This window comes from Anoplopoma fimbria, chromosome 17 (assembly GCF_027596085.1).
Source record: "Anoplopoma fimbria isolate UVic2021 breed Golden Eagle Sablefish chromosome 17, Afim_UVic_2022, whole genome shotgun sequence".
NCBI lineage: Eukaryota > Metazoa > Chordata > Actinopteri > Perciformes > Anoplopomatidae > Anoplopoma > Anoplopoma fimbria.
Genome location: NC_072465.1, coordinates 22,238,681 through 22,310,769, shown reverse-complemented (window position 1 = coordinate 22,310,769; position 72,089 = coordinate 22,238,681). Strand labels below are relative to the sequence as shown.

The 72,089-nt window shown below is 39.6% G+C and overlaps 1 protein-coding gene across 1 annotated transcript; it reads right to left on the bottom strand.

Annotated features, from left to right (window-relative positions):
* Positions 1-32,479: 32,479 nt before the first annotated feature.
* tafa3a (TAFA chemokine like family member 3a) lies at positions 32,480-64,541 on the bottom strand. Its single transcript, XM_054617640.1, has 4 exons — positions 64,430-64,541; positions 40,587-40,736; positions 39,664-39,788; positions 32,480-32,556 (listed from the first exon to the last, which is right to left on the bottom strand). Exons 1-4 carry the CDS (start codon positions 64,539-64,541, stop codon positions 32,545-32,547), a joined length of 399 nt encoding a protein of 132 aa, XP_054473615.1. The 3' UTR covers positions 32,480-32,544.
* Positions 64,542-72,089: the final 7,548 nt, after the last annotated feature.

Genomic DNA, 72,089 nt, shown 5'->3' with positions numbered 1-72,089 from the left:
TGCTATTCATTAACAAATAACTAAGCTTGCAATTGTTTTTTACCCCAGATAAGAGTCGTTCTCACCATTTGGCGGATTAAGTGACATAAGCAAAGCTATGCCAATATATATATGTATATGTATATATATATATATATTCATTTTTTGAAAACTTAATTCCGCAGAGAACTTGCAGCACTAAACTTGACTAAACAGTGTCCTGCTATAACAAGTGTCTTCCAGGACAACATTTTCCCATGATCACACACAGACTCACGAGGTGAAAACAATACCAGCTGGTAACTAAGAAACAATTCTTCGTTAACATTTATATACTTGCCGTTTGTGGACAAAAAACTTATACAGCTGACATTGGAACATTGAGCTCAGGTAGACACTTATTAACCTCATCCCAGCTGATAGAAATGCACATAACTTATTGAATTTGTGTGTCACATTTGTAACATTGGCTTTATGTTCCAGCGGTCGGCTCAAATAATTGCGTCCAGGCGATTATGTAATAATTGCGACAGGGCCTAGCGCTGATGGTTATCAGTTTATTTTACACACGTCCTGATTGTAAGGGCTATACTTTTATTATCTTGACTCTTCGATTTTGCTGCTACAGAGCCGGAGTGAATTCCATCATGATAGCACTGAGGATTTGATAACTTGGAGTGGAGAGGCTCAGCCTTTTCCACAGACAGTTTCCTTAATGCATCTCTGCTGCCGCCTGGCACTAATGGTCAAGAGTGGCTACTAATACTCTACTGCTGGATATTTAATCACCCAATCAATCTTACCTGTGACAAAGGCTCCTTAGCTACACTTGGCAAGAACATCTCTGCCTGCAATCTCCACCACATTTCCCCCAGTCAATGGAACGGAGAATAGGTGGAGAGGAGAAAAAAAGGAGGGGAGGTAAAGGGGGGGGGAGAGAGGAGAGGAGAGGAGATGGAAAAAGAGAGACGGAGGAGGAGGGGGTGTTTAATCTACTGATTCAATTCCTGCCAATGCCTGTCACTCTCCCTCTCAGTGAGGGAGGGCAAATGGAGCGTGCAGCCCAAAACACCCAGACCAAATCACATTTTCTCTCAACTTCTCAGTCTCGCTCTCTGTCTGTCTTGCATCTCTGTGTCTATCTCTCGCTCCATCTCTCTCTCTCTCTCTCTCTCTCTCTGTCTTTCTGGCATTCTACAGCATTTTTCTCCCTTTTGTGTCACCCGCTCCCCGACTGACTCCCACTCCCCACATCCTTCAACACTGTGAAAATGAAACCCTTCAAATTCAGCACTTATCTGAGGGAATTTGTAAAACGGCAGACTTTGTTTTTGTTGGTCTAGGTCTAGACAACCAGACCTCTAAGACCCCTGAAATGACTCTGCAAAAACTATAACTAACTCAAACCATTCATTAAATTAATGAACGTTAAATGTGATGGAGTTTACAGACAGATTTTTCTAAGGAAAGTCAAGCGGGTACATTTCTTGTTAAGAATCAACTGCAAATTGGCTCTGTGAAGTAGAAGCACAATTTAGAAAATAAAGAACAGGATTCTTTTTTTTAGATAGAATTGGACATAATTTTAAATCAAGTCCCATGCCAGGCACCCAGTGGAGACTCCAGAAAGTCACTGCTCTATTCCAGGAAATAGTCATGACCACAATCCCTTTAGAAAACCACAGTCTGCCTTCGACTAAACAAATAAGATAACAACTTAACATTAATTAAAGTCAGCTTAAGAGATGCAGAGAGTCTGATTTTTTGTTACTTTTGGACAGAACCAGACCAGTTGTAGTCCTATTTCCAGTCTTCATGCTAAGCTAAACTAAGCTAAGCTAAGCAGCTGCTGGCTCCAGCTTTATATTCAGCAAACAAATATGAGAGTGGAAACTATTCCTTAAACATGTGACTTTTGTTACTATAAACTCTCTCCCTGATGGCTGCATTACAATCTGGTTTATTTGAAAAAATTCTAGGAATCATTCTAGGAGAGAACACAAAAGCACTGATCATACTGAAGGCATTTGTGAAGTACTGCTTATTTCCCTTGACAAAACAATTATGATGCCATTCAACTGATCAAACACTTTTTTATGATATATTGCCACTAATTTATAAATAGGCCTACAAGGGGTAAATATGTGCTGTTTAATGATACCTTTTCATAATGCTCTGTATAGTTTTCCTCTTGCCTGTCTCTGTCTAATCGTTCACTGCAGTCACAATGCTTTACTTTGGTTCTGCACCTCGTACAGTGAGAAAGGTGGATAAGCAATATGGCTGCATCACTCTCATCAGTTTTTTGTATTCGCACTGAACCGCCACAGTACGGGAGTCATGCTACGGTGCACGCATTCACACTCAGAATACACAGTATGTACATTGATGCACGTTATGCTGAAACAAAGTTAGCTACATATGCTAATGTTAGCCCAACAAGCTGATTGGCACACCAGTCAGTGACTTTAGCGAGTGGGGGCTTGGAGACAAGGAGTGTCGCCGTTGTTCCACAGTTGTACGGCCTGTGAATGGAAACCCAACATGTAAATGCACCGTTTGACAGCATCACCCAGATGTGCCAAATCACCGGGATGTTAAATGTTTGGTTGCTTTGATTTGTTGTTTAGCCAAGATGGAAATAATTGAAAAACTCCTCCAAACGCACACCTTTATTTTCTTTTGATTTTGATGTATTTTGGTATTTTCAATCCAATAGCTGGGTGAGGGGACAAGGAGATGCATTTCAGTTTTATAAGCTAGTGTGACAGTGAATTACATTGACCTAAAGTATTCTTTATTTTATTATGAAAAATTAAAAAAACTGCGGTATGAACCGAACGATGACTTCAGTTAACAACCTTATCATAAACGTCAATTCCCAAACTGTCAACTTCAAGATGGCTTTGTGTTTTCATTAGCATATGGACGGTTTATATAGATTCACTCAAAGTAAAATTCAACGTCAAAATCTAATAAAGGCTTAATTATTATTATCATATATAAATCCATAAGCATACATATTAGTAAAAAGTTGTGTCTCACTGAATCAGCTCTACGTTGCAGTGCTGGAGTAGAAGCAGCTTTATTCTTCCTCCTGCCAGCTTACCCAGTTGATATATTAGCATACATGCCATACGTTCTTTTTTCATCTGTGCAGAGCCAGAGGCTGAGAGTGCCACTATAAGCTTTGTCACCCTCACATGGGGCCGCTGGCCAGCCACGCCAGATCGCTCTTCAGTCCTCTCATTTACATCGGGCATAATTAAGAGCTTCGACCCTAAAAAGCTTGTGACTCTTGTAAAAACAACTCCCAGAGGATTTTACACTAAAGCTGCCAAAGCAGCCGAAGGCATCAAGTCAGAAATAACGGTATACATTTTTTTTTGTTGAGTGAGATTTCCTGTTCAGTGGAGTTAGAGTACATAAGAGATCGAATATGCATAACAATTCAGCCAAAGTGTAATAAAAAACATACTAATCCTATAACTAATCCAGGCGTTAAACTTTTTCAACATCTTGTGGCTAAGTTGCTAGCCCTGTCACAGGGTTACGCACTTTCAATGCTGGTAAGTAGAAAGATGAGAGCTCAGTTCAGACACCAGGATGAAGTCTTCATCGCCCTACGTTTCAGTACCTTGGACAGCTCCCTCTACTTTACACACTCGCACCTCTACAGACAAGAAAACAGCACCATCCTTTTGAAAACAACTATTAATGATAATGTTGCACAATGAATAACGTAGTTAGGTTATTTCTTACTTCATCGGCTATTTGGGTTTTATACATTATTAGATACATATATACATAAGAAAAAGAAGAGATTTATTCTAATACTGATCTGGAAGTTGATTACTGTGATATCTTGTCCCAAATTGTAGATATTAATAAGACATTTTGCTGATGGGATTTATATATCATACAAATGCATGTTACTGATCTGGTGCCTGAATTAAAAGGGCTGAGACAAACCAGCAGTAAATGTTTCCAGACAATAACGTCAGTATTGGACAAATCGTTCAGTCCCAATGTTTGTTTGTTTTTAATTGTGGTTAACCTCTGCATGAGAATCAAACTCACTTCACCCCCATCAACCATCCCAACATCCACACCCTTACAATCCACCTCACCACTTTACAAATAGGGCATACTACTTCCTGAAACAGTGATAAAAAAAATATCAGATGAATTCCTATTTGCTACTGGACATAAACATAATCATCTTAAGCTGTTTTGACTAATAACAAATGCTGCTTTTCTTTCCTGGCGAAGACAGTATCTACACATACTGGGTAGCATAAAATAAATGAGCCAAAAACTTGTGTAACAGACAGTTTTCTTTAAAGTTCATAAGTCTAGGTCATTGGCTATCTCTTTTTTGGGATGTGCAAATGTGTCATTCACTTGTACAAATAAATTCAGGACCATCAGATGTCTACAGTGAACCTCCTACGATCCAAGAATCCACAGGATAATCTAGAAGGCTCTAGTGACACATCAACAGCCTGTGACCTCCTTTATTATTCCGTCAAGAAGAGAACCGATACAAACAGTAAGATTACCGCCCACACATGTTTAATGTATACACTGAGCGGCTGGCAGGCGGGCTTTACAATGTGCGGAATAACAACGCCGCACACAGGCTGGAGATATGCCCCGTGTCGCAGATTAAAGAGGTGACCCTTATTTCCCGTAGGAGCATTTACATCAGCGCTCCCTTCACCTCCACCCAAATCCCCACAGAATACATGATCACTGCTGAGACAGCGACCTGGGGGATTGGACGTAAACATCCCAGAGAGAGCGAGGAAGAGAAGCGGGCTCCTCAGACCTCCTCTATCAACTTGATGGGAGGTGTTATTCCTTAAGCAGGCAGCCAATATCCATGAGATCTGTCAAGGTCGTGCAGAGGGTGGTGGAGGTAAAGACGGAGACAGCCCGTAGACAGCATAATGTCCTTGGTGGGTGCATGTGCATACATACACACACAAATACACGCACAGACTCCAATTTTGAAGTTCTTGCACAATTCAAACAATAGAGGGGGGGGGATTAAAGACCTTCATCGTGGAAACCCCATGTCATTACATGAAGGGGATTTTTTTACCTTGGATTTAGAATGGATGATCATATTCAAATCAAAGCATAAGAATGGCTGAAAGGCAACCAATTACTGACACTGTCGACATTACACTGCACCTCGATCTGTGCAGGTATCCCTGGGAGCGCAAAGTAAGGAATATGAGTCATTGCACTCACAGGCACGGCTGTCTTCTGGGGGATGTCTTATTCAGCGGACACATCTGCTTGTCACAATTTATTGATGTCACTTTGCATAGCTCTCATCCTCAAATAAACGGTTAATTGCAATTATATATTATATACTGTGCTATTACCTTTTCGTATGATCTCAAGGTTGTTTCTGGTTTATTGATTTTTACAGCTTGGTTAAGGTCTTTGGTGTAGTACTAGCAGAGCGTATACATCCTTAATTTATGGCCAAAAATGTGTTTTGTAAGGTCATTGGTGGTAATAATCATTACGTACGTATGATTATAGGGACGGTCCAACAAATTATTTTTTTTGCAGCCAGACAAGAAAAGCGTAGTTGGGTCATCATTCTTTATGCGTCGGCCCCAGTGCCCCTTGGTCCAGGAGTAGCTGGTTTATTATCAGGTCCAAAGGGGGATGTCAGGGGCCATTCGAACTGGTGAGCTGGAAGTCCCAGCTTCACGGCTTGTTGCTCCCACCTCTGCGACTCACAGCGCGGGGTGCATGGCTTCCGGCAAGGACACCAGAGAGAGCCGTGCGTGTGTCTGTGTCGTTTTTGGTTTGTGTGTAATTAACAAAGAACACGGTTGCACAGGCAAGGCAGCATGTGCATGCAGTGCATGTGTCTGTTCTAATTAATCTCCATGTAGCTTAATTAACAGAATACTCCAAAAAGGGAGATTGCATCACTAACTAAAATCTAAAAATGTGTCATGTTCTTCGAAAACAACCGCTACTGTGTATAGTTTTGCCTCATTTCAGGAGATTCATCTCAGTCTGTCGATGCAAACATAAGCAATCACAAGACGATCTGAAACGTATTCATCTGAAGTATGCATATCGCATTTCTCCAGATGTATAATTCATGGCATACACCTGTTTTCTTGACAGTTGACCCCCCTCCCCCCCCACTCTACACTCCTTCTTTGTTTTGTATTCTATCATGTTCCTTCCCCACGCTATAATTATTCATTACAAGGGCCTTCAATCCACTGTGACAGAGCTCCATTATGATGAAGTGGGCTTTGTTTGAGCTCGCACAGCTGGACAGTCTGAATGCAGAGTAAACCCACCTCTGCATGTGTATTGAAGCTGCACTTCAGTGCCTTTTTCATCTAAACGTGTGATGCCATGATACATCTATAATGATGCTCGGATCAAAAGTAGATCTCTACTTCAGTAACAACTCTTTTTTAATAGGAAAATTGTAAGAAAAAAGTAAGAAAACATCAGCAAAGACAGTGTTCCTAAATAGATACCACATCTTTGGTGTCACAGTCTGCGATCTGTATTCTTATAGGACTCAAATTCATTTTGACACAACAAACTGAAAATCAGACCAACAACTCAAGTGCCTTTACCACCATTTACTCATGACACTTGTTAGTGTGCAAAAAACTCAAGCCGTGTCTGCAGCAATATTTCTTTGGCGTAGGACAGCAGAGAGGGGGATTATCCTGCAGGGATGTTGTGAGATGTTTTTTCTGCAGAGACAACTTGTTACCTTTAGAGTAAATTGTAACTGACGTGAATTCAAACTGACTGCTGTTCTCTAAAGGAGAAACCTTTGCAACGTTTAAATGCCTTTTTGTGAGTCTTTGATAGTTAATGGATTTTTTTTTTGTTGCAAAATGCAGATGTTATGTCATTTAAATGTATATTATCCAATAACTTAAAATGACAAAGTTGTTAAACAGGGTCTGCTTACATGGAAGGGTGGGAAATCAAATTACTCATCATAGATTATCACATTAGTACCATTATCATTATTATTGTTATTCTCACCATTATTAACATTAAATAGATTTAAGTTCCCTTGTATGATTTATTTAGAACTTTGGCTAAGCATCAAGGTTTTGGACTTGACTCTGGATTTCAGAGTAAAGTCTAGAAACTTAAGCAATGACTTTGTTCCAACTTTTCTTGTGGGGTATGTGATACTACCTATCTATCGAAAACATTTCACAACCCTGAGACGAAGCCAAACTACTAAAACCGGTCCTAAGGGCAAAAAAACTGCTTTCATTGTTATTTATTGTTATTCATTAATAGTTAACTTTGCAGAGGTATTGAATTCCAGTAGAGCCCTGCAAGACATTTCTTATCAAGTTGATGCACTGTATCTCCTAAATGATGAAAATAAACCATCAATTTGATTGACTATGGAATTAGTCATCCTGTAGGCAATTATAGTGACTGACACGCTGGAGAGCTGTTTATTAACTCTAACATTAAAAGGCTACAACAGGAATGCTTTAGCTCCGAGCAGCTGAATGAGCTGATTACACAAAATAACACAAAAGGACACACCGCAGCACAATTCCACACTATAAAAGTGCTGTATTTTTCTTCGCTGTGCATCAGCAACCTTTCCACATTCTCCTTAGGAGTCAAATGTGTTGAACGGGAGGTTTATTCGACATGGCCACCACCCACTGGTAAGTGAATGTGAGAGGTAATGAGCGGAGAGGGCAGGGTTCAGGCCATGGAGGAGGTTGATCTGTGTTCCCCACAGGCAGGCTCAGGCCCTGGACCACTCTCTGGGGGTCACATGGATCAGAGGCAACCTGCTACTGCAGCTGCTGCATCGTAAAACCTGGGCTCCGGCTCCAACATTGGGGGAGTAGCAGCCAGGTAGAGGAGCTTAATATAAAGGTTTTATTAACAGCCTTTCTGTTCATTAGTACCTTGAATTTCTCATCTGGGTAATTTGTTTGGGAGGAAATGGTCGGGGAGGGCGAAGGAGGCAGAAATCACAGCAGCTGGGTAAGCATAATGTTACACTGAATGGGTCAAACGAGACAGCGCTGATGACTGGAAGGAACTGAATCGAGTGTGGGTGGTTTGGCCCTCACCCACTGGGGGGTGGGGGCCACCTGAGAGTGTATTTATGTTACCTGGGCGCCTCCGTCCCAGTCACGAGAAGTCTAAATAGCACTTTACATACTTCAGATATGAATGCATCGAATGCAGCTCGGTACATTCCCAGCTATGATACGGCACACTATGAACACCTTTATGGATTGTTTTCTAAAGCTTTTCTTGGGTGTAATTTACAGTGAGTCGTTTCACAGTCCTGCTCTGTGTTTGCTCCATCCTCACAGTAACCCGTCTTCAAAACAGAAAGGTTAGATGTTCTGCGTCGCCCTGTGACTACCAACTAGCTGGTCTTATCCAGAGCTCGTCTTCTCACTCTCCGCTTCCTTGCTGTTTGTATTTTCATTCTCGGTCCCCTGTAGCATGCCCGACCCGGTCTCCCTCTCATTCTTTCTTTTCTCCTTTTCCGTCAGGGAAGACTGTTTCTTTTGACTTTGACCTCATGAGCCAATGAACCGCACCGAGCATCACATTCATTTAGTATAAGAAAGCATAATCTTCTCTGGGTGAGAGACTTTTTTAATCATTGTGTTCTGTGGGTCCTTTTTTCAATAAATAATTGATGCTTCACACACATGTACCCCTGATTAAAATAAAAATTAAATAGAATGTATCTGCATTCAAACGGCAGTGAGATAAAAGAAAATTGATTAAAAAGGGACAGCTGGAATTAAACAGAGAAGGAGGGACCCTGTGGGACATGGTTAGCATATAAATGGTATAGAGAGAGAGGGGGAAACTTCAGCAAAAGTTATTGGTCCAATTATTTAACCTCAAGCTTTGGAGTTAGCGTCTTTTCATTGAAGCAATCACACCCTTTATCCCTGACACCAACAAGTCTATCACGTCTTAAACGAGACTGCTCCAGTCATTAAAAAAAGCTTGGTAACATATTACTTTTATGTTCTTCAATGAAATGATGATCCGTCTGCTGCTAGAGGACAGAGAAAAAAACCACTGTGGGGTTACTGGAGAACTGAATGAGACCCCATGACACGCATTGCTTAAATCCCAGAGCTACATGGCATTTTGACACTCTTAAAAGGTCCACTGCCATCTTATGTTAACTATGATTTAGCCTCCAGTGTGTGATGTACTACAGTATATATGCTGCTTTTGAGTTAAAGTTGAGCCTTTATTTTTTATTTTCCTGGTCTCCATTGGTTCTCAAATAAATCGGGATGAAACCTGGGGAGTTGAAAAACCACCCAGAATCCCTATTGTAAATTTAAAAGTCTTTCGCCATCTGTTTTATTCAGAACTTTTATTTTTAATACGGCCAAACACTTTCATCTGCGCTGTCATCTTTCTCATCTCATGGCTCAAAGCGGCCCTCTGAGCTCTTGATATAGTACATCACAGCACTTCCCAGTTTTCTCACCTTAGCCAGAGCACACTGTGAAAGCCTGAGCATCGCACCGGGGTGTGACGATGGCCCACTCAGTCACACAAGGGCATCTCAGACACCAGTGGTTTAGCATGCATAAAGTAGATACACTCACCGCACGCCCTTCGGTGTTCCCACTCTCAGAGGCAATATGGTGCTTAGAAAATACTGGCAACACCTCTGAAAATAAATAAACCAACATTCGTCTTTGTGTACTACTCATATAGTAAATAAGAATGAATCTTTGATGGTGGAACCCTAAGTTGCTCTTTCGACCTGACGAACTGATCACAGCAAAACAGGCGTAATTCAACTGAACACAATCAGTCTGTCATTGCAGGCTCGAAGATTATAAAGCACAATGGACCAAAGTAAATTCTCTAAATTCAGATTAATGAAGGATCTCATATAAAATATTTTCTATACAGTAGATACAATGGAAATGTTTTTTGTATCCATGCTGCTTAACCAGCATGAAACCGTGTCCACTGCCTTTCAGTCATTTGGACACGTTTCCAGAGCAACCAAGAATTTCCCCCACACTGGGATCAATTTGGGGTTTATTTGGAAATGTAGACACATCCACCAAATCTACAAATAATGGATGACCCACTCCACCACTTTAGCAACAGCCGCCCAGTATGAAGTACCAGTATGAAGTACCTGATGGTAAACAGCCCCTGAAGCTTATTTAAAAGCAGCACAGGACATGTGAGGGCATACCATAAATGCCTTTAACAGTAGACATCACAAAAGGTGAGCAACGATGGCAGGAAGCAATAAGAAACAAGAGCAAAACAACAAGAAGACAAAACAAATCTTTACACACTAGTGAATATTCTTTTTTCCAGGTACAGATTATTTGTGCTCGCCATTTGCTTTAGTTTTTGTTTAGTTTTGTATGGGCCGTGACCTCTGGAGGGTTTTGTTTGTTTGTCTGTTTTTCAGCAAGATTACGAAAAAAAAAATATTACCCTGATTTTTAACAAACAATTTCGAAAAAGGGCTCTGAATCACAAGGCTACAATAAAACAAAACATATTTTTCGTTCTCATTAACATTGTGGGATGCCTTGGTGATGTATGTGCTCTCCCAGTGCCCCTCTAGCTACCTCTGTTTCATGCTGCATGTCTTTTAAAAGGTTGATTATCAAAAAGGTAATTTTCCCTGATTGATGGGGAGGAGAAGGGAACCAACAATATACTTGAATATGCCATAGCTTAAAGACTACAATCAATGAGTTTCTTGCTGAATATCATCTTTTTAAAAGTGATACATACAGTATTGTAACAGTTGCAGCAGTGAAGGGCTGCAGCCAGGTGTGTTTACACTCACAACCTTGACATCTGCTGCTCCAAGAAATACACTTGTTTACCATCTTACCCAGAGTCGGACCAAAAGATCGATATCGACATCATCCAAGTTTAGCCTGGCTTACCACAAAGATGCAGGGGACAACTGTTCTCAGTCAAAAGTAAGAAATACGGTCTTATTCTTACAATAACCTACATATTGTTATTTACACATTGGCGATTCACTGAATGTAAACAGGAACATATTGGATTGTAAAGCTCTTCTAGCATGGTGTCCTTTCTCACACCCAGAACTTCATGACCCACAACCTCCACAATCCAAAGACAAATTCCAAAGTGTCTCTGCAAGATCACACAGCCACAATTGAAAATGTTAAAGCTGTTACATATCACTTTTCAAAAATAGAGCTGAGCATGAGAGCTGTATTAATATTTGCTTTTTTTGTTAAAGATTAATTGTTTTTTTCCAAGAATTTTAAATTAACTTTGAGTCTTAGTTTGCTTATTGAAATTGTAGTTGATTAAAAGGTTACATGTGAGTTTTTGTTTTTTATTAGTCAAGATTTAGTCAGAGGAAATATTTTAGTCAATATTTGAGTCATAATTTACTGAGACAGTTTCAGGATACTGTAATTGAGTTTGTTGGAGGATATTTATCTTTGCTGTAAAAATGTAAATAAGGAAACACACCTTGTATTAACGTCTTACCGTACGATCATATTAAATAAATGGTTATCAGACACTGCAAATGGTTTTTTTATTGACAAAACAGACTTTTTTATATATTCCTGAGGTCTTCTGCTAAATGTGCCATCATGTTTTGCTCAGTGTAACTAATGTTAATGGATCAGAAGTTGTAAAAAATATGTAAACTGCATTGTTGAATCAGACGAGCGTTATCATCAATTTATATTATCATTTTTTTAATGAAAGTGTAGCTGATGTGCTTGCTTCCCTTTGTGTGCACAGTTGCAAACATTTTTTTTTATTAATACGAATTATGCATTATAGTAAAACATCCTATTCTCTCTGTCTCTCTCATGCAAATGGGTGACATTCAAACAAATATAAAAAAGATAAACGGTACAGCTTATGAAAACCCTCTACCACTCCACAGAGTCATGCACGAGAGTTAGGACTTGATAACCAAAACAATGATCAACAAAAAAAAGGTGAAAAGCTGATGAATCAAGCGTTAATTTTACACTAGATCATTTAAATTGGCTATTTCCCATATCACAGTCATATGAATAAATGTGAAATAGAAACAACTGCATTTTTAAATAGCCTCAACAATAATAACAATCTTCCAACAACAAATTTGGAGATTTTTAATGTTTGAGTCATGCAAACATACAACACTGATTTCGTTATATCCTCTGCAGCACGTCATGAATAGGAACTGTTTCAGAAGTATTTTGCATGCCAGTCTTGTTGATTCGTTCATTTTTCCTGTCTATTTGTGCTTTTACATTGCTACTTGCGAAAGTAGCCTTACATAGTAAAAATGTTTTCTTTTTTTGCCTGCTGAATTGTATTTATTGTTGTTATTTCTTACTTTGTTGTGCTGTACCCTACAGACAGAGTAAATACGGTTAAAAGTCCCGTTACGGACAACATGGATCAAAAATTGGTGGGTGCAGGGATGGTATACTATCGGGAGACTGCAGAAGGTTTTCTCTTTTAAAAAATGACCAGACGCTCTAGCTGTTCCCCTCCTTGCCTGGCTCGATCTGTTATATGAACATTGCCAAATGGACGCTTTTGCTTTTCACTTTGACACAGAATCCTTCGCCATTGTCTTGTCGGTCAACTCTCCTCTCACGTCACGTGATTAGTGAACTCTGAGTCCTGCCACTCTTGTGCTGCTAGCATCCTCAGACTAAGTATTGAGAACACGCTTAGTATTTCTACAAATTTTTTTGTTTTAAAATGAGTTTAATTTTGGACTGACCAACTTGTATTTCTACTCGACCTAGAGAGCAGCTCATTTGCCCATGTAGATGGTTTCATCACGGCAGGGAATAAAGGGCAAACTGATGTCTTTCATTACCTTCTCTCTGATGTAAAGCTCCAGAACTCACTTGGAGAGAGTCTTTTGTGCATTTGGAATGCTCCTTTTCATCCCAACAACAAAGGTTTTTATCTGAGTTCACAGCCAGGATCGTGAGTGGTCCAGCCTTGGTGGGAGCTCCTTCTTTTTGCTTTTTGATGATGTGCAGCAGGACCGATGCCTTTTTTGTTGCCGAATGGTCCTTGGGATCTTTAAGATTCTGACTCTTTGTGCTGCAATATACGCAACAGGCAATGGAATGATCTCCCCAAAGGATGCAACATGAGGCTTTTAATCAGACTTGATCTTCAATTCTTTTTCTGCATTTTTTGTGTTTGCCCCCTCTTTTGTTTGACTCGTCTCTATGTTTGTATCATCCAGGTTTCATAAGATGAGAGAAAAATGTCCCTGCAAGTTATTACAGAGCACAGAAAAAAATCCCAAACCTAATTTGCACTCCACAAAACACATTCCACACATTCAGATGTCGTGAATCTTGTGAATATGAAACATTTTTGTTCAGAATCTTTTTTCACACTGCCATTTGATGATTGATTTGTATGAAAAACTCAAGGTAATTTAAAAGAATACAATCAAATTTAGTTAGAGAACAGTTTAATAATAGTGCACAATTACTATTAACATGTTAAAAATAAAATGTGTAGTTGTTACTCTTCAACTTATTCATTAAGTACATGATATAAAAGTTGTTGTGAATGCTCTCTATATGTATTTAAATTAGAAGCGGTCCCACATACATCCAATTACTTTTAACCGATAATATTTATATATTTTTTTCTCACTTCCACCTTGCAGTCAGGTTGGAGGAGAGCCACTGCCCTGCCCTTCACCAGTCACTTTAAAGCTTTAAAGCTACATTGTGCTATTGGGGACAAACAAAGGACAAGCGTCAAAGCTGCCGTCCCAACTTGTCACCACCACACCGGGTACTGTATCATTAACAGAAAAGGGGCACAGAGACAGGCACATAAGGGCAAACATACTGAAAAAACATATACAGTAAAACTCACTTCACCTCTAATGTGAGGTTGAATGTTTCTCCTTGAGTGATCAAAGATCTGCCTGACAACCATACAAAGCTAAATGTACAAAACAATGAGTCATTTTAACACTTAAGGGAACCGTGTTTAATATTTAGGAGGATTTATTGGCAGCATTGGAATGTAATATTCATAACTATGTTTTAAATCAGTGTATAATCACCGGAAACTAAGAATCGTAGTTTTTTCAGTAGCTTAGAAAAAGACATTTATATCTACATGGGGAGCAGGTAGTCTTCCATGGAGTCTGGTTTCTACAGCAGCCCAGAACGGACACTGGCTCTGGTGAGAGCAGTTCGTTTTCTTACATTATCAGAATGAAGTGATGCGTTACAAAACCCGGTCCCGGTGCTGAATTACTGGAGTTTTGAGAAGTCGAGATTTATCAGACTGGTGTTTATTTATTAGTACTTTTTAATGTTTTTATGTAATTTATTATCAGGATAAAGCGCACAGCAGCTAAATGTGTAAAAGTGACCGGCACTAAATCGTAAATACAGTCACTGACCAGCTGACCAGATGATTTCAATCGGTAGCCGATTGATCTGTTCATCTCTAGCTGGAACCAGAGAACCTTCGGCCGGTTAATTTTCTGTACTTTACTTTAGCTCCAGATCCCAGATCCCAGATGAAAGAACATTTTTATTTGAAAAAAATGTAATATATCAACACTACTTACTTTTTTACTGCCCCAAACATTTCCCCCCTGTTATACGTCTCTCCATAATTCAGCTGCCTCATTTTCAGTGACCGGGCATGGGGCAGTGTCAAGCCAAACAACAGCAGAAACATCAACATCAACAACAACAACAACAACAACAACAACAACAATAACAACCACCGGCTGATGAATGACTGCTGAGATGGAGAAGGGGATCGAAGGGATTGATCCGCGCCCTGCTATCTCATCCCTGTTTTTACCCTCTGTCAAACAGGTGCCGAGGGGAGATGGATTCTGCCTGCCGAAGGAGTGGATTAATGGCAGCAGGATTCGGGTGGGGGGGGGGGACTGGCAGCGCCCTGGACCCGGCAGAGTGGTGCTCTCCTCTGGGCAGAATGGAGGTGGCAGAGGTGTTATTGACAAGGCTCCAGGAGAAGAGGAGTTGCCAATGCCTCAGGAAGAGCGGGGAGAGGAAGAACTCTCAGCACCCCTTACTCACATACATGCACAAACACACACACACACACACACACACACACACACACACACACACACACACACACACACACACACACACACACACTCTTAAACAGGTGTGTGCACACGCATAAACACACAACTGCAACCACCCTCCCCGAGTACCTCCAGCGGGCATAATGATGGATGGTTAGAGGGTTCAGCCTCCCATTCACCTTTGTTCAGACTTGCTCTGTGAATTGAGTGGCCATGGCAATGAATATGCATGCATGCGTAGATGATGTTCACAAGCTCAACACAGAGCATATAAATTGCCAATTGCACTCAGTTAATGACACAAACATAACCCTTTGTTCAATTTCCATTGACTTGTCGTGTGCGCTAAATGAATTGTCTGGCTTCCAATTACAATGGATATTTTTTTAGTGCATGGAGATGTATTCTGTAAACAGAGATTACATTACTCTAATTGAGGGAAGTGGAAAATATGTCTAAATTGCTCCCGATATCACATCGGCCCTAATGGCAAAACAAATGGGGCGAGCTCGTTCGTCTTTGCCAACAATAACCCAATTAACTGTAAAAAAACAATACATTCGACGTTAAAGTGGTCACACCTGATTGGTGTTTGTAGTAAACTTTGAAAGTCACAATCCAGGAGCTCTACTTGTGTGGAAAAGTGTTATGGATTCGCCGGCTGGCTAGGAGGCCCCGAGTGTTGGGAGAGAGAGAGAGAGAGAGAGAGAAAGAGAAAGAAAGAGAGAGAGAGATCAGTATGCTACAGGCATCCGTCTCCCCCTCTCTCGCTCTCGGCACAGCTCTCCCGCGAAACATCACTGACAATTTTCTCATTGCAGCAGAAGTGCCAATGCTGGTTTTTATAAAAGACGCTCAGCAAGACAACAGGTCGGCCCTGTCTCAGATTAATGAGTACTCAAATGCAAGCAGACAGCGGTGGAATTAACAACCTCATCTCCCTCCATCTCTTTCCACACTTCCCCTCTCCCCTGCTCTGTTTTGTCAAGACTCTGGCGACTAATTAAAGCAACCGCATCACGAAATGTGTGCTTCCTTCTTATCACTCCTTAGCCCTTCATCACTGGGAGAACAGGAGAGTGATCGTCAGTCCCCCATCTCACTTCTTCACTTGTGATAAGATATACTTGCTAGTGTTTGCTGTGTCGACAACCTTTGCATGGTTCGTCCCAGGTGTTAATTTTAAAAAGTGTGGAAAATTATCTTTCACCCGTGAATCACTTACTGTGATTCACCGACGAAAATCGTGTAAAACAGCTGGAGATAGAAACATGCATCAAAGAATAATCTTATTAGGTTTTATGCAAAGGGCTACGTATCCCCCTGCTTTAGACTTAAGCTTTATTCCATTAAACCAAATTAAGTTATGTTTGTGTACGCTCCTCAAACTGCTTTGATGAAGAAGGAGTAGACACCTTTAAGAAGACGGGTAGCTCTTACACAGTTTTAATAACACAACTAGGGCTGGGTATCAAAAAACATTTGGTATCTGTATCAAAATACAGATACCAAAAACAAATAGGCATTAATAGGTGATTGGCTGCGATCAAAACCATACAAATAGAATTTTTTTTCTAGAACTAGGCACAAAAAGGATTGATTGCAGGCATTGTTTGACGGGAGATGTGCCGATACTACTTGGTACAGGGTTATTTTGGTCAACAATATACAGTTAAGAAATATACATGTCACAGCATAATAAGGTATAATCAGGCTTTTGAATCACAGGCAATTCTTATAAAAAGTAAATTTCCCTGTTGGTTTTGGTCTTTTCATGGGATATGTGACAATAAGATAAATATATAACATTGTCAGCCTTATCTTTTAAACTCATAAGTACTGTATCACCATAACATTTACAAGCAATGTTTTAAAAAGGTGGGCTGAATATGATATCAATTGATGCAAATTTCCAAGATCCATTTTTGTTAGTCACAGAAGAGGTCAGGCAATTGACCCTTTGCTAAACACCGCCCCCGCTGCAACTCTGTCAAGCTGAGTTAACCTGGAGCCCACAATGTCACTAACTTCACTCCATGCTTTTATATTATAAGCTCTTTCAGAGAGAAGCCATATAGTTGCCGGGGCATGATCAGAGCTGGTCAATGCCACACTACAATTGGCCAGTCTGCGTTCAAGGGGCGGGACAAAGCGACGGGTTAGTTATTTCACAAGACCATAATAAATAAGAAATATGCCAGACCCAACTGTGTCATCAGTCACAAGTTCAACTCACCTGCAGGGACAGTTTAAAGGAGTAGAACATTAGCATGCAAGCTAATGTACCCACTTTTTGGCAGCATATGTAGTAATGATTAAGGATGTTCTTTTTGATTAAATGGTTCAGATTTTTCTCTCATACACACACACACTCAAGCACACTCACACACAGACACACAAAACACCACACTCCCCATATGGACAGAATGTGAACTACAGTATATCTATTTATCTCAAGGACTGTGTCGTCTGGCAGGCTGTAGATGATAAGTGTAGATTGACCTTTTGTCAAGCTACTGGCACCAGTGAGCCACAGATTATTTTCAAGCTCCTACTGTAGAAGAATTACAGGTTTGTGTGGCCAACATGTGCCATTCAGTCATGTGAGGAAGCCGCAATACAGTCAGGATGGATGTGTGGGTGGAATTGGGATTTAAGCAATTTGCCGACAACGCAGACGCACAGGCAGAGGGGTCGGCGGGAGCCTGATGGATCGCTTTCTGTGAACAGACCGGAGGACTTGGAGTACTTTTTTTTTTACCATCCCTATTGTCCCATTTGTCTGTGTCACTGCGAAACACAGATGTGTGAGTGTAAGAGAGGATTTCATCTTGAAGAGCATTTTGGTAGAAAGCGCAACCGTGTAATGATCACTTCGATCCGGCACCCTAGCTCGACCAGATATTCACTTACGAGCTCTATTCGTGCTGAACGTTTTACCTTTGATTAGGGAGCTTCATGTAGCATTTTACCATCAATAAATCACTAGTACATTAATTTTGAGACACCAGTATAATGACTGGTGAAAGTCATGGAAAAATCATTTTCAACATGTTAGTCTCTTACTGAAGAAGAAGAAATAAGAAAAGAAATACATAAAGCGATGCTAGGAAGAGGAGACTCAAACTTCTTCTACGGGGAATTAGTCTTAAAAACTCAACCTTGGGGTCGGGGGGTTGCAAGATGAATTCAGGGCGTCGCCAAATGGTTGTGGAGAAATTATATTTATATTAAATATAGAATCAAAATTTAGACTGGGTAATTGTTCATTACATTGCCTGTACCAGTGATATAATTTGCCTCTGAATGGATTTTATTCAGCGTATTTGTGAGAGTCAATGTGTGTGTGTACATGAGTTTCTAACAGGGTTTTTCCAGCAAGTCAGGGGGAGAAAAACAGGCGAGAAACATCAAAGATCCACAGCGCTGAAGCCCGTTATACAATGCCTTGGTGCTAGCTTTTCAAACTAAACGACACTGTAACACAAACAAAGCTTTACTTATTTATATTCATTAAAATAAGAGCATTCACAATAAATCACTCAAAATCAGCCGGTCTTGATCTGGATCACATTTTCTCCGTTTCAGTACTACAGACAGCGCCTCACCTAAGCAACCCCTAATATAGCCATATACTCATTTCACCTTTTCACAGAACAAACACCCATTTGCTTAACTTTAGGGCTTAAAATAATCATATGCACAGATGTTTAGGCACCAAAACACTTTCAACCCCTTACCTGCATAGAGTTTTGATACGATTATGATATGACGACAGTTAATGAGAAATCAATGTGTTTTCATCGGGGTGTTATGAGTGAGATGTCACAGTGATATTGGGGCGGCGGGGGTCGGTAACGCCAACATGATTAATGAGGGAGGTTGCGACTCGATAAAGGTCGCGAACCACAGCACAAGCTAAATGAGACAGGGGCCTTCAGATGTCTCAATCATTTTCATAGTAAGTTAACTAAAAACAGTACGCTACCAAAGGTATGCAAAGCAACATGAAGATTTGATTAATACATTGACAACCTGTTGCACATGAATACATCATACCCTACAGTATACACACAAGGCTATATCCTTTTCAAAAAGCCAAAGGAAAACAATTGTTTGAATAGAGAGTATCTACAGAGTTGATGTGTAGACTAGGCTCCCATCTCCTCAAGCAAACACCAACAGAGAATAGCAAGTGACAATAATAAACCTCCCCCAGACAACTCCAGAGGGGTTGTGACTTTACACATCTCACTTATCTCATAATGGAAGTTAGTCACCAATAAATGAATACAAAAATACACAGACAAGTATAAACACACTAAAGTGAAATTCCCCATCAGGCTAAGACACATCCGCTATGCAGCGAATAATCAACAACATCTGCATATGAATTAATGGCTTAAGGCAGAAAATCTTTTACCTTTTAAATTGTATGCTCCATCAGTGCATTGATATGCGTTGAAGAGTGGCAGTGGGACTGAAACAGGAGCTCACTGGTTTAAATGTGGAGCAAGCTGTTACATAAATCAGATGTTTTTAAATAAAATATTTCTCTAATGCTTAGCAGATTGTGAAGAAAAGGTGTGTGCCATATGTGGGACAAAGTATTTTTTCTTCAGATTTTTCCTCATATAATTCACCACTAAGGTTAAACAATTCATCAGCATGAAATGCAGCACATGCCAGACAACAACAACAACAATCAGGTCACCATGTTAGCCAGGTGTGTTCTTTTTAAAAAAATAAAAATGATTTAACAGAAAAAGTGTACATATCCTGTCATAGACAAAGGGGGTACCCAAGAGTTCAAAAACTGTACTTTATTCAACATGAAAACTGGCTATTTATAATGTATGATTGATAATTAATGCCATAAATTGTGAGTGAAAAGACTATTACAAATAAGACAGCAAACAAAATAAAACATTTAATTACTATGTAAATGATAATTAAAGACATCAGAGGAAGGCCAATTTTTCTTTCTTTATTTTACTGTTTTCAAGAGCAAGATAATTGAGTATTGAGCTCCATTCAATCACAATGAGAGAGAAAAGGCTTGGCAAAGGAACAAAAATCAGGATAGATAGGAATAAATGCTTACGAAATAACCAGTGTAATTTCATGTTCATTCATTTTTTTTTCATATATGATTTACAGTATAAAAAGAAATTGAAGAAATATTTTTGTTTGATAAATATATTTTACATAATTGTTCATCAAAGAGGCCTCATGTGTTTAGTATTAAAAAGCAATGAAGATTATGCAAATGTTATTTCACATATTCCAAAACAGGTGACGTTTTTTGATTTAGGGAATAGGGAAGCTGTGTTTAGATCAGATGGTTCAGAAGATCAGAGGACAGTAAAAGGTTGTGTTCATGTACATTGGAAAGATGTTTCACAGAGCAGAATATGTAATTTATGATTGGAGTTATCTGCCTGAGCTCTCATAAATGCTAAAGAAATATTCAGTAATATTTACTGTTAACTCTAGAAGGTCATCAGAGTGGCTGACTAACAGAAGTATTTCTGGAAATATTTGGCAACACGTACTCAATGTACAAAAGTAATGACCTTCCTCTGATTCTCTGCTCTGTCTTTCCAGCTGAAAACTCCCCTCTCCTTGATCTCTGGCACACATCAGCTGAGTTGTCCCTTGCAAGCCTCTTGTCACACAAAATAAATTGCCTTCACTGTGAATGGGTCAAAACAACACAGAGATGTCATTATTTCACTGCAATTGATCATACCTTGGGAAACACAAGTCAATAGTTTCTATAATTGCAATGTCTCCAGCCCCTCAGAGGTTCTTCCAAGAGGGCTCCTTTGCTTCTTTTCATCTTCCCACTGATTACTATTTTCATGTCTCATATTTTTGCCATCCTTGAAAAGGCTGCACATTACAAAAAGACATATTTTAATGAATTTGTAGAGGATTTTTATGATAGATTTTTGTAGCAGCAGAGGCTTTCCCAAACCGCCACGGTTAAATTCTGGAGAAAACAAACACAACAAAGAATCGTCTTTGCCTCTGTCAATCATCAATTAGTCTCTCACTTGCTCTAGGTAATAACATTATTATTCAAAGACTTTAATGTCAGCCATGTGTTTTGTTGTTGTTCTGTGTCATTGACAGGTTTATATAAAACATATTTCTTCCATCCTCAAGACCACGAGTCTAGCTCATCACAAACCTTGAAGAAGCTGCATAAATCCATAAAAGTCATTTAGAAGTCAAAAATGGTAACCCAGTTCTAGCTTCTCAACTGTGAATTCTGCTGCTTGAACTTGTTTTATATCAATGTAAATGTATCGTTGGGTTTTAGACAACACAAGCATGATGTAATCCATAGCTATGAATAATTTGGTGGGCATTTTCTGTCACTTTATATGGGCTTAACTATTGGTTGCGGCCCGAGCAGTTTAGAGTCATTATAGCTAGCATGAGCTAAAGTGATGAGGTCAGTTGCATTTGTCCATGTCTGCGAGACTATATCACTTAATTACATTACATTACAGTCATTTAGCAGACGCTTTTATCCAAAGCGACTTACAATCAGTAGTATATTACATATCATTCACCCATTCACACACTGATGACAGGCTACCATGCAAGGTGCCACCATCAGACTCTAACTAACATTCATGCAACATCCAGTCCACACCGATGGCAAGCCTTCGGGAGCAACTTGGGGTTAAGTGTCTTGCCCAAGGACACATCGACTGCCGAAGCCGGGTATCGAACCACCGACCCTCTGATTGGAGAACTACCTTGCTCTCCACTACGCCACAGCCGCCACAGAGCCAACTTACCTTACAGTGAGTCATGAGGAAGGTACTCCAACTGCATACAGCAAAGTAAAAAAAAATGGTGGTAATGTTCAGAGAACAGACTGAACAGAGGCAAGCGTGTTGAGACTCATATGGAGTCCTGCCGTGTGGAGCCCACCCAGCCTTCTGTTAGGCCTCACTTGTTCTGACACTATAGCATTCCCCTTCTTTGTGCTCCAAACATTCACATATTTGATGTATCTCTCACTGTTTGATTCATTTTGCTTTCATTTTCTACAGTTGTACAAAACCCATTCTTAACCTGAGGAGACAGCGGCCGATTGTTAACGGCACTTTTTCCTCACAATACCGCACACACATGCAGCACGTGCATTAAATATGGGATCTACACACAACATCACTCCCTAATATCCTAATATAATAAACACACAGAGTGTATGTAATTTATTCATACCCACACACAGACATATTCACAGGCTGCATTGTGTCAGTATCATCAGTCCCTAATGTAACCATCTGCTCCACTCTGTATTTCTTTTATGCATAAAATGCTAACCAACTCTTGGCAAGAGACCCTCACACGCCATCTCATATGCATCACAGCAAATTAATGAGTTACCTGAGAGGGAACACGAATAGAGCTTTTGTGGGTCTAATGGGAAATTAAAAATGGCTAACAACCCTGAATCAGCCAAACTAATGGAGAGTGCTGCTGAGGCCCTTCTGGACTTTGCCAGAACTGCACCTAAATTGCCAATGTACGGAGAAATAAACATGAAGACCTGCATGAATGTTACATAGCTGGCAGGCCTAATGAGCGATAAAGTAAAAAAAAAAAAAACCAACGAAGAGCATGAAACATTACTCAGAAAAAAAAGCTTTTCCCTTCAGCAAAGAACCGTTGGTCCTTTATCGGACCTTTATCTATAATGAATCTGCATGCTTTAAATGTATGATTTAAAATGTCAAGATTTATGCTGAGCTGTCTCAAAATCTGATTCAAAAGTCTGCAAAGTAGTAACTTTAGTGCAGCATGCACACAGATATTAAGACTGAGAACGCTCTAATAAACAATACTTTCAGTTTTTATTGTTATTTTAGACAACACCTCCTCTGGGACAGCGATGCTTGTCACAGGAAAGGAATGCATAAAATATTATGAAAGAATATGATTTGCTTGAGGTAAGGACGATATTTATGTATTTTCTTATTTGTAAACAGTTTCAATGAAAAGAGCCAAATCAACAATAAATAGATATGTATTCCCTGTAGCCAAAGCCTGATATAGTTTATTTCACTCCATTGTTGTTAAAAAAAACACGTCAGTGAGCAATATTGTGGTACTGGGTGACATGTTTTCTCATTAGTATGAACATGAGCACTAATTTATTTTGAAAACAATTCTTCATGCACCATACTACACCCAAGAGAGCACCAAATGTGTATTAATCCACAACTGGAAATAGACTCCAAGAAATGCACTATTTACTCCTGTTTGAGTGACAATTGATAAAAACAAAAGAAATACTGTGCACAACTATTTTAGGGATTGCTTCACCTTTTAACAAAACATTTGTGATCCATTTTTAAAGATTTACATCTCCAGTGGAACAATTGGTGTTAGGGCTAAAAAACAGGGGCATAAAAACCAAGAATGACATGTGATACAGATCATTGCAGAGATATATGTTATGGTAGCTGATATGTATACTAGGAATTGTTGAGTATGCTGTGTTATGAAGAAAACCCCTAAAGCATAATACATGAATTGCACTGTACAGTTTTGTTGATAAAATGCTGTAAATCCTTACTAAGTCATGAATAGCGTTACATTTCTCCAAACATTTAACACCATGGGTGTGGAGGTGACACTAATTGAAGGTGGAGAGGAAATTAAGAGTCTTTAATCAAGCTTTGTAAGTAAACTGATTTAGAGGAGGGGAGCTGCGGATCCAAAGGTGGCGGAATCAACAGCCTTCAAGTCCCTCCTTTCACACCTCCTTTGACTTCCTCCCTTCTATCAGTCAACGTGGTTTAATCTGAAACACGAGCCTCGGGTTGCAAAAGTCACTCTACATCTTGTCAGGACAATATTTTCACTGCCTCCTCTTCCCAGCGGCGATGACCTTCCTGCGTCTCGGAGATCTGCGCCAGCCCACAGCCACAGCCCACATTGACAGGACTGCGAAAGGCAGCCAAGCACATCTTAATCCATTCTAGCTCTGCTTTGCCGGGGCCTGGGTTGTCTGAGGTGCTGCTGGAGCTCTCTCCGTGTACAACAGGGCTTTTCTCAACCAGCTAGTCCATTACCCAGAATGGAAGATGCTAGTCCGGTTTAGGCTGGGGACTTTTTAGACATCTGACAGAACCAGATGTATTCTGTCGTTGCGTTGCATCGTGCCGCTAAACCTGGCCCTTTTTTTCTTTTTTTTTATCTCTGACCTACCCCTGCTAAAATATTCAGGCTGTGTTTGTGAAAGCGTGCGCACTGTTTCAATTTGCTCTCCATGTAAACGCTCTTCTGTTAAATTATTCATCGGGAATAAATGTGCCAACGTGCTCATCGTAGAGAACCGCGTTAAGAGCAGAAAACTCTGTCTCTCAGTTTTTATGCCTTTTTCCCCCTCTGGTTGAATTTATTCGACTTGTTGAATTGGGTGCATACATTGAATCTGAATGAATAGCTTGTTCCCCTTTAAAATGCCTAACCAGCATACATGTTCAAAAGGTCTGTTTCCATAAATAACCACATGGCTTCATCAAAGCATAGTATACCACGCTACAGCTGTTTTTTTTTGTTTTTTTTGCAAAGCACACTCAAACATAACAGCTGTAGACTGTTGTACTTTATATAACTCCTCTCCCGTTGAGTTTAAGCAGCAGGATAGAGAGGTGTTTGCTCTTGAAAATGACAGCTAAAGGTGTGTGTGCGGCGCTGCTTGTTGCTGGTGGGCTAGTCTCTCTCTCTCTGTCTCTCCGGTTCCCTTCACAGATGGAGAGGAGTGCCCCAGGTAAGTGGAGACCAAGCCAAGGATATGAAACAAGGATGACCAGGCTCCCACCGGAAGACAACAGAGGAACTGCGGGATTGTGGGATCCGTGCAACAATAGATAATTAGTCGGGCACATCTGTTCTGAAGAAGTTCCCCCGTACCTCACGGGCCACAGATCTTAAATCATTCTGTGGCTCAGAGCGGAGAGTAAGCAGCTCGAGCTATTTACTTTGATAAATCATTTGTATTAATCACCGAGGTCCACCTGCACACTTCCATATGGCTGAGGCGGCCCCAATGTGGTGAAAAATGTACCTTAACATCAAACGAGATGATGAGAACTGAATTAAACATTTTACACAAGTTTGAAATTTCTCGGACCTTGTCTTTTTCACTTTAAAGATTAGTCTCTCAACAAAGCCTGAAAAAAACCCAGCCTCAAGTGTGTTGGTTAGCTAATTTTCTGTGCATCATATTTGAAATGCAGACGTAGCTATCTGCAAATTGCACTAAACACGAGGAATTCCCACTATCTGCACTATTTTTTTATCTGTTTGATTCTTACCACCTGCTCCACTGTAACTTTTGTTAAACTCAGATTTTGCTTATTCTGTGTTAAAGGGATGTATTCATTCTATTTAAGTTATCACCATTTTGGCATGATTTCAGCTAAGTGCTAACATCAGCATGCTAACATGCAGATTTTAATCTGTGATAATGGTGCTAGATGAAAAGGGGTAACAGTTATAAATATGCATCCTCTGGGGAACTTGAATGAAGATTTTTCCCTCTGGATCAAAATGTAGCTGAAAAAAACAAACAAGCAAACCAGCCTCATATTAAAGCAGTTTAGGACATTTTCACAACATAGCAGAGGATCCCATTACCCCACCTGCCTACTGAAGAAAATATAAAGAATACTTTAATTTCTCTAGAATCATCTAATGGTGCCCTCAATCATCAAATAAATGTCATAGAAGGGCTGGCCCTGCTCCTGGTGTAATGTAACCTGACCATTAACGAAGAAATGGATGCTATTTGCGGCATCAAAGAAACAAGGTAAATAGATAAATAAATAACTGCTGCGTTACAAACCTCAAAATGGGGCCAAGGAGAAAAAAAAAGGCAGTTAGAAATCCATCAGAATGTCATTTTGTGTGTCCCCGCCTCTCCCTCTCTGCCCATCCAGATAGATATCAGCTCATTTGGAACCTCTCTCCCATTAACCTGTTCACAGGTTGCCAAGAGAGAGAGAGAGGGAGTACAGTAGAAGTTTTCACCTTTCCATCAACTCCCCCTCGCCTACAGACACCCACTCACCCTCTGCCCTCCTCTGCTCTTCTTCTCCTCCTGCTTTTGGTCCGTTTGAGTAAGTTCCACAAAAGATAATTTCCTTTTCAAATTACAGCGGGCCTTTTCACTGACCCAAGGGCTTTGCTGATAATGCAGTGTGGGAGCTGAGAGTGTTTCTGATGAGGGGTGCGAGCAAATGCACCGGCCAGCACTAATGTCTTGTCAACACCGTACTTGGACACGGGCGCCTGTAGGACACCGCCACAGCCTCAGACTTGCTGAGCAGCTCTGTCAGATTGCAGCAAGGACACTTTGCTTCACACATAATGTGTTGCATGTGAAGGTACAGTATGTGCCGTTGTAAATAGACCAGAAAAAAAATAAAAACTTTGCATAGGAAGATATCAACAGGATGTGTGAATGACTTGCCGAAACAGCTTGCAGGCTGCTTCGTGATTCATGTGCTAATCGCCTCTCAGTCCAGTCAGGCATGAGAAATACAGAGAGGAGGAGGTGTCAGGTACAGCGAGGAATACTTTGATATTAGAATTCAAGGCATCTACGTCTTGCCTTGAGCAGGATAATCCCATTATGCCTCAGGTCACAGCATTGCACACACACACAGGAACACACAGAGAAAATAAACTGCTTACGGATGACGAGAATAACACAAACAGCCGTCAGAAATAACATCAAACTCCGACCAAAACTGAATTAGAACATCCAATTTAGAGAAGAAAAAATACCCCAGATATTGAAAAGAGAGAACACAATCAGATTTTGAAAAAAGCGGGAAAGTTTTCCAGCCAGACTTTTACAGTTCATCTTGGCTGTTTGAAGATCGAGCGGTTTTTCATTACAGTCTGTCAGCTTTCATTATAAAATGAGAAAATCTAATTTTGCTTGGTGTATCTGACAGTTTTTCAAACTAATTCATCCTGTCAAAAGCCCTGGTAAACCCAGCAGATGGTGTTTGTGTAACTGAAAACTTTGTTTTCTGCATGCACATTTATTGCTAGACCTTCTTCCTTTGGATCCAAATGTTTTGCTTCTCTTTTTACTTTGGGAAAGGGAACATTGTCTCTACCAATCTCTGATTACTATCTTGTTTCATTTACAAAAGCCCCAAAACAAATTGTTTGTTAGTGTTCAGTTACTATTCACATGTTCATTCATCCTAATTAACTTAGAAATCCTTTAATAAACTTAATAAATACTACAAATAGAAAGCTGCAACTCTGAGATAGGATTGAACTGAAATATTGCTAGTCTTCCATTAAAAATGGGATTGGTGAGTTGGGTCATCCACTTCCAATAAAATGTGTGCACCTCCCTGACCAAAGCTAGAAAATACTATTTTTATACTATTTTCTATTTCAGCTGGCTGACCAGGGGATTTATTCCAGAGAGAAAGTGTGGGAGAACTTTAATCAACGGCTTCAGAGGCTTCAGTCTATAAAACCTGCAATGAAACCAGCAAAGTTAATTACATACATACAGTAACCCACCTCAAAGAATTTCATTAGTAGGAGTTACAGTGGAGAAGTTTAATGTGCATGAGAAAGAAAACTGTAATATTTAGGAAATTACCAGCACAGAAAACGGTACTGCTTGTGCAACAGTTTGACATTTTAGGAAATACATTTATAATTTTTTTTGCCGTGAGTTAGCTGAGGGAGACTGATTCCACTATTATACCTATAAACATGAGGCTACAAAGAGCAGCCAGATAGCTTAGCTTAGCACAAAGACTTGTATGTACCGGACTATTTCTTGGCAGAAAGCCTGGTTCATGTCCCATAATGTTGTTAAACTACTTTATTGATGTTTGTGACATGTTTTCTGATTTTAAATTACATTGCTTACGCTTTTTCTTTAGCTTCCATACTTATTTTAAGCCCAACAATGTTTTTTCTGCTTAACCTTACTAAGTGGTTTTGTTGACTTAACCTAAGCCAGGGTTTTTGATTGAAATCACATTTTAACCTTGTGTTTACTGCGACGACAGAGCGTCAGCATGTGACAAGTCGGAATGAGAACCTGTTGTGTCTCTGTGAGGTTGCCAGGCCACCAGTGGAGACATCACCGTCTCCTTGTAAAAGAGAAACTTAAGTTTTTATTCGGACTCAACAAACTGTACTATAACAAACTAAACTATAACAAAATATAATTATTATTTATAATTATTTATTATTATGTTATTTTTTGAGCTTTAGAGTTGCTGGTTGGCAGGTTGTGTTACCGATTGACAGAACCACGCTAGCTGTTTCCATGTTCCAGTTTTTGGGCTAAGCTTAGCTAATGGCGGGAAAGTGATATGAGAAAGTGACATGTATGTGAGAATCTAACACTGAATTATATTATCTTCTAAATGCCTAACATGTAAGGGAAGGCCTCAATTTATTAATCTCTGTGCATTTAAAACTGTGAAGACACATTTGCTATTTCGTTAATTGGAGCTAAGATACTGTTGAAAAAAACAAAAAAAACAATCACCAACTGAACTGAAGACAATGAATCACTTATCATCACTGAATGAATCAGTAGCTTTCAGCAGTTGATCTCCACTTACTGGTGACTGACCGCACCGTTGTCTCTGCCAGGACACACTGCACATTAATTTCCTGCTTAATAGCTTATTTAAAGACCACGAAAGCCACATTAACAATCATGACCTCATAACTCTGCTCACATATGTGTGTGATGAGCTATTAACCTTCAAACATTGCTTGTATTGGCACGTTTTATACTGGTCAGAATGTAACCGCTTGAACCAGCAAATGACAGAACTATTAGCTCCTTTTTGCAAGGGTCGAGAGTATCCGCACAGCCAAAATGACATCACACCATCAGACACGACCCTTTAAGGGGGTTTCGGTTTTTTTGCCTGTCTGTTCACATCATCATCACCAACATTTTATTTAACCATGTGGATGGGCGGAGGAATTGTAGAACTTTGAGGAGCGTTTGGAACCTCTGTTTGTGATTGCGATTTGAGTTAAAAACATCCAAATGTTTATTTGTCACGATTCCACTTCAGTGCACGCATCACAATATGACGCTCCGCATACCCCCGCTAGTGTCAGTTTTGCATGTGAAGGTCTGCCTTTAGTGACCATAATTAAAACAGGAGTAAAGGAGTAGTAGGTCAGGTGATGAAGTTTAAGGAGCGGTTAAGACCAAATAAGGAGGAAGTTGGGGTGGTTGGTTAAATCCAAAAAATGGGACTTTCACCAAGGAGACTGGCGTTTGTGTCTTGTTTGAAACAAAAAGTCAACATTGACTAAGTTAAAGTTACGTATTATAACGTATCTTACTTAAGTTATCTCTTATCTTTAACAAAAAATTAAGTTAGTGACTAAAAATTCATAAAATCAAACCATCCAAACCAGCAAAGTGAAATTTAATCCCGACCAATAAGCCATATCAATTTTCTCAATTTACAAAGCAAGAAAGAAGATTCCCCTTTTAAACATCCATATCAGTCACAGCTGAGCTTATAGTGAGTAGATTGAGGATTGCATTGGTTACAGGTGGTCTTCCCCAGCACAACAGGTGACTTATCTACAGGATGTGATCCGTGACCACTGCCAAACTCATCCCATGTGCATCCTGCTCCACTCATTGTGCTGCAGAGAATGAAACACCGAAGTCAATAGCAGCACACGGAATTGTCAAACGGCCAGCCGTCAGATCCACACTGTGGTTTCCAAACACGGAGAATACATTTCCATTCAACTTTTTGTGAAGGTCTTTTATGACAGAGCAACAAAACCCAGAGGAGCTGCGGTATGAAAGGATCTTTCATTATTAATAGAATATTAGCCCACATAAAGGTGAAGGACTGAAGGATTGTGTTTCAACACTGCAGGGGCTGTAAAGTGCACAGAGGTTAATTCTCTGATCCAAGGGTAGATTTGTATCATTGTTGGTAGATAGAAAGGGTTCTTCCAGGGGATTGGTTTCTTGTCTTCTCTCTCTGTTCCTCGGAGCACTGTGGTGGATTGCCTGGTCTGATTAATCTTAATGAATTATGCAAATAGCCTTTATCTCAGATGATTTAGCCATGTTTCTGTATTGTTTTATTAATGCACTTTTGAATTACTCTGTATAATCACGTAGCCTCTCCTCAGCCATTCGCTGTTTGTAATTCATCGCCAGCTCTTTATTAAATCCACGGTGGTCTCCGGCGAATTGCATGCAGGAATGAGAAATTAGTCATTACTGTAATTTAATGATTTCTAACCAAACAAGAGGCAACCTGGATCGCTAACCATAGCAGCCCCCACCCCCACCCCCATCAGCAACCCCCGCACGCCTCCCCTCCAGCGCCGGTCCCTCGGGTCTGATCTTTGGGAGGGAGCCATCTAGATTTTTGCTTAATTAATTATGTTTAGTATAAGGAGCAGTCTGCGGTGAATGCACTGTTTCAATTACAGACGGAAAATTGACTCACAAAATGTGAAATTCCCCGTAAAGCAGTGGTTTGTTTGGAGTCTAGACACACTTACAATTGACTAAAGCTCTCTCTGCTTCATTGTGTTGAATTCTTCTTTGCAGACTTAGCAACATTTTTGGAGTTTCTCTGATCATCGTTCATCCACAGATGGTGGGTTGATGTTTGTCTTGCAGTCATAAACATGACAGCTATAGATGGAGAAATAATTACATTCCAGAAAGGTCTCTTAATATCACATAAGACGAGGGTCCCTGTATTATACACTATATATATATTTATATATATTATATATATATATATATATATATATATATATATATATAGGTTTTCTGTCCCCAAGGTGAAATGACGCATGCAGGTGAAATATAAATGCATCTTCCTCCTCGGAGCAGCCCGCCTCAAACCTGTTCTGCTTCCACAGAGAGGGGGATGGAGCTGCATGATGATATCAGTAATGATGGTAACCACATTATACAGTATACATGTTGTCAAAATGGATGGACATTTCACTTGCCATTGGACCACAGAGCTTCAGACGGCTGGGATGGCCACTAAGGCGATATATTTATTTTCTGTTGTGCTTTTGGTCTCTGTCTTTTTTTTTCGTCGAGCCTCCTGCGGCCCAGACTGAGGTCTATTTTCTGTAAGCTTTTAATGACACGCACTAACAATCCTTTTGGAGTTTCTAACAAGCAACGCCTGTATGGAAATCATCACCCTACCACCAATCATTGGTGGGTGATGTGTAGCATTAACTAAACACAACAAAAGCAGGCTGGGATGACGACCACATGTAGTTTTGGTAATGCATCAAATGGGATTATGGTTGTGTTTGGGTGAGAGATAATTAACAGTCCCTCTCTGGCTTTCTGTGAAGTCTGTTCATTTTAAGAAACAGCGTTGTAAGATTTTACCATTGTATTTTTGAACATGGCCCATTTTAACAGTTGCTGAATATCACATTTTAAGTTCCAGCACAATATAGGTTAGCTGTACATTTTCCTCTTCCTTTTTTGTCAAACTATTTGCCTGACTTGCTGATTTGAGGTCTCTGAAGCTCCTGCCTACACAGCATTGTGGCCCAGTATACAAAGAGCATTAACACAGACTTTAAAAACCCAGATTTTTCTGAACAGGGAAATTCATGGAGTTAGATTTATTGAGATAATATTGACATTTGTAATCAATGGTAGTCACCAGGCTTTGAAAACAACAGATACCATTAAAACAATTTGGCAGAACTCAGCTGTGTTGACCCTTTATCATTACATTTTTTTCTGGGTTTTATTGTTGTGTCATCGTCTTTTATCTTTTAAAAACAAGACTCAACATCCTAACAAACTTAAGAAAGCCAAACACTTGATAGTTTCAAATCAACAAAAACAGTATCAGACGAGTTATCTCCGCTCCATAAGGCTAAAAGGAATGAAAATGCTTATGATCTCACAAGATCTTCAACACAGATATGCATCATGAGTCCTGGGGCTCCTTGTGGCAAGAAAATAACACAAAAAGTTTCACATCACGTGGTTTTGTTTTAGGGGTGGGGTTTTTTTCTGGTGTAATCCATAGTCTTTAAGTCAATAAATATCTTCATGGTTGAGTCTTCTAGTCCATAGGAATAAATCTATAATACAAAGAGAGATTTGGTGGGCAGTAGAGTTCAGAGACAGCTACTGTTGATGCTGGATCTAGAGTCAGGAATATTTTTGGATATGATGCTCCCTGGTCCTTTTCCTCCATCCGTTCAGGGGAATGTCCGTGATTATTGTCCTTGTTGGTCCCTGGTTTCCACAAATCCTCAAAAACACATGATATCCAAATGTCTCGCGGTGTTGGTAAGAGAAACAAACGTCCGGTTCCAAACAAGGTTGTCCTTGAAACAGAGGACTATCGAGTGACCTGCAAAGAAAGAGGAAGCATGAAAAGCAGCAGTACAGGGATCAGAAGAAGAACTTGTCAGTGATATGAATGGATGCTGGGGATTAAAAGAGATTTGACTCATTAATGATGACAACTAGTAGATGTACGACTCTCAAAACCAGTGCTATCTGACATGCAATGTGACAGAAACCACTGAGAGAGGCGTGGAATGATTAAAGTCAGTGTGCTTATTAGTTGAGACATCTTTAGATAAGCAGAAGGGAAGCCACAAAATTGAAAATGCCCAAATTATAATTAGAAAGTCAAGTGTTGAAAAAAAGTGGTTTTGTAAACACGGACAAATGTCTATATACAGTAGTACTATAAACTATTAATCATTTCTAAGAGAAGACATCACTTTGTTCATGTCGGGGCTGCAATTTAAGTTTATTTTAGTATTGGATAATCTAAAGATTACAGTCTTGATTTATTGATAAATAGTTTGGCCTGTTAAAAACGATAAAATATAGAAAAATGCTCACCACAATGCTTTAAATCCAAATTGATGTATTCAAACTGCCTAATTTCATCGACCAACTGAAACATATTCAATTAGCTAATTAAGAAGACTAAGAAAACCAGCGTATATTTGCATAAAATGAGCTTGAAACTTGGTTTGCTTAAATGACAGCTCTCTAGTTAGCAAATGTTAGCATGCTAACGAGCTAAACAAACATAGTGAACTGAGTAAAAATATACCTTCTAAACATCAGCAAGTTGGCATTATCTTTTGGATTTTTTTGTCCATCAAATATTTATTTAATTGATCATTTCAGCTCTATCTCAAAATGTAATCTCATCGAAGAAAACTTTTTTTTTTGGTGCTGCATATCTCACAACAGCCCATCTGTCAAAATTGTGACAGGTTCAAGGTGAGTGTTTACTCCCAGCTGGTCTGTTTATAATTCGAACATCTGCGGTGTTACACGGCAAAACTGAGACGACAGTGAGCAGCTAGAAGTCAGATGTACAGAAATGCAAATAACATAATGCTCAATGATTTCTATGCAAACAGGGAAATATCATTATTCATGACGACATACTGCTTGCATTAGTTTTCTCGGACGTTTTCATGAATATAAATCTCAAAGATTGGAAGATGCAGCTTGTACTACCCTCACTGTAAACAGAACTCCAAAAATACTCGGGAGGTGAATGTTGTTCCTTGTTGGTTTGCCCTTTAAAAGTAGAACACAAGTAACTTTTTCTGTTGCCCTCTGATGTATGAAGCACTGTGACACAAACACACACACACACACACACACACACACACACACACACACACACACACACACACACACACACACACGTACACACCAATAAACTTGCACATTTCTGTCATTCAATTAGCAGTTGGCGGGGTCTCACCAGTCTATCCATGAGGGGTTTACCGCACACAGTTAGTCATCAGAGCGATCAAACTCTAATATTTTGTGGTAGTGAGATTTATTCCTGCTAAGAGCTGCAGCTGAAGATACACATCGTCCCGCTGTTCGGGGAGCCACAATTTAATTTTCACTTCATGTGACAATCCTCAGGAACCACAATGTGAGAGAGAATGTGAAAATGATTCAGTCTTGCTAATGTCGCAGCAGCTGGCTGTAGACAAACATTCATGCATTAAGGTAAACTGTGTTATTTTGCATTATCAGAGGCAAATGTTTTAAAAGATGCAGCATATTTCTCATTGGAGCAACATTTTGAATTGGGCTGTCGTAATAATCCACCAATAAATGCTTATACAAACATGTTGATTATTGTTGTAACGACGTGTTCTGAGCTCTTTCTCATTAAAAAAGAACATAAAAACATACTAAGATACACAAATATAAAAACTAAATTTTAATTTCAGGAGCAGCATTGAAAGGGAGTTTCATCTCGCAAGGGAGAAGCGGAGGGGTTAAACACAAAATTAACAGAGTAAAACAAAGCAATGTATACGGCAGCTGGAACAAACGTGTGAAGCCAAGTGAAGTCTTTTCAAAGCAATTAGCGTGCTGTGGTGCTGAGGTTTATGACTGTGGGGGCTATCAGTGAGTAAACACACAAGGGGAGTCAGGAGAACAGAATGCAGATCCTCAGGGTTTGATGCTTAAGCCGCTTCAGGATGAAAGACCACACTTGACTGGTCAGCTGAAGGTTCTAAGACCCTACCTTTGATGGAGGATACTGAAGCACACGTGTTGGTCATGTGCACATGTCTTTGTGTGTGTCCCATGCTCATTATTATCTAGACAGAATTTTAAAATGACGAAGCATCTTTCAAAATTTTCTCAGTTTTGTGTGCAATCATCTTGTCAAATCCCTTCAGACTTTTATTGTAGAATATTAAATCATGGTTTTAATGTTGCTCTAAATTAGCTAATTGTATCTCAGGTCACCCTCCTGCAGCGTTACTATAAAAAAAGAAATCAATCGTCGGGTAGAACGAAAACAGGAGCCTCTTTTCAGGCTGTCCATCGACTATCGTCTTTCAGCTTTTTAACCCTAAAAATCTGTTCATTCACACACTGTTTCTGACTGACAACACACTGCGCTATAATCCAACACATAGCATGGTTCAGCTTCAGTGACATTAGCTTATTTTTTGTGAAAAAACAAGACACATTTTGAAGCAGATTGAAACCACAAGCCCAAATTTGTGCTTAAAACAACTGCACAACTTAATACAACTAAATAACTCAAGAGGTATACATTAATACGCTGATTGCAGCTGGTTTGTAGAGTACAGCTTTTAAAGGATCTACAAATAAACCCTTTCATACAGGAGAACTCTGCTCACTTCTTTTACAGTAATATAAAGCAACAGGAGAGTCTGACATGTCCTGCATTTAATGCTGTTGCTGCCATATGGTTTACCTCTCTGCCACCATGTGGGATAAGGCTCTTGGGTGGCAGAGGGATTAAAACACTCGCACATAAGATAAGAGTTCAAACATGGCACACAGCTGGCAGTGTTTGTAGATGGGAAGCCAGTGAGGGATTGTCGTCATCACTGCACTAGCAACTCCTACTGGTTGGTTTGGACAGCATTGTGCTGCAGAGCGGCTTAAAGCTGAGTAGATAGTACAAATGTCCATGTAAGCTACTGCTTCATAGTGACGGATAGGATGTAAATATTTCGTACCAAACAATCAGACTCTTGGGTTGTTAATCAAACCTTAATTTAGACTCGACTCTCACTGTATGGAAAATGACTCTAGGCATCAACTGCAGCACATCCATCTCTTTTTCATTTCCAATCATGGCCTTAACTCCATAATAACATAACTATTCCTAAGATTGTTTTATTATGTTTCTATGAGAAATAAACATATTGTTTTATGTGGGATTTACCTGCAGTCATAGAGAACACTGTGGATTCAAGATCGCAAGGTTATTATCTTTCTTCTAAACTAAGCGCTCAACTGCACCTATAAGCCACCCTTCACTTAGAGAGATATCTAGAGCAGTGGTTCTCAACCTTTTTTCAGTGATGTACCCCCTGTAAAATATTTTTTCAGCCAAGTACCCCCTAACCAGCGCAAAGCATTTTTGGTTGGAAAAAAGATGTAATACACAGCGCTGTGCCATCAGTGTCTGATTTATTAAACTGTCAACACTGAAGATTGCATTGTTGCAACAAAGGTTGTCATTTATGAACTTACACTTTTATTTTATTGAATATTTATTAAATAACTATTTTTAAAGGATTTTTGAATGGATGCTAATTTTAAATATATATATTTTGAAATCTCACGTACCCCCTGGAGTGCCTTCACGTACCCCCAGGGGTACACGTACCCCCATTTGAGAACCACTGATCTAGAGGTCAGACCCAGCATCAGTCCAGGAGCTGACTGCTTAATGAGCTACTGCCTCCGTCAGTCAGGAGCTACGTACATGCAAACTGTGGTCTAAAATGTATTGAGAATTGCACATTTTGCGTAAGTATCTCTCTGTCAACCAACAAAAAAGTGAAAAGAACACAGTACAAGGATATTTGCTCAAAAAAAAGAAAAAATCTGAAAGTGGTACGGTTCAATTTCTACATTTCAAGCTATTAGTCATTACACAGTGGCTAGAAGTATCTGTTAAATGATTGTGGTTCAGAAAATGTAAGGCTTATTTCCAGTGTGTCTCAAAAAGCAATCCACCTCAGACAGCTATCCATCACCGACCCTCTGAACAAGCACCGTCGCACCTGTCAAGTGGGGAGGCTCGGTGGTTCTTTTGATCTTTGATTGATGGGAAGTGAAAAGCCGGAGCTGCCAGGGTTATAATCCCTGACATTACCAGCAGGACTATAAAACTAGCTGCTCGTGGACATGCAGAGAAAGAGCGAACAACTGGAGTTGTCCAGGAAGGAGCCTGCAGGGTGATACGTTGCATGATTCATTGATGTGACTTCATCATGAGGTGGTTTGACACCATCATTCTTCATCAACAATGCCACCGCTGGACATTAAAGCAGAAATCATTTCAAGGACTAAATAAGGCATGTACTCCAACTGATGGCTTAGTTTACACCTATATTATGTATCCACTTTGAGAACAAATGGAATCAAAGGCATATACTATAGAACACAAGGCTTTATAACTGTTTCTTTTTTTAACATTGAAATATCGTATTTTTATATGATTGTTGTGGCAAACATGTTAGCTAACAGTTTCACTTTTAAAGTACCAGACAATGTAATTTAGAGCACTGTATATAGAGCACTTTTCTAAACTGAAGTTACAAGGTGCTTAACATAAGATCAAATCAACACCTTATAAAATCATTAGATTTTATGATAAATCAGATTCAACCAATTTCAGAAATGTAAGCTGTATAAGATATCTTTTCACATGTACATGTAGTAATCCGATTCATTTTTATTCTTCAAAAAAAAAGTAAGTGCAGCTTTAAATTATAAAAATGAGCACTTGAGACTTGACTTGGCTGTTGTTGGACTTAACCTATAAAAGCATTAAACCATAAACCTTTAGATCTTGAGTTTTCACCTGGCCACATGAAGTCTTTGCGGCGTCTAAGCGGACGGTCAATTTGTGACTTGACTGAACTCTGGCAAATCATATTAAAAAAGTCAAAATATATCTTTAATCAAACAAATTCTATCTATTATTCTAAGCCGGATACTATGCAGGATAGGTAAGTCATTTTAAAAGAAGCAGCTTTAATCCTCTAAAAAGAAACCTGAGCTCAATCTTCAGCAGAACGCTCCGTTTAGGATGTTAACTGTCCAGGAAGCTCAGGTACAGAGGCCCCTCCAGCATGCACAGGCCGTCCCTTGCTGGCTCTCTGTAGGAGGCAGCAGGGCCATGAGCAAGGGGCGAACCCCCCTCTGACTCTCAAATCAAAAAAAGAGTGGAGGTTCTGACGGGTTCTACTAGCCACCTGGACCCCTGCTTGTCTGTGCCTCTGTTTCTGCTTTCCCGCGGCTGTGTAAGAGGGCATGAATTATTAACCCGGCTAAAATAAAAAGCTCTGCTTCGTCCATGCCTCCTGTAGCCATGAATAATGGAAGAGGCGGCTCAACTACAGGCGTTTGGTGAGTCAAACACTGGGCTGTGATGGATGGCTAAGGGCCCACTGTGACCCCCCCCCTTCCTCCTCACCTACCATCCACCTCAGGTCCACCACACCCTGAAACCCAAAACACGCGTCCAGGTAACCTCTATTAATCTCGGAATCGCTACAGCTTGAGCCCTCCTGTCCTGCCTCAGCACATCCTACTCGACAATTTGGCTTCCTGGGGGGATTTTTTGTTTGTTGTTTGTTTGTCTTTCTCCTGCCTTCACTTGCCTTTGTTTTGATTCTCGCTGACACTTTTGAAGTGATATGCAAGACTGTTCAAAGGCGGGACCCGACTCCAGCCTGCTCTCTTACCCTTAATGCTAAAACCAAGAGGATGAGACGGAGACATGTGAGCAGGGGATCTCTGCTCTGTTCCCAAGAGGGAGCTTTTTTTCCAATTTGTACCACTGAACTCACTTGTGTACAATCACACTGATTATAACGGAGGTGATAATTGATTTTCAGTTTGTTCCAAGTTGTCGTGTGCCACATGCGTCCGTCTTTTCTCACTAAACCACAAACTGAGAATTGTGAGTCTCATGATGATCGTTTCTATATCTATTTGATCTTTTTATGTACATTCTGTTCTCAACTTAGAGTTCATTCCTGACCGTATTCATTGTATATAATTATTGTTATTCATGTGCATCAATCCGGCACACGTCCTCTCTACCCTGTAGTTCAGATTTATGTGAAATTATACTTTATGCAGACGACATGGGATCGTGTTCCCTTCATTTAAAATCGAATCTCCATTAATATCTGCTTTAACTCACTCTAGAGAAGCAATAATGAACAATATTTAGGCATCAACAGCATGCTGGTATCTTGTTTTCAAGTAAATCATTGATTAGACACTTTTGGCGACTGTCATCCTGCATCATCTGCACAACATGGACCCATGTGGGGAATAAAAATTATGGAGATTGGCAGCGAGCAATGCATCATATTACTGCACCTTATTTGTTAATTTATTCTTCTCTGATGAGCTTACACAGAAATAATAGAGCATTATAAGAGCATTGTGACTTACAATATATCAGTGGTATGATATACAGTGCAGGTATACACTGATTCTCCAGTGCGTGAAGAATTCTGTGGCCTCCTGCTCGATCCAACAGTGTTACCCGATTTCTAGATACCTGATCTACTTTGCCAAATTAGCAACTTAAGTAAAAATACAATAAAGTGTCTGTACTTAGCCTTCCACAACAAATTACCAGATGTAGCCAAATAGATAGCTGAACTTAACTCACCCCTTTCTAAGACACACTTCACTGACTCTCCCCTGTGAGTCACATCTTCCTCTCCCGCTGCCTCCTACTCTGCCTGCTGCTAGCTCTCATCTGAAGTTGATAAAGAAAATCTCCTCTAGTGCCATCTTGTTTCTTTCTTTTTCAAACAAGTATCTAGCTCTCCTTTATTGTTCTAGGGTCACATTTTGCTACAACTATTTTTAAACTAGGCCAGCCTTTTACTCATCATAATAAAAGAATATGTAGCATTGTTTTGTGAATTAAACCCACCTTGGTTGTCTTAACTTTGTTTCCTGTACTGCAGCTCCATCCTTTGAGATCTGGCAGCACTTTACACTCTTCCCCATCCATGCAGGGATGCATCTGGCACCACCACTTCTGTGCAACTATGGATGCTGCGAGGAAAAGAAAACAGTAAAATAAAAAGATTGAGGAGGCAATTCAACACATGCTGTTTTTAAGTGTAGCTAGGTTCTGCCCTGGCTGAAGCAACAGCAAGTGCTTCTGGTCTCTGTGTACATCACAGTGATTGAAGAGAGCATCTTTTGATCTCTGCCAAAAAGAGGAGAGACTCGTCAGTCTTGCCCCGGTGTGTTTTCAGGTCTGAATTACAGGGCGTGGGTCAATGTCAAGCCGGTGAGTGTGTGAGCAGGTGTGTGCAGTGTGAGGAGGGTGAATGTTAGCATGTAGGAGGGGTAACAAAGCGTGCAGCAGAGGTTTTGCGTGTCAAGGTCTTAAGTTGCTCCGAGGAGGCCTTCAGGGGAGAAACAGCTTCCCCCTGATATTTCTAAAACGAAAACAGAGAACTGTCAAATCAGAGGAATTCCCTGTCGGAGCCATTACAGTGAAAACAGGAGATAGGGATCGATTCACCTGTAACTGAGGCCAACCCTTTGACATGATATTAAATGACCTGGCCTTCTGTCAAGGTCTGATATGGTCTTGACAACAGACAAAGGAGCGAATGAATGAACTTGTGGGCTATTTGATTTTTGAGGATAACAAAGCCTTCGAGACACAGCAGCAGGATCATAACATCCTGTTTTCTCCTTTAATACAATAACCCTCTCGTACACAGATAATAAGCACCAGAAGCATTGTGACAGGTGTGACAGATTTGTCCCTGCATTCCTCCCCTAATCAGAAGTCAGTCTCAAATCATTACCGAAACTATAATGAGAAACCTGGCGTACCGTCTACACAAGATGGAGCCGCTCTTGTTGTTCCCGCCACCTGTCCAGGGAAGCAGGAGCACTTGACAGTCTGGGATCTCTCTTCGATCTTGTTCTTGTTGCAGCATCGGTGTGCGGCAATTACCTCACAGGTTCCCGCTTTCACATGAACTGGAAGCGGAGACAGACACAATGGTTAGAGTGTATGTGGCGGCAACAGTAATTCCCTTTTGTCATCAACCGCTAGAGCAACAAATAATAGAACTCTATAAATAGATGCTAGTAATTGTTGTCTGTGACTTTTCCTTTATGTACACAGGTGTGAAGTGTGTTTGTAAGTTTTTCTACACGTTTGTCCAAGTTTTTTTAATTCCATTAAGAAATGACCATAAAAAACAGCATTTGTCTGTTCTCTCACTGACTTCCACGTCTGTGTCACTCAGCTGCAAGCCCATGTGTGTTTACTGAAGACATGCATCTTTCAAAATATATATAAATATATAGTTTTATTTTAAAAAGAGGCATATTTGTCAACATTCCACTAAAGTACTTGAAACAAACTTCATACATACATCTTCAGCAAGTACTTTGTATGAAATAATTAATACTCCAACATTTAAGGACATAAATGTATTCACTTTCTTGCTGGAAATAAGTTGAGAAGATGATACCACTATTGTCTGTATATAAAAGCTAGTTTGGCTGAGGGCATTTGAGTAGTCTCTCAGCTCTCATGTCTTGTTCAAACATCCAATGGCTACTCATAAATCCAGGTCATCCCCCAGGTGGAGGAGCCTGACTTTGAACCCCAGTGCAGCTCCGCCTGTCCACGTATCCTTGAGCAACACACTTAATCCACTGACCCTGCCCTCCGACAAGAGGATGGGAGGGATAATTTCTCCATTGGGATAAGACTAATATAGTTATGTTACATCAAAAACACATATACATCTAGAAAATGACTTGATTAACATCACTTAACTGCTCATTTAGGTGGAAGAACACTACAATATCAATTATAAGGACGCTGTTTTAACTCCCATTAAGTTGGGTCAAACATCAATACTGCTCTCTATTTTATATTACTTTTTCTGCATAGACTCATCACTATTCTGGGCATGTTGGTGTATTTACACGAAATAATCAGGATTGGATGGGTGAAAGAAAGAAAAAAAAAAAAGCATTTGAAAAGTTTTGACATTCCTTTCAGATAAGCTTTAATTATGCCCGTAAAGATTTTCAATTTGGAACTTGACTTGAAAATAGATTGCAGCAAGCTCACCATCTTCCCATTAAGTAGTAATCCTGAAATCTCATCTACAACATTAAAAACATTTTGCTTCCAATCAATAAGGTGCTATTCACATTCCCACAAAAGGCAAGACAACAATTGCCGATTGAGTGCCTTTGACCGGGCAGAAACTTACTGATGCATAAACAGGTCAGACTCCGTGCCCTTGATGTGATTATCTTTAAGCCACCAGCACGCCCCCCGATCAAAGTTAATTTCAAAAGTTGGGATAGCCTGAATAGAATATTCAAACTTTGTTTAAGAGATAGATGCGCATGGACAATAGGCAATCACAAAAGGTGCAACGAGCAAAGACAATCATTATAAATAACCTGATTATACGCCAAACAAATAAATGGTTTGTGTCTAGAAAGAGCTCAGTAATTTGAATTGACCCGCATTACAAATCACAAATCAAGACGGCAACACAGTGAGGTAATATTTCTCTATTACTCCTACATTATATTTGAATTAGCTGTCAAAAATGATAGTGTCATTGGAAAGATGTCATACTTAAAAGCCTTTAAAATGTTCTCAACCTTGTCTGCTAGCCTTGCACAATGATGTGCTTCATTGGATGTAGTTTTGCTGTATCTACGCCCACTCTGCTGTGATGTGGAAAGGAGGAGAGAACGCTGCAAAGGGAGCTGCAGCTATGTCCGGCCCGGGACTCTGGGCTCATTAAGGTGCAGAAGGCGGCTGGTCGGGGGGCTGCCCGTGTGGACAGAGCTGCTGATTAAAACTGGAGCTGCTGGCGAAGGTCGCTGACTCTGAGCCTAGACCCAAGACCGCCGTGCAGAGTGGACAGGATGAGAGGTCAGAGGGCAGAGCACGGTGGTCAGCGGAAGCTGGTAACGATCCATATGAGAAGAAACAACCATGAACTGCTGTTGTTACGATACACTGAGTATGGTGTCAGTGAGACGATCGAGCAGAGAAAGTTTATTAAAAATCTTTTGAAAGAACAAAACTAAACTGATCTAATAAAGAAGAAAAAAACATTAATAGAAAATGAGACAAAGACATCACCCCTCACTTTAATTAGATGGAAAAATGAAGGACATATATATATATTCTTTTTTTTAAAGGGTGATGTAAAATGTGTTAACAGGGTAATATTTTCTTCCCTTGTGAGATGAATTATCCTTCAACTGTATTTAATTTGTTTTGCCTTTTTATTGTATATTTTATTATAGTTTATATATTCAAGTATTCTTATCATTATTCCTTTGTGTTCTAACTTTGAACTTGTTAGTTTAGAGTTCTGGATGGCACTTTGTTTGAAAAAATAAAAAATTCACAAAGCATAAAATAAAAAGTAAAATGGAGAAGCATTTTAGTGGTTATGAATGATTTAACATTTATTAATTATTAAGAAATCCCTTTGGGCTTATTTCACACAACCAGAGGTGTATATATTACTGCTATTTACGTCATTTCACTCAAACATACATGAATGCATACAGTTGCGGCTCTGGGCTGTTAAGAGGTCTATGTTTTGCTCAAGGACACTGTGACATCGGTTTGAGCACATTTGAACCCTTTGGTTGTCTGCTTGTAAAATGGTCTGTCTAACCACCAGGGTCACCCTGTCGCCCTGTTCACAGTACAAACCACTCACTTTATATGGCATCAATGGGAGCAACTGAGTGTGAGAGTCGTGAAGTGTAACATACAGAGAGACTGCCTGTGCTCTCCTTGTGGTCTGTGTGTGTGTGTGTGTGTGTGTGTGTGTGTGTGTGTGTGTGTGTGTGTGTGTGTGTGTGTGTGTGTGTGTGTGTGTGTGTGTGTGTATGTATGTAAACACCTGTGATCAATACATTTCTATTAAAGCACTTAGGACTGTCATCAGTTAGAATCACCAGTCAGCGACATCAGCAAGAGGGAGAGATGAGAGACAAAGAGAGGTGAAAGGACAGACACCACTAATGAGAACTGGCATGAGGCCCAACTCCTCAGCCAATCAATAACACTCTGAAGCACTCTGCACTACAATCATACTCATCGATCCCTGATTGATAAATTCCAATATGCAACCAGAACCTGCAAAGAGCTGGGAAAAAAAGGAGAAAACTCCCCTTGTTCTTCCCATATCTCTTGAAACGGTAAACAAGTGTTAATCTTCTGTACACCTGGACAGAAGGTGTACAGAAGACATACAAGATATACTTATATCTGTTTGTTTAAGGGGTTGTCAAGTAGGATTAAGGGATTAAGATGAAGCATGTAATCTGTCTCTATGTTGTCACATTTAGGTTGATACAACTTTATTTACAATTCACTTACGCTTTTTATTTGGTGCACAAATATCAAATCCTCTTGTGCTCGCATAAGCTATATTATATTGGCAAGGAGGACGCCAGTTTGGTTGCATCGTCCTCCACTTTTTCTGACAAATATACTAACATTATTATTTTAGTATTTCCTGTCGAGACTTCACAGCTGCAAAGTTATGCAAGACATAAAACAGGCAATTCATCTGAATTTGGCTGATAGAAATAGCTACATTTATTTGAATTTGAAGTCTGTAGCGAGTGATTAAAACCGGCCAGAACATCATTGGTACCCTTCTACCAAGAATCTGTGATATCGGTGAGATGAGGTGCCTGCGCGTCCAAAGGAAATTAAAAGAGAATATCCGCCACAACCTGTTCCACTGGACAAGCGAAGTATCAGCTCTACGACCAGACTACAGCGCAGCTTCTTTCCTGTAAAACTCCTCAACTCATTCTCCCTATTCCATCATTATTTTCCTTCTTGTTTTGCATAAATGGACTACAATTTGATTGTACAACTATACAAAAACTAAAATATGAACTCAATGAGCGGTGATATATATAGGGGCGGCTGTGGCACATGAGGTAGAGCGCTTGTCCCGTAACCACAAGGTCGGTGGTTCGAACCCCTCTACCGGCAACATGCCGAGGTGTCCTTGAGCGAGACACCTAACCCCAAGTTGCTCCCCGGGCGCTTCATTGCAGCCCGCTGCTCCTCCGGGATGGGTTAAATGCAGAGAAATAATTTCCCCATTGTGGGACTAATAAAGGATTGATTATTATTATATAAAGAAGTGCCTGTTTCTGAAGAGCAGTCGTTTATCAGTCCGTTATTCATAAAACTACTGTGAGTCAAACACTAAGGGCTGCACAGCACTGTTCATTGGTTTATGGCGAATAGTGTGGCAAAGCCAAAAGAAGAAAATACAAACCTGTCATTACTTTTATAAAGATACAGGGCATTTATAAAGAAGACTTTGCAATGTGTGAATCCTCTGACACAAAAAAGAAGAATTGACGTAAGCACTCTCCTTTCAATTTGCATATTCAATTTGTCGCTCCCCTCTCTTTGACTTGAAATCATGTTTTTCATGCAGCAGTTCACTAACATGATGACAAAAGAGCGGCAGAGTAAAAAAGAACCATTTCCCTTTTTTTATGGGTACATTTTTATTTTTGCATTTGGTAGGCTTTTTGGTTTCACATGTTTTTATTTTCCCAAAAAATGACAAAATGATCTGTTTAATTTGACCGGCTGTCTGTCACTTTCACCCACAATAAATTCATAATAAAGAGATTTGATTGGATTACATTAATAGCACTGATTATACATGGATTACTTTTCTTAGAAAGTGGGATGTTCATAATTAAACAAGTAGACCGGCTGAGGATAGTAGATTGGCTGAGGATCCAAGGTCAGTCTGAAACTAAATATATATTTTTAATGTATGAATAGTGTATTAAGGCTGAACTCTGCAAAAATCATCTTATATAGGCCATCTATACATTAAAAATAGGCAGTAATTTGTCAAAATAAATCTGGTCCCAGCTCAGGAAGCCCTTCAGAAATCCCACAGGGCACTGAACCTTATCGTTGCGTAACGCTGTAGATTCATTTCTGTACTGAAAACTTGTTGCCAGTCGACAGGTAAAGAGCTTTCCTGCTGTCCTTATCAAAGAACTACTCATGCAGGTCAGAACAAAACCACAGGTTGCTCTCAGCTTCTGCAGCAATCAAACAATTGATCTAACTTGCGGGTAGGGAGGCATCAAGAACAACACACTACTCCGACTGTCAGCTGCATGACTGGCTGGATCAACTTCACCTGGCCAGTCAAGCACAAGTTACAGTACTGGAAGCACAACAGGGGATACATAAGAAAAACAGAAGCATGGAGTTGATTCTATAATGCTGACAGGGAGACCTTACCGATCGCAACAAGCCAGAATCAGAGATAAATCATGTGTCAAAAAGAATGCATAGGATGTAACACATACAACAGATGGTGAAACAATATTGCAAACTACAAGACTGCAAATTGAAAGCACACGACAGACCCACCTTGAAAAAAACAACAACTTCTTAACATCACAAGGCACTCATTAAAGTTGACATCCACAACTTTAAAACTATATCGGGAAATGGTGGAGCTTTAAGTGTTTCTTTCAATGCATACCTCGCTGTTACGCTGGTATGCAATCAATTATTTACAGAAGTGATAACGTAAAACAGCATCAGTAATTAGGTAGAGTCTGAGAAACCCAATCAACACTTCTCAGACACAGTTAATGTGCTATTTCACAGGTGACATTAGAGCTGGAGACAAATATTGGCAGCCCAAAGAGTAGGGATGTCAAACATTTGTATTAAAAGGACAAAAATTTAAGAGTGAAATTGACAGTCATGTGATCGAACACATTTCTTGATTGGAAGCTGTGACTTCATTGAGTCTCATTGTCACCATGCGGTTGCTAGGGACCCAGCAAAGGCTAAAAAGGACAAATAGTCTTGCACATAATCCCCCTGTAAAACTTGTAGTTACACTGTTTTTTGTATAGATTAAACAAACAACATATAACCTTTTATTTGATGATCTTTAGAGGAGGATTGTGTTGCCTTTGGACAGAGCAAGGTTAGCGGTGGCCCCCCGTTTACAGATTTTATGCTAAGCTAAGCTAACTGGCAATTCTAGCTACATATTCAATTTACAGACATAAGAGTGGTATTTATTGTATATTGTATTATTTTGAGTGTATCTCTCCTCCCACTACCAAATAGAAGCAAAAAAATGTCATCATTATTGATTTTTTACAACACTAACAGATGATCAGTTTTCATTGTGTTGTTGATTTACCAGTCACCATTGGTAATCTGATCACACCCCTTAAATATCATTCTATATAATAACAAACACATCCGCAACATGAAAAATCATGATCTGTACAACAAAGTAAAAAAATACTTGGGTGCATACGGTTGGAAGAAAACACTGAAGGTCATCTATATAAGAAGTTCTATCTCAGGATTATTTAAATAAGTAAAGAGTTCAACGAAAACCACTGAATTTCTCTCAACTGAATTCATCAAGGAACTTCCAAAAAAGATATTGCACAAAGTCTTGAATGTCAATGACCTGTTACATAACCTCAGACAGTGATATATTCAGAGAAGGCTATTTCTTGGTTAGCTACACCGCTCTGATGCTGATTCACTGACACCAGAGCAGCGCAAACACTGATATGGGCAAAATATGATATCTTTTTAATGATTGTGTTTTGAAACCACAAAGGAATCAATAAGCAGTGAATCACGGACAGGATTCATACCGTTATCAGTTGTGTACGCTCCAGTTCATCTTCACGCCTACTCAGGGAGCAGAGATTGTATGGAGGAACTAAATGTTTTAATAACCAAACCAATTACACGGCAATTTACAGTCACTTATAAAACACACACTAATCAAGAACATGGTCATCTAAACACAGAATGAAGACATCACACAAGCACAGTAGACAGCCCTTGGTAACCAATAATTTTGAGCGCCCAAAAACTTTAACGTCAAATCAAATAAACATTTTTGACCACCCTGTTCACATGAACAGACGCATCTGCCTGACAGGAAACAAACCTTATCCACTGAGGCATGATGCAACAAGTCCGGCTTCAGTAGGCTTTCACCACAGAAGGACAGAGAGCAAAATATACAGTGTGTATTTTCTGTTTCAATCCGACCTCATGCAGAGTGCTGCCAGCCGGCCTTTTCCAGTCGGCAAATGCAGAGGCAGATCAAAATGCTAAAAAAAGAGTCACATCCTGGCCAAAGGCCCGGACCGCAGAAACAGCATCAGCCATAAAAACAGAGGTTGTAGGCCATACAGACAGCCTATGAATTAGTAATGATTCAAATCATACTGTTGATGCTCCAGATCCCGATTACCCATTTTGGCCGACTCAAAAACCTCTGAACATCCTGAACACAACTAACTGCAGCATATTTTGAAGGTAAAACTGAGTCTGTGGTGCTTAAGGGCCACAGCTCTTCAGTCAATCTCACACAGCCAAAATACTAATAAAAAGGAAATATGTGTGTATTGAAAATAGTTTCAGGTGAAACAATTAAAATGGTTTGCTGCCACATTAAAAAAAAAGTTTTTTAATGAGGTTGCAAACCCACCAAAGACATCCTGGTATTGGTCCATAAAACATTCATGCCTGGTGAGGAACATGAAGAGAACTCTCACAAGACCAGTGTTTAATGGGATTACCATATTCAGAGACGAATCACTCATTTCCATCCAGCTGTAAACCTGCTGAGCTGACAATCAGGCCCAGCACGACCCAAGAAATAAGCTGAGAGAAAGAGCCTGAAGCAGCAGTTTAGTTTAAAGGGAAATCCCAGTATTTCTAAACCTGAATTTTGGTCAAGATAACATTTAACTCTAATTCTATATTGTAGAGATAAGGCAAAAGTGGATAAGAAGAGAACAATGTTAAGGGACAAGAATCTGTGGCTTAAGCTTTCAAAAATGTGAAAAAACAGTGAATAGTGTCACTCAAAGTGGCAAAGTAACAGAGAATTATCCCCCTTCATATTTTAGCTTATAATTTATGGCCCGCAAGTGTACACTTTTCAGTTTCAGTCCAACCTCTCTCATTGGCGCTGTTTTAGGCAGAAAAGCTGTACCATCTTGCACTACCGGACCAACACCAACCAGCAGACAACGTTAGCCACCAGCTGGTGAACAGAGGGGAGCATTTAGTTTCTAAAGAGCCAGATATTCCCCTCGGGAATTGGTGGAGACCAAAACTGAGCTAAAAGGAGAGTAAGTAGCTAACTGCTGATGTTGCTTTGTGTCTGCTTCATATGTAAACAACTGCATAGGTGCAAATTCGAGACTGTTATCTGTCACGATCGGATGATTGGGTAGTCTGATTTTGGCGTAGGAGACCGCTGTTCGCATTTTCATCTTCTGCTTAATGTTGAAGTAGGTTGACCACAATCCTTCTATAACCCTACCAGAGTTGTGTTAGCCAACCTTTGACCATATAGAGGTGGCACATGAGACGGGCTTATGAGTTATGTTTGTAATAGTAATTTATAGCATTTAAAACAATATTGTTCAACTGTAAAACCCTAATATGGGTCATTGTGAAAAGTTATGTCAAACATCCTATTTTGTCCTTTAGTTTGGAAGACTTTTCGTGACCCCTTCCCGCTTCAACACAGTTTCTATTTCCCATATCCCGACAACAGAGATGGTAAGAAAATGTTGCGTGAATGTTTTACTATATTGGATGAAATATAAGAATAACAACCAGGCTGACAAATCCTGTAAGTAACTGCTAAAGTAGTGCTTGCAGTGCATATCATATTCAGCGCTTTATAATTCCTATGAGAGCACCCAGACCGAGAATCAAGCCAACCACAACCAAACTGCAACACGAAGCTTTTAAGATCGTACTACTTAAAATGACTAAAAATAAAGTGTGAGCACTGCTTGCCGATGGATCTTTATTCTCGTAGGTCTGCTTTTTTGGTGGCAGAATCCCTTCTATGTTTTAATCTTTGACTCACATGAGGACAATCTTTAGAGAGAAGGAGTATAGAAACAGATGAGCGGGCCCCTAGATTCCCCGAGTGTATGCTTTAGTGGTTTAGATGAAGTCCATGTCAGTACCATTCATCTGGCTGCCAAGATGTTAGAGCCCACCACTGACTGATCAATTGGAGTCCCTCAAGGAATCATACAGCTTTATAAGTGAAAGGCTACTGAAGTTATTAAACCGGGGGACAGCCGCGGCAGAGAGGCAGAAAAAGACTCATACACAGACTCAAAGCCTTCTGCAAAGACAGTGTTGTCTTGACACGGTTACTCATTCTCTAGACAGTCACTGAAAATGTAATAAGGGGATGTTCAGACACACCGTCAAAGAACCATTATGGTCTTTTTTCTCATTTCATCACATGTGATTTGCTGGCACTTTTAGCGAATAACACTGTATGTGCATTATTCATCATCTCATCCTGACATTGCATGACAGATTCGATAAAGGGCTTTTTTTCCCCTCCATTTTTCTCATCATCTAGTGCAGCAATTTAATGAAAACAACCTGGCACATGTATCTATCACCATGTATCTATCACCATGATTGTCTATCGCTACATGTACTTTGTTTCACATTCAGATCTGGAAACATCCTCTAAATGTTAGAAAGCTTTTTTTTTTCATCTAATGGACTACCACTACTGTAGATGAAGTGTCCTGCTTTTGCTTACAAGTTCTTGTTGTCATATAACTACAGAGAATGTTAACTATTATTTAAAAGTTTTGTACTAAAAAGGAAAACCCTGCAATTAGAAATCCCCTGTAATGTCATTCTTGTTTGTCTTTACTAGCAGTAACTAAGAAAAGACTTCTTGACTCCTGCACTGTTCAATAACATGTGCAATAATGTAAAAAGGATAAAATAAATCCTTTATTATTCTGTTCCAACTTCATTCACAGTAAGACAACAATTATTGAGTTATTTTCTGTGCTAATGGGAAGAGGATATGAAGAACAAGTAACACTGATTTAAAATTCTTACAAACTAATGTGTGAATGTAAAAACTGAACTTCTACAGTGTTTTTGTAACCAGTCAGGGTGGACTTTTCTATATAGTAATGAAAGGCAAATAATATAATAATATCAGCACTTAGTCTGACTTTTTCTATTTGTAATGTTACTTTTATGGCATTAATCTTACATGGGCATCACTAGAGATACAGTACATCAAGAAAAAAAATATTTTCCCAAACCTTTTCTCTCTTTTCAGAACCAACACAAGGCTAAAGGTTGTGGATGGCTGGGGGAAAATCTTTTCGACACAAAGCAGTTGTTGTCGAGGCCAACCCTTTCTTATAGGGATTTCGCTTATACAAAATTGATTTACCAAATACGTTTTGTGGAAGTAGAATTTCTCCCTGGATTAGGTTTACTGGCAACATTTTTAGCATTCCAGGAGGGCGAGGTGGGTGGTTTTTTGGCATATAAAGCAACGTTTTTTGACACGGGAGACTGGCATTGAAGTCGTGCACCCTTTTAAAGCGGTTAAAACACAGACAGAGCTCTATGGAGCGATGTTTTGATGGGTGGGTCCCTGCTTTGTTTGTATCTCATTTGTATCTCTTGTTGTGCACACACGGAAAAACACAGGCACCTTGGCAGAATGGAAGAATGGATTGCAGTCCCTGAATGCACCATCAATTGTGCATCACTTTCAATAGCATTCTGCCCGTTCAAGGTCAGATTCACAACCGATATTGTACTATTACAGCGTTATTACAGTTTTAATATAGCGTTATTACAGCACAAACACGGCCATTATATATGGGATTTTTTTGTGTCTAATTGCAATTATTTATTTAGAAAAGTATAAATTTTGCTTTTGTGTAAGAACAAAGAAGGCAGAACAATGTCAGAAATAAAAAGAAAGTTGTATTTTCGGACTGATGAGGTGCAGAGGCATTCCTCGAAACTTCAGGCAATGAATTTAAATGTGACAGAAAAAAAAACCTTACAAATGTCAAGGTTAAGTTTGGCAAAGCTTCTGATTTTTGATTAAACATGCCATTGATAACATTGATAACATTCTCCCCCGTACCATTGCATTCACTTCACAACAAGTGGATGCCAGTTCTGTCAAGTATACAGCAGTAGTCTGCATTAACTGATAGTACAGCTATGTTGTGTATCCAAGTTTGACAGGACGAGCGGAGATTCAGGAGGTAAACAAAGCCTTGAAGAAAGTACAAATGCACATACTTGAGAAACTGAGAACAACCATTGTTGCACCACCTGCATATTTTATGGTGGAGTGGAGTGACACTTCATTTTGCAACATAAAGCTACACGCCTACATTAGCTATAGCTTTCAGTTACTTTGTGCACTGGCGTTTCTTGATTTATGTAACGTAATCTAATGGTACGTTTTGCTTCTCATCTAAGCAGTGGAGTGGTTTATGTATCCACCCTAGTCCTACTTATTTTTCAGTACTCCACCCACTTGTAAATCTTCTCTGATGCGCATCTTCATTAGACATTGTTTGAGGGAACTAGAACATTAGGTAGGTTACTGGATGTAAATATCACTAATGACAACATGGCACAGCATGTTGAAGCTGTTATTTCTCTCGTTTTGATAATTTAACTAGTTATTGTTGTTTGGAAGAGGAAGCTATATATTTTATTTGGCACGTTTCTAAAAGCTCTGTGGATTTAGTATTTTTTTAAACTATTTCTTTACATAAGAATGCGATCCATATGCGTTTTAAATATTGAACAAAATCAATGTGTTCCATCTCGTTCATGCTGTGATACTTTGCCAAGTTCAAAATCTTAACCGTACCTGTTATTTACTGCTTTGAGTCTCCAAAACAAAATTGTGAAATGCTTTGGTTTACCCCAGATTTAATAGGAAACACCATCGTAACTGTGATTTGCAATGCAGATAAGTTCAGTACATTTTTTTTTTGTAATTTGAAAATAATATGTTTGCAGCATTACATTTCCTACAACCCATATTTCCTGATGCAAAGAAATTTTATTTAAAGTACAGAACTTTTTGAATTCAAACTGAGGGAGAACCAGAGACCTCTCTTCCTTTAAGTAAGTTGTTGTAATTTCATTCATTTCGGTTGACGGGTACTTGACTTCGCTTTGCTTTAAAAGTAACATGATTTACACTGAATGATTTACACTACCCTGTATAACATTCTAATAATATTATAGCATGCATGAAAGTGTTTCTATAGCTCAGTCAAACAGCTTCACCATGACTGTGTTGGTCTCCACAGAGGCAGACAAAAGAGAAGCCGGAGATCCTCTTCTCCTCCGGTCTCTCATCTGACATGCACACGTGCTGGTTATCTGTCAAGCAGATGTCATGTCTGCTCTGAACGGCTGCAGTCTCTGCTCTCCGACTGGATTCACAAGTTTTTCATCTTGCGCATATTTCACTGATGCCTTTCCGAGCTGAGTGACAGACACAGTGTAATGAAATGCAAAGGATTGGTTCAACTGAAAGGGGATGGGGGTCCCTAGTTAAACTGTATAGTTCGGTAACAATAACAGAGACACAACAAAATCTGAAAACACAGATGGATCCGCCTTCATTAGACAACAGACTGCCTTAGAAGTAGAGCAACAAGCAAAGTTTGAAAAGAAGATGGATGCTTCAAATTACCCGTAGCTGAGGATCAGAGATGATTCTCCTCTAAATCAGACTGTCATGTAATCACATTAACAATGCTGCTAACTGAGGGGTATATTTAACCGGCCGCTCTAAATCAAAACCTCGCCCTGGAAAACAATATTATCTTGTTAGCGTCGAGGCGGCCATCGGCACTGATCCCCTGTTGAATTGTGGGCCGCCCGTGGACACTATTAAAAGGAGCATCTGACCCGTCCGCCCACTGACAGCTCAATATAAATGTTCCTTTTTTTTTAATAGACCATCTTGCTGAAAATATGTCGACAAACCTTTTAAAAAAAAAAGCCATTTCGGGAGAACTCCAGCGGTTCCACCCATTACATTTTATGCTCCAGTCCATTCACATAAACTTGATGCTCAGCCTCGGTTGCTGTTTTTATGGTCCGATGTGGAAACCCGGCGCTGCACTTCATTCCTGAGGAGGTGTGAGCCGGAAGGCAAAAAGTCATGGAGCGCAGCCGGAAGATGGAGGCAAGCAATTGATGTACTGCATTTTAGAAGCTTATATTTCACTTTATTCAGTCAGTATCCAGCCTCTCGTGAATAACTACCAGTCCATAGCGTAGCATTATTTTAAAAGAAAAAAAGGAAACCACCCCAAAGCTGAACAGCTGACGAGTTTCTCTCTGACTTCCCTCTCAGCATCGCCTGACTACAGATAAGCACTCATAAATGTCTGTTAGGATTTATATTATCAGACTGCATGAAAAAGAGGTTTCTTGGGACAGTTGTTAAGGCAAATGGATTATATTTACGATTGGCGGCTACATATCTGTTATAGTAAGTACAAGGAATTAGCATTTACAGAGGACATTAAACTTTCCCGACATGTTCTTAGACATCTTTAATAATACTATATGCCAATTTAGAGGCAGATGTTGAGCTGTTGGAACCGGGCTTAATGAAAACAAAGCTACAAGAACCCTAACCCTAACCCTAACCTAAGAGGAAAAAAAATAAATCCCTTTAAGATTCATTTCAACTGATCGTGACAATGTTTCTTTGCTCAGAATGTATTCATCAAAATCAGGCAAAATCAAGACAACTGTGAAACCAACAAAATTTTAAAGAACAGCAGTCACCTTAATGTGTTGGGGGATTTAAACAGAAAGCTTAGTTATTTCCAACGTGTTGATTCAGTGAGTTACGCCGTAGGCTACATCATGTGGCTTTTTTTTTTTAGGCAATAGCAAATTAGCACTTATATAAAGATGGATAATAAGCTATTAGCCGTTCCTGTTTGCACTGTATTAATGCATGTATATACAGCCATCACTAGATTACTTTGACACCGAAGAAAATGTAAAAATGAGATGATTTTAATGCAGGTTCCGTAGTTTGGACCATTTTTCTTTTTTTCCTTTGAATTCTAAATGGACTGATGGACACAGAGATAATGTTTTCCTCATAAAGTGCACACTGATTTATGAAAATATGTGCATCATGTCTGTGAGTTCAGATTTAGCGGAATTCTGACTCCAAAAAAACACTCTTATTTTTTACTCTAAGGGTTTTAAGTATATGTGTGACAGTCACTGCTGCTGCTGTAGCTGTTGGTTTACAGGATAAACTATAACTTACCTCCTCTTGTTTTCAGAAAATCTTTGATATAAAAAGGTACATTCAACTTCTCTGTAAAGCAAATGCCAGTATTGTTTTGTTTTTAAATGTACTCTCTAAATAAACTGTCACGACTTGACTCCACCACCAATCAGGGACTTTAAATTGAGCTGATTTGAATACTGGTATACATTTGGACTGATTCATAATTAATCAGCCTTTTGTAACTCGCAAATAGGAGCATAACAGAGAAGTGCATTCCTTACATGTTATTTATGATTTATCTGCCTGAACTCAGTATAAACTCAGCAGGTGGTCGATGCTCTTTGAAGGCTGTAATCCCCCACGCACAGCAGGAGCCGCTGTCCAGACATCAGGTTGTAAATATCAAATATGTCCGATAAGAGAGGGGCAGCTCTGATGAGTCAATCACTGTGGTAAAGAGTGAGTTTATAAGCCCCTCTCCAGCTACCAGACAATCGGTTCAGACCCTTTTCCTCTGTGTCACCTGATTTATAGGTAAATGCGGTGTGTTTTACTTTGATGCACTAGTTTAGAGCTTGACAGTGGGCATGAAAACCTTTCCTTAAAAGTTCAATGTGTTGAAGTACTATGATCTTTGCCTGCCTTTCTTTCTGTCCATCCACAAACACGTCTCAGGCTTCTCTAAGTATGGCTGCACCTGTCTGCACCTGTTTCCATCATGACTCAGACACCACTGCCTGCTGCTTTGAAGCTATTTAAACTGCTATACTTATGGACATATACTGTGTGTGTGCCACTCTAGGAAACACAGCATTTAGCGTAACACAACTCAACCCAGGCTTTAACAAGTAGTATTCTTATAGCCTACGGCGGCTCATTAAATATGTCTGAGCTTTAAATGTTCCATGGCAGTAGACATCACAGAACAACGTGTAATCTGTGATTTCGTGCACGAAAACAATCTGCTTCTGATTCATTCGCAAAAATTTGGGAGGATGAGATTTATTTTGCTGAGGATGCTGGATGCTGTGAGCCACCAATCAATCACCTCAGCACCCAATTATTGTTCAAGCTCTCCATCTATCAATATTTTATAAAGTTTTCTTGTAAAGTTTTTGCCTGTAAATCTTCTTTACATACACAGGACAACACAATAATATCTACCAACACATTCTCAACCTAAACCACAAAATCAATTGTTTGCCAATGTGAATTAAGATATACTCAGTTCAACAAGAAAAGTATTGTTCCTTAATTTCATTGTCTTCTGTCTCGATCGCCATGTGATGTAGTGGTTCGCTTTTTTACTGTGATCTGCATCTTTATCTTCTATCTTTTTAACCTGAATCAGTTTCACATCCTGGATAAATCTTTCAAACGCATATTGATGACCCTTCTGTTTGTTTCTATCTGAAATCACTTCTTCATTCTACCAAAAATGTGATAATATCTATTAAGGGAGTGTAGTTAGTGACAGTATGGGCTCCTTGGTAGCTCTGACAGCTTGACAGTGTAAAAGCAGGGGGCGGGACTTACAAAAGTGTCACTTACTTCGGCCAATAGAAGTCACCAATTAAAAAAAAACACATATAAGGGACATAATAAGCTGTTTGCACAGAGGACCCATGCAAAGGTTTTACACATCCCACATTATACTGCATCTGTTTTGAGAGCGTTATATTCATTCAAATAGAAAATGTGACCTTTAGTACAGTAAGATATTAATTCAATGACTCTTATAGGGATGAAAGAAAGGGCAAACTCGTTTAATGCAGTGCTGGCTTAGAGGTAGACATTAACTATATTAAGTTAATAATATATCTATCTATCATGTTTTTGCCATTTTGTGGTTTGTATCCTGAAGAAGAACATAAACCACAAATGATCTGAGCGGGTAAAGTGCTTCGGATATGTAATTCATATTAATGAGCTCAAGCATCGATCAAGATGAATATAGCAATAGAGTCTACAAAGAGACTACACAAACCTACACAAACAGAGTAAAAATCACTAAGTCAAAATCTGGATGATTGCATTGAAATCATGCGATGCGATTTACAAAATAATTATTCTTTTTGGTCAAGTAAAGAAAGTGTTTGATTAATTGGCATGAAAAAAAAAGACAGAATAAAAACATATTTGTGTGCATATTTACATAAATAGAAAATAATTACCTTTCTATGGACTTTGAGCATATTGATTTTGAATTATCTGTGTATATAGCATTAATGTCAGTCAAATGATTTGTTGTCTTTATCTTACAGAAGGTGTGTTGAAAGGTTTATTCAAACTATTAAAATGAATATGAATGTAAGTGTACGGCTTTCCCCTCCTTCCTTTAAAAATGAATCGCAACAATACTAGAGCATAGGAACAATATCTTTGAGGGCTAGCCAACAACACTATTCCTCTTTATGATACATAAATTGTAAGAAATGACTGATTCCAAAGTTAATGTTATGTAGCAACATCTGTAGAGCAGTGAATCACCATCACTAACAAATTAATCGCTTCAGAAATTCTTCAACACATTAAAGGTTCAACAGAGCGGAGACAAGGAGCGGAGATGTGGCCAATTTGAAAAGGGACTGTCGCTCCTCGTGCTAAGCTCCAACCAAGCACAGCCCATTAACAGCAATACAATTGACTAAATTTAAAAGGAGGTTGCTCTAATTGCTGGGTAAGGGCACGCTTTTAGTTTGTAAGACCCAATTACCGCCATGCTGTTAGCACTTCTCCACTAATTGCATTCATCAGCCCAAATCGTTATCACCAGGCTCTCCTTCGATTTCTATCAAAATCCCCCAAAATCCTCATTTTGTGGAGTTTCAGAAAAGCTAGAGGTAACTCATAATGTAGCGAGGAATAATGGGTTTACATTTAAGCAGTAATTAGAGAGGAGATGGAGATAGAGGACTGCAGGCGTATCTGTTTCTGACACAGTATGGTTCCCGTCTGAGACAACAAAACACAGAGACAGATTCTACTTTAAGATGTTGTCCAGGTCATTTTCCCTTCTCTTTGTCTGTTCAGTAAAAAAGAAGGTCTTATACATGTTGCGTCTTTGCCAACATAGTCAATCAGACAAGTTATAAACGGGACAACAGTTTATGCAGATTATCTAAACCCATCGTTCCCAAGATGCACTTCTACAATGTATGTTAATAGGCCCATTGATGTTTAGGAGGATTACAAATTAATTAAAAAATTGAGTTGGTGGATTTTTTGTACGCGAGAAATTATGTCTACTAGAATAGGAAGAATAATGCCATGTGAGTTTATTAAACATACTCAATCGCCCCAAAATGCATTGTGTCTCCTCAGTCAGTGCAATGAAGGACTGCCAGGCAGACGGTTTAAATAAATAACCGGTTGAATAAAATAATTATGATTGACAACTAAAGAAAACATATACTGTCGAAAACATTTTCAATACTAGAATCCAACAAAGAAAAAAATCAATAACTTCAATTGGTGTTGAAATAAAACTGGAAAATATTACATAAATATTACATAGAGTGGAAGAGGTTAATTTGTGATAAACTAAATGTATTTTTTTCAACGTTAGCTTGATCCGCTAACGTCCTGATTGACTCATGTACATCGATCATGTCATGCAGAGAAGACGTATCGCTGGAGTTTCCCTCCGTGTGAACAGTCTGTTAATGACACACTTAATTGTTAATTTAGTACGGAGTAAGCAGTACATACTGATTGATGTAGTAGGCAGTAGGTTAGTATGCAACTTGGCACATAACCTTTGATATACTTAAAGATCTCTTTCACAAGCGGGTCCAAGACGGCAGCGTCAGAATTTCACCACATAAAGACACAGACAACAGACTTAAAAACAAAACAGTAGTAGTTGAATACATAACATTTTTTAAAAACACATAAAATAGACAACAAACTTGCATTAATCAAAAAATTCCGTGTTAGGACTAGAACATTTAGTGCTCAAACAATGGGGCGACTGTGGCTCAGAAGATGGAGCGGGTCGTCCTGCAACCAGACGATGAGAGGTTCGATCCCCGGCTTCTCTAGTCTATGGGGCAAGACACCCAACCCAAAATTGCTACCGAAGGGTGTGCCATTGGTGTATGAATGGGTGAATGATGACACGTAGTTTTGAAGCACTTTGAGTGGTTTGGAGACTAGAGAGGCGCTCTACAAGTAGACATCCATTTACCAGTAAAATGAACAGCCTTCAAAGTTATTTTGAGCTCCCTCCGAGCAGTTATCAGGTTGTATGAAACCAAAAAATTCACCTAAAAATTCAGCAGATGTATACAAGGTCTTTTCTGTTTTTTATTACTAACCACACGATAAAAAGAACACGCTCAGGAGTGAACTTTGATTTCCTCTAAGCATGTGAATAAAACTATTGACATTCTCTCAGCACACACACACACACACACACACACACACACTCCCCGCTGCTCCCCTCCACTGGCTACACAACCACACACACACACACACACACACACAGACACACACACAGACAAGGCCACACGCAGACACTCACGGCTCATCTATACAGCTGCCATTCCGATGCGTATAGCACAGGACGTTTGATGGTTTTCTAATCTCGCTAGCTGCCACCGGGAGATGGGGCGAGCTGACCCCTGTCATCCCCACAGTGCATCTCAAACAGCTCCACATCTCCATCTCAATCTCCCTCCACTCGCTATCTCCGTATACCATTGTGTCCTCCACCTGCTCTCCAAATGTCAGGACGAATGCTCCGGAGCCGCATCCCCCACACACGTCCCCAGGGTGGGGGTGACCTGCTCCGCCGCCGCTTGGTATAATGTCACGCTACCCCCGGGCAAGGGTTCCACGCTGACCTGCTGTGTGGAGTGTGCAGCCGGCTGATGTTTGCTGCGACACAGCAGCAGAGATATACTGCGTTACTGGGCTCGATACGGGCCAGTAAACTAAAGGAACTTGTGTACTGAAGCTCCTGATGAGGAATAATGAGGTAGAAAATGCGGGTCCAGTTGGCTGGGATCAAAATCTTCCTCCCCAAACTGTTTCCTCATCTGAATTTTTTTGTTTGCTTTCATTTTTTTCTGTGAACTGAACATCCACTTAAATCAGTGGCTCGTTTTTGCAGTCAGGCTCAATTTATCTGATGGTTCTCCTCCCTCATCTGTTGCAAACTTTTGGTCTTTTTCTTGTCTCACAATTGATACTTGTTGAACATGAAAAATCATTGACCCTGGAACCCTGGAACTGACATTACATTACATTACATTACATGTTACTGACAAAATGTTTTAAAAAGGTCAGGCATGTTGACTGGTGTGGTAATCTTGCACTACATTTTGTCAGTTTGAGGCGCTATAGAAAATGAATAAGGAGAAAGCAGAAAGTGCTTAACAAGTATGAAATGATGAGACTAGCATGCGGAATAAAGATATACTTATTTTTTCAATCATCTTGCAATTACCCTTTTAATATTTATTTACTGGTAGATTATGAACAAACAAAAAAATGTAATTGTTCAAAAGAGCTATTCAAAGTTGGACTGTCGGAAATGATACTTTATTGAATTTCTAAAACAAACTAAGCCTGTTGACACTAAACTTAGAACTGGGCTGCTGCCTGGTTTTCATCAAGACCCAAACAGCATGAAAAGCTCTCTTCACAACCTTTTTCCTTCCAGGAGGAACACAGAAACAATTCTAATGCATCTAGTAAGCATATTAAAATTCACTTTTTTTAATAATGTAGCACATCTTAATTTATATTTTCCCAAAAATATATTTATATATAATAATCTGACTGGAAGTGGAGTTTAAATTCTAAAGTATTTATACATGTTGGATTCTGCCAATACTTTGGGCTCTGGAGAATCAGTCTGTTCCTAAAATGAAACACTGAGAATGAAGAGGGAAAACAGTTTAAGCCAATTTGCAGAGAATGCAAAAAAATCCCCTGAGGCACGAAAAATCCATGTGAGAATGAGCCATTAGAGTGCATCACACTGTTTTTAGAAAGTCTCTACCATAAGCAAATATGGAAATATTCCTCCGAATTCAAATGAGGGCCGGTGCACAGTTCCATCTTATTAATAGGGCAGCACGGCCTCTTGTGTGCATGTGAATATAGAACGGGACCCTGATATAAAGCGTACGGGAACCTGAGCTCAAAAGTCATTTTGATTCCAATTTGTGGAGCTATCCATGAGCCACGTGGCCTAATGCTTTATATTTAAAAATGTAACAGAGTTTACGGCCCTTAATCTGCACTGCTCGGAGCGTTTCTATCTCAAAAGGGGAGCTGCTGCCACTTTGCATCACACAGCCTCAGTGGGAAATGTTTTTCACGCCCGTTTTCCTCTCTACCACATTTCAGCGTTTCCCCCTTGCAGGCACTGACCAAGAAAACCACAGAGAGCTTGATTACTGCTTTTTAAATGAGACGGAGTGAGATACTATGAAGTTTAAAAAAAAAAGTATCTAAATAGCTGAGTAATGAGGCCGCAATTTGACCTCACATCATCAGTTTAAATCGTATCGACAAGCCCAAAACAAATGCCAAAGGGTACTTGTTATCACGCTCACTCTCCATCCAGAACACTCTTTCTCTCCCTCGCCACTCTTTCATGACTAGCTAATGAATGCAGATGGTGCTCTGGGGGGATGCAGTGGTCTTATCACGGGGGTTATGTGTGTGCGTTGTAGGCTCAGCGTGCTCCAGTCAGGCTACGGTGAAAGGTTCAATTGCTTTGGCGAAGCCCCCCACCTCAATAAACAAAGGGGCTAAAGAGGTTTGTTTGCTGAGTCCACCTTGTCTTGACCTCCGTAGCTCAGGGACGGGCGGCCTGATTACCTAAGTGTCAGTGCGGCCCGGGGAGAACGGGGCCAGGCTACCTGTGTTGGCCACCTCTCTCTCCCTCCTAATAAATCACAGGAATACACGCAAAAAAAACCCCACAAGAGCAGGATGAATGCAAAAACCAAAGAGCCTGAAGATTCAATTTTTAGCGAACATGTTGGCAGTAACACAAGTGGGATTCACCACTCTACTGTCGTCATTAAGTACATTCAGAAAATAATTGAATGTATTGATAAGATCAGGGGCCTGCAATCTTTCTGATGTGAAGTGCCTTTTTTTTTAAAATGTTCTTGTTTATCAGTGTGCCCTTTAAACATTAAGGTTAATTATGGCACCACATCCAAATTAGATCTCAGACGGATACATAACTTTATTCCATCCCTATAGCCAATCTGCGTAGCAAAATAAAAACAAAAAAACATTTTTACTCCCATAGCTAGCACATTGTAATTATATTTGACAGCACTACACAAGAAGGCGGCCATCCTTAATGGAACACCCACATCTGAGTAGAAATCATTAACCCTACCAACCTTCCTCCAATCTTGCTCATCAGCAATAAACGCAACAAATTCTGAAAAGAATGCAACGGGCCTATCGGAGGAAGTGTAGGGCCGGTCTTTGGCGGATCACCGTCAATAACTGGCTTCAGGTGTTATTTGGCATGCATGGAAGAGAGGGCACTTCAACATTTACAAGAAACTATAGTGGGACATTGGTACTGCATGCCAGTGGTGGCACGCATGCCTGATGTGACCTACCCCTGCATTTCATTATCACATGAGAAGGTGAAGAGTAAACATGTGGTGACCAGTGAGCGATGGGGAGTTGCATTGGTCATTCATGCTGCTTGTACAACCTTCACTCTTCTGACATTATTATTGACTGTTTTGTACTGTCACTGACTGCTAATTCCTCACAACTCTTATTGTAATTGCAAGTTATCAACAACTGCTTCAGTAGCAGAAGGCGTTTCCACCAGCCTTACTTAGTCTTTTGCAGGCCATATATTGTCCTTTTTTGTGGTTCAAATATTGACATCCATACTGACTAATTTTAAAAAAAGAGAATCTGCAGATTAATTCCATACCTGATATGATATGATTTACTAAAGTTAGGCACAATACAAGATGAATAAATCCACATTTTTGTTATCATCGCCGCCATCTTGACTCTAAGGGAGTCTAAGTTTTCTGCAACCAGAAGAGTCGCCCCCTGATGGCCATTAGAGAGAATGCAATTTTAAGGCACTTCCGCATTGGCTTCACTTTGGAGACACAGAGGTTGCTGCCTGGCTTTAACTTAGACGGCGACCATTTCACAACGTGCGTGAAGGGGCAGTGTGCCCTGTCTGAAGCATTATAATGATGGTGATAACTGATTACAGCCATTTAATGGGCTGATAAAATTCAAAATGAGTGCCTCGACTTGAGTTGAAACACACCTCAACGAGGACCATGCTATAATGTTCATTGCTCCCCTGTGCAGTCTAGCCTTTCACGGCTGTGGATATTGATTCCCTATCAAAGTCTTCTGCTGGTCATGTTGTTGTTTCTATTCAACGTGGAGATGTGTCCTTCCAGCCAACATGTGTCTCCAGTAGAATAAGGCTCATTATTTCAATGTGTGGTCACAGTTTCTTCCGATACGTCGAGGGGATCATGCCATTAAAGGAAATGACATTGAAAGGTATTGTCCCCTGCCACACACTCAAACACACAGACACACAAATGCATGCACTTACTGTACTGGTATTGCTTTTTATTTTTCATGTGATGCTTGACTTGCATGACTGCAACCTCAGAGTAAATCTGTGCTTTGCTGGTGAGCACAAACCGTGAGAAAGCTCGGCTAATTATATCAGTTTCTGTTGAAAAAGTCAGTGAACTGTGGCCAACATGCGAATGACCTGAGCTGTAAGGAATTGGTTTTGATTGTTTCCTCAGGATGCAGTCAGTGAGAGAACTATAATCCATTGGACTCACCCCACAAGTGATGTGCTATGATATTATTCATGATGACATTATCGGTGGTATCATATCTGTTATGATGCATCTTACGGTGTTATTGTGATGATTTAGTGTTCAAGGTGAAAATAGATGGCTGTAAAAATTCTATTTTTGGTCACAATTTGTTTTCATAAAACCTTCTCTAAAGGCGGTAAACACGAACAGAAAAATTAAGTTTATTGTCTACGCTTACATGGCTGGGAACATTCATTTAATCATAAAAGTAGGTATGCAGGGACAGCAATGAGTAATGTTCCGTTTCCTCAAGAATTTAAAGTCATTAAAGTCTATTCAGCAAGACATTTAAAATATAGTGCCAATGTATTGCAGAATTAACATTTGTTTGTTGTTTTTCTTATGTATCCTGCTGGGATAATGTCTGATGTTGATGCTGTCTGTTATTGAGCCCTCCTGGGAGTCAAACGGTCCCATTATTTTCCAAAATACATAAAAAACTGTTTTTCTTTTTAGACATTTTTTATTGGAATTGACTAAAATAACAAAAATTATACCAGCTTGTTTCTTTAATCTTCAGCCTCTCTTCTTACACTGTTGGTAGCAGCCAGTATTAGCAGACTTTTGGTTGGTCTGGGCAAGATGCCCTGCAGAAATAACAATGAGGAACACATGCAGAGTTGTACTTTACCTATGTGGCTTCTGTGTGACGATGCACTGCTCAGTTGTCCCCACAGAGACACCATACAGACGGTCAGCAGCAGCGCCTTTCTGCACATGCTCTGTAGGTCCCTCTCCCGCATTCTGGAGAAAGAAACAAATAATCAGCGTTCTGCCATATTTGCATCACACAAACACTCAGATGTGCAGGTTGGCTCACTTGGGCTCATGCCAACAAGCTCCCAAAGCTTCAGCTTGGCAGTCAGAGGTGGTCAATAATAGTAACTCCTGAAATCACAACGCTTGAATCTGTAGAGCTTTAAGTGGACGCCTTTTTCTGTGTTGAGGATTTATCCTGCTGAGGAGCACGCACAACAAGGTTCCCATTGATGCAGAAAGTGTTGCTACTGCCATGAAATGTAAAGAAATACAATAAAAACACATATCAGTGAAAGCATTAGGGCCCAGTCACACACAATGGCAGCAATCAGTGGGTTTGCACATAGCGATGGAGCCAATCTGTGCTTATTGTTTCGCATAAAATTAACATGTAAATTTGCTCCGTTGAAGAATATCAAGTCGGCTTGACACTGCTGACCTTTGAAGGTAGACAGCAGAGTCCAGCAGTGTTACACGATCCAGCTTTATTTAACTTTCCTTGCTGGAGTATAAACATGTCTAGAGAAGATCAAATGATTTGCAGACAGTTGAGAGTTGATGAAAGAGATACATCCTCTGAATAACTCTGTGTGAATTGAATGTCCCGTTAGCAACCTGTGATAACAAGCTTGCTAGCAGTCAATTAGCAAGCTAGTAAACTGAGAAAGCTTTTTCCCACAAGGTTTAGAGGTTTTTTCAACAAGATAGTCTTTAAGATGTCTGCCTCTGAGATTCCTGCCTCTACCCCCAATAGAGTGCAGCAGGCATGACGAATTTTGTAGATCAACCCGGAAGTTAGCATTGCACTGGTTCCACTGACAAAAGGCTAATGGGATTTTTACTTTGGATTTTGGATTATTGCTGAAAATGTAGCAAACACAAGTTTAACATGTGTGGAGCCAGACCTTTATTTTGGGCTCACACAGCACTGTGAAGTTAAGTCTGGATTTTCAGACTACAGGTGATTAGGCCGTAGACTATCAACCTGGATTCTGTGTGTGACAGTTTACTTGTCCCCTGAAATGTAGAAAAGAATAGAAGGCCAATTAGATCCTTTAGATCCTGTCCAATCCTGCCGCTGTGTCAGGGATAATTAATAGTTATGAATAATTAATGAAGTCATCACTGCTGTGCCACAGTACCTCTCTTACTTTGGAGATGCACATATCGTTCCAGCTACAAGTATTTGATAAACACAGATGAAAGAATCTTACAAACAGCTGTAAGCAACAAAAGAACTTCAGATCCTATTAACAAAAAAAAAATTGTGGTTGTATTCCTCCGCCAACCAGTCAAGTTTCATCAAGTTCACATCTATGACCGTCAAAAATGTCAAGATTTTAAGATTTTATCCTATTTGTGTGAAATTGTCCTAATGAGCATACGAATTCTTGAGTTATGTTCCAAAACTTCTTTTGTGAGGTCACAGTGACCTTTGACAATCAACTTCTAATCAGTTCTACCTTGAGTTCAAGTTGACATTTGTGCCAAATTTGTAGAAATTCCCTCCAGGCTTTCCTTAGTTATCCTCTTTACTAGAATAGGACAGACGAACAAACTGTTGGTTGACGGCGGAGTGGAGGCACAAAAAAGGCAAAACTAAAATAATTGACTTAAAGACTTTATCAATACCACCATCCCTCAATTTAATAGAGTTACACGTTTCATACCGTGGCCAGTACCTTTCTAAGGTGCTGGTGTTTTGGCCAGTACCACGGTAAAACTGGAAATATGATCCATGACCATCATAAGACCATGTTGCTTTTTTCATTAGGGATCACTGGTAAGTTTAATTAATCCAACCTGTTACCGACTCATCACTAATCACATTAAGACACATTGAGCAAAGTGAATGAGGCAAAACTAGAAATAAAAAGTCTATAGTTGTTTTGAGGGGTTTTACTGTCTATGGATAAAAGGCTGTTGCTCAGACTCTTTCTTGTGTACGAAGAAAGCCTATTTAACCAATATATTAAGATCGAGTGCATTGAAGATTTCCTCGCACAAGATTTGTTTGAGCAGCCTGAGCGCGTGAGACGAAGCCAGAAAGCGGGCGACTTTTGCCAAACGTGCGAGTTGGCGACCGTGTACAAACACACTGCAATTCATAATACCAATTTAGATCTGGAGACAGCTAGAACAAATGAAGTCTGTTTACTCTCTCTGTCTCGCTCTCCCCCACTTGCTGTCATCCTGCTACCTGGGAGGTGAATAATGCTGTTTGTGTGGCCTGTCTTAATGTGCTCAGCCCAGTAATCTTCATGTACTTTCAGGGAGCTTGTTGTCCAGAAATATACTCCATCTCCATCTGAGAGGCCTGCGGAGAGAGTGGAACAAGCAATGCAATCAGCGGCTCATCTTGCTGCCAACAGAACTGGCCTCCAATCTCGTGAGAAAGCAGTCGCAAATCACAGCCCTGCTTTGAACTCTGTTCCAATGCAGCCACTCAAATTAGTAAAATGCTTGGTTTCATGAAAAGAGATCAACTCTTGCTTATCTGGCAGAGGCTCGCATATGAGGGAGATGTTTTTGCTGTGACTGCCTTTGTACTGACAGCCAGAGCTGGGTGAGATCTAAGTGAGAAGGCTCTAATTCTGTACAGTATCAGACAGCTGACGCAATCGGGATGTTATGAGCATGCAGACTAAAGACAAATATACCCACAGGGTCTGATACTTCACCAATAGATTACTACAGGGACTATTTAAAGCCTGGAGCTTTATGTTTACGCTTGTTGCCATCTGGTCCGGTGTGGAAGCCAAATTATTTTACTTTGAGCAAAAAGGAAGGACCAAAAAACTATGTCAACCATGAGAGCTGACTGTCACAAGCTGAGACACCTGTCAATCAAGACAAGCTCAGCCTGTAAATACACATCTGCCTTAACCTACATTTCCTCTGGAAAAATCAATTTCCCAAATAACCGCCAAGGTACATTTTGATTTACTAATGTTATCATAAAATCAAATGTGGTGACTTGAGAGAGGTCGCAGTTTCCTTATTGAAGTCAATGAAAAAAAAAAAGTTTCCTAACGTTAGATGTATCCTGTGAAATTTGTGAGTACAAAGACGAACATGCAAGCTGGTGATGTGATGTGAAGGTGGCTGTAAATGATCAAGAAATGTAGCACTGTGCCAATAACAGCAAGGAAGAATCTGATCTGCTAACGTTATAAGGGGAAGGAAATGCATTCAACAAAGGTACGAGGCCTCAAGGATAAACACAACGCATTTTGGTGAGAAATAGTAAATGTAAACTTATAAAATGTTATTTGATGAACTGAGTATTTTACAGTGGCTTTCAAACCTGACTTGACTACAGTCATTGTCTGAAATCGTCTGACTTCTCAGAACATTAAGTTAGTAAAGAGAAACAGACTGCAGCATCCAGTGTAACTGATGTGGCTCTCTGGAGACTAACCAGTTAAATTAGCTCCCACAATGTTAGAAAACTCATTTTCACCTGCACGCCCTATAGTTTCGCACAACACAAACACACACCGCCTCCAACACCAGACCAGATGAAGTGGTAAGGTGATTAAAAAGATTTTTCACTTTGGTAAATCTAAATTGGAGCTCTGTTTCAAATAGATAAGTGCAGTACTTCGCATGCAAGTACACTTCCAATTTATTACTTTTATTATCTTTCACTTCTGTTCATCTTGAAAAATAAATATTAGGCCCACATTAAGTATTTCCGCTTCTGTAAACAGTCTTATTTTTACTTATTTGCGGCTATTGATAACAAGAAAAAGGAGAAAACTAATAAACCTGCTCTGACAGCTGAACTCCAGAAATAATTGGAATCTGAGCTGTTGAAAATGAAATGTCTCGCAGTTAGTCTGTGACTGTTTTATTCCAAACAAGATTTAAATCTACTCAAGCGTCTTATACCACAGCTTCCATCTTGAGTCTGGCTGTGTTCAGGTGGCCCGTTGGAGCTGGTTAACAGGGTAATTATTCCGCCTGATGGATGTGGCACTGAGACCAGGTGGCTCATCACAAAATGGCCCGATCAGGGTAAATCTATTTCGCGATAGGTTCCGGCAGATTTTTTTACATGCTGGAGGCACACGAACACATTTAGTGTGACAATCAGTTTTCATGCAGTTTGGATAACATGTCACTTTCATTGGTTTCTCCACAGATTCATATCTCATATATCACACGCAAAACCCCAAATCATCACAGCAGTAATCCGCCTGCTTGCCGTCGACATGTTGAGCGCTGTTGAGAGGCAATCGAAATGCTCCCAATCAGGGATCTTGCACTTTATTCACGTTCTTATTTCAGGATAAATGCAGCTGGTACTAAATTGACACTGTATATTGCATATAATTTGTGTTGCATAGCAACCCTAAGCAACCTTACACTCCTCACACTCTTTGATCTCCTGCTGTTCCTCTTGTTAGTCAGTCTCACTGCTGCTCATTGTGAAAAAAGCCTCCTCTCTGATTACGGCCTAACGGATAGACATAATCGGCACACTAATGTGCGCACACACACTCGCACAATCTTTCACGCAACAAAGTTCTCCCTGAGCACCTATTGCCTTGCAGCAGCAGCAGTGAGTAAATGGGACTACTAAGACTGAGGAGTGTGTTTACAGCCGATACGTGACACCGAGTGGACCAGCTCGAGGTGCCTGCTGTGGTTGGAGGGCAAAACAAAAGCGATGCTGCTGTTTATGTCAGGCGTTGGCGTTGTTTACCTCTTCTCTAAATATGGCACACAGTCGGTTGTGTACCAGCAGTCATGCCCCGGGCGGAGCCTTCGCTCAGCTACATAAACAGTTATTACTCTGACATAGAAAAGATGGAGTCTGCTGGAACGTAGTACATCAGCACCTTACGTTAATGTCCTGCTGTAACTCCCACTCTTAATATCTTTTACATTATATTACACTTAATATTTATGGCCCTGATTAAAATAATATCGACTCAGTAATCCCCTTTTGTTTGTTGTTGCTAACCAGCTTTATAGGTGTTAAAATCATCTCGTTGTCCGACAGCTTCGTGTACTATGTATTTTGTATCAGCTTCATCAAGTAGAAATATTCTAGATGTCTTTTGCATCATCTTACACATATTCCTTCAATGTTCTGCTAAATATATTTGGTTGGAAGATTTGGGATCTCCACTTGAATATGTAATACAGTTTGAACAATATTTGGCTTCACAGCATGAGATATAATGAGATATAATGCCACTGCTTAATAAAGCAGGCTATAAATCTGAAACCATTTATTCCAGTGATGATATACAGCTAAACTCACAGAGAAGTAAAAACAAAAAGCATATATCTCTCCATCTATCCAACTAATATAGATTATAGATATTGATATAACTTGTGGTTTAATAAAACGACAGATAACAATATAGTTGCAGTTTATTTTGACATATTACCAAAATAATTGTTTCAGCTCTAATTATAAGAATGGTCAAATGTTTGAGACACGCATGCAATGTATCTTAATGAATAAATTAATAAAAATGAATGAATAAAAGTCAGAATTAAAGCTTAACAATTAATACTGTAAACCTCCATTTTTCCTTTACAAACCAAAGCAATATGAGTACACTTTTTTTAAATTAATTACTTTCACAATTCTGTAAACTTACACCCAATGCAGAAATATAAGTAAATATACAAAAGATCACGTATTCATCGAGTTCATTGACCTTGTAGTAAACTCAAAAGAGAGGATCTTATTGGAAAAAGTGGTTAGAAAAAAGTCCAGCTAGCCTGAGGCATGTACAATATTTAGAGCAAATCATTTTAAATTGAGTCCTCCTTCGCACCAATGTTTGCATCCATACTATGCACTCATTAATTTCATTGAATGTCAGCTTAGTTAAAATCCAACACTTGGAAGTGTGCTGACTTAAAGCACACACTGTTTGACATCGTCGAGTGTTATGACAATTAAGATAAACTACCACGCTTTTAATGAATGGATCTAAGGAGTGTTAAAAACAAAAAGACAATCTAATGTCAGGTTTAAATTGGATCTGAGGTACCTCCTTTAATGGAGGGGTGAAACGAAATGCTTTCTGGTGATAATTATCACTTCTTCTGACTTCCTCTTCTGCGTGTGAGATGAACTCTGAAATGTACAGGATGTCTGTTCCTTGTTTTAAAGTGTTTTGCTGATAATAACGATAAGGAGGATTGAAGAAGTGTCTTGGAGGCCGAGATGATGCCAATCCAGTATGCTGTTGGAACGACAGTTTCACAGAAGGGCTGTAATGACGGGATGAGCGGGAAAGCCTGCTACTTAAATCCCTAGGTGAATGGATTGAGGGAATGGCCATTTCCATAAAGTGATAGAATTTCCCCCGAGTGTGTTTTTGTACCTACAAATCCTGAGCAATCCTACAGATAACTTGAAACAGGAAAAAAGATTTGCACATTACACAACTGACTGCGAGGGGGGAAATCACACGACAAGTGACAGGTGAGCATCAGGCAGCCTGTCACCAACAGCTTTAGCTCAGCAGGATGCCTGACAAAATTATAAACTTCTTAGGGAATAGTGCATGGCATGTAATCAAATGCACAATTAACACTGCAGCATATGGCTCAGCTGGCAGTCTAGTACAAGATGTTTTAAGTATGTGAATATGACAGAATCATACAAGGAAAACAAAACAAAAAAAATGTCTCAGTTATGTTTTTCTGTGCTCCAAAATCTCTGAAATAAATGTAATTAAATTGTGTCCAACGTGCAGGTTCCCGCTTGTTCTAAGTAATGTTAGTTTATTTATAGAGCACGGCTTCAAAACAAACCTGCTGCTCAATCACAGTAAAAAGGAAAAAGTGCAGAAAAATGGAAAGATGACAAACTCACATATTGACATATCTAAAACACATAGAAAGCCTGTTAAACATAATAATACATTCCTTCCAACCAACTTAATCTCATTATTTAAAAACACACAGGCAGTTCTACATTCTTTATTTCTTTTCAGACCAGTGGTTTCTTACACATCTTTATGGTACACAATTTCATTACAGCTCAATGAATAGATTACTATGGACTACTCAAAATGTTGATAGACGCTCATGCCACAACAACAAGTTCTTTAAGCTGCTAAAAGAGCTTTGGGGAATTTCTTTTGTTTCGATTTTTGGATTTTGTCTCTCAGGCCACATACATGCTATCGTGGTGGAGGTTGGTGAACTCTACCCTGAGAAGAAAAGTGCAGGGAAGACCTAATGCTGGAAAAAGTACTTGTATGTTTTTGGGTTAAAAATATGAACTACTATAAATACATACATAGGTTAAATCATAATCCATGTATTTAGATTAGTTAAATAGAGTTCCAATTGTCTTCAAGAGACTAGAATTGAACATCAATCACAGATAATGTCATAAAGGTCACTGCTCTTTGTAGGCAAGATGGAAACTAAGCATGAGTTGGTGCATTAATGATGCAGCAATTTAACACTTTTATTTTTGTGTTACACTACCGTTAATATGAAAAACTCAATAGCCAATTTCACCATAATTTGTTGTTAATATGAATAAA

Bases quoted from the DNA above. Each gene is read 5' to 3' on its own strand.
- tafa3a (XM_054617640.1), bottom strand. From the start codon at position 64,541: ATGCGGGAGAGGGACCTACAGAGCATGTGCAGAAAGGCGCTGCTGCTG. The intron at 40,737-64,429 runs GTAAAGTACAAC...CTCCGCTTCCAG, and splicing joins GTCACACAGAAGCCACATAG to TTCATGTGAAAGCGGGAACC. The intron at 39,789-40,586 runs GTACGCCAGGTT...TTTTCCTCGCAG, and splicing joins GGCTCCATCTTGTGTAGACG to CATCCATAGTTGCACAGAAG.